Here is a 71585-nt window from a genome sequence, read left to right as displayed (position 1 = left end):
TGGAACAAGGAGTGGCAAGAGCCTAAGCTTGGGGATGCCCAAGTCACACCAAGGTAAATTCAAGGACACCAAAAAGCCAAAGCTTGGGGATGCCCCGGAAGGCATCCCCTCTTTCGTCTTCGTCCATCGGTAACTTTACTTGGAGCTATATTTTTATTCACCACATGATATGTGTTTTGCTTGGAGCGTCTTGTATGATTTGAGTCTTTGCTTTTAGTTTACCACAATCATCCTTGCTGTACACACCTTTTGAGAGAGACACACATGATTCGGAATTTATTAAATACTCTATGTGCTTCACTTATATCTTTTGAGCTATATAGTTTTTGCTCTAGTGCTTCACTTATATCTTTTAGAGCACGGTGGTGGTTTTGTTTTATAGAAACAATTGTTCTCTCATGCTTCACTTATATCATTTTTAGAGTTCTACAAAACAGCATGGTAATTTGCTTAAATTGTGAAATTGATCCTAATATGATAGGCATCCAAGATTAGTAAAAACTTTCTTATAAGTGCGTTGAATACTAAGAAAAGTTTGATGCTTGATGATTGTTTTGAGATATGGAGGTAGTAATATTAAAGTTGTGCTAGTTGAGTAATTGTGAATTTGAGAAATACTTGTGTTAAAGTTTGCAAATCCCGTAGCATGCAAGTATGGTAAATGTTGTGTAACAAATTTGAAACATGAGGTGTTCTTTGATTGTCCTCCTTATGAGTGGCGGTCGGGGACGAGCGATGGTCTTTTCCTACCAATCTATCCCCCCTAGGAGCATGCGCGTAGTGCTTGGTTTTGATGACTTGTAGATTTTTGCAATAAGTATGTGAGTTCTTTATGACTAATGTTGAGTCCATGGATTATACGCACTCTCACCCTTCCATCATTGCTAGCCTCTTCGGTACCGTGCATTGCCCTTTCTCACCTTGAGAGTTGGTGCAAACTTCGTCGGTGCATCCAAACCCCGTGATATGATACGCTCTATCACACATAAACCTCCTTATATCTTCCTCAAAACAGCCACCATACCTACCTACTATGGCATTTCCATAGCCATTCCGAGATATATTGCCATGCAACTTTCCACCGTTCCGTTTATCATGACACGTTTCATCATTGTCATATTGCCTTGCATGATCATGTAGTTGACATTGTATCTATGGCAAAGCCACCATGCATATTATTTCATACATGTCACTCTTGATTCATTGCCCATCCCGGTACACCACCGGAGGCATTCATATAGAGTCATAGTTTGTCCTAGTATCGAGTTGTAATAATTGAGTTGTAAATAAATAGAAGTGTGATGATCATCATTCATAGAGCATTGTCCCAAATAAAAAAAAGAGAAAGGCCAAAAAAGGAAAGGCCCAAAAGAAAAATAAAATAAAAAAGGGGACAATGCTACTATCCTTTTTTCCACACTTGTGCTTCAAAGTAGCACCATGATCTTTATGATAGAGAGTCTCTTGTTTTGTCACTTTCATATACTAGTGGGAATTTTTCATTATAGAACTTGGCTTGTATATTCCAACAATGGGCTTCCTCAAATGCCCTAGGTCTTCGTGAGCAAGCAAGTTGGATGCACACCCACTTAGTTTCTTTTGTTGAGCTTTCATGCATTTATAAGCTCTAGTGCATCCGTTGCATGGCAATCCCTACTCCTTGCATTGACATCAATCAATGGGCATCTCCCTAGCTCGTTGATTAGCCGCGTCAATGTGAGACTTTCTCCTTTTTTGTCTTCTCCACATAACCCCCATCATCATATTCTATTCCACCCATAGTGTTATATCCATGGCTCACGCTCATATATTGCGTGAAAGTTGAAAAAAGTTTGAGACTACTAAAGTATGAAACAATTGCTTGGGTTGTCATCGGGGTTGTGCATGATGAGAGCGTTCTTGTGTGACGAAAATGGAGCATGACCAAAATATATGATTTTGTAGGGATGAACTTTCTTTGGCCATGTTATTTTGAGAAGACATAATTGCTTAGTTAGTATGCTTGAAGTATTATTATTTTTATGTCAATATTAAACTTTTATCTTGACTCTTTCGGATCTGAATATTCATACCACAAATAAGACAATTACATCGAAAATTATGCCAAGTAGCATTCCACATCAAAAATTCAGTTTTTATCATTTACCTACTCGAGGACGAGCAGGAATTAAGCTTGGGGATGCTTGATACGTCTCCAACGTATCTATAATTTTTGATTGTTCCATGCTATTATATATTTTGTTTTTGACGTTTAATGAGCTTTATTATACACTTTTATATTATTTTTGGGACTAACCTATTAACCGGAGGCCCAGCCCAAATTGCTGTTTTTTTGCCTATTTCAGTGTGTCGAAGGAAAAGGATATCAAACGGAGTCCAAACGGAATGAAACCTTCGGGAACGTGATTTTCCGAACAAACGTGATCCAGAGGACTTGGAGTGGACGTCAAGCAATCAACGAGGAGGCCACGAGGCAGGGGGCGCGCCTACCCCCCTGGGCGCGCCCTCCACCCTTGTGGGCCCCTCGTAGCTCTCCTGACCGACCTCCTTCGCCTATATATACTCATATACCCTGGAAACATCAGATACAGAGCCAAAACCCTATTTCCACCGCCGCAACCTTCTTTACCCGTGAGATCCCATCTTGGGGCCTTTTCTGGCGCTCCGCGCGGAGGGGGCATTGATCACGCAGGGCTTCTACATCAACACCATAGCCTCTCCAATGATGTGCGAGTAGTTTACCTCAGACCTTCGATCGGGTCCATAGTTATTAGCTAGATGGCTTCTTCTCTCTCTTTGGATCTCAATACAAATTTCTCCTCGATTCTCTTGGAGATCTATTTGATGTAACTCTTCTTTTGCGGTGTGTTTGTTGAGATCCGATGAATTGTGGGTTTATGATCAAGATTATCTATGAACAATATTTGAATCTCCTCTGAATTCTTTTATGTATGATTGGTTATCTTTGCAAGTCTCTTCGAATTATCAGTTTGGTTTGGCCTACTAGATTGATCTTTCTTGCAATGGGAGAAGTGCTTAGCTTTGGGTTCAATCTTGCGGTGCTCGATCCCAGTGACAGTAGGGGAAACGACACGTATTGTATTGTTGCCATCGAGGATAAAAAGATGGGGTTTATATCATATTGCATGAGTTTATCCCTCTACATCATGTCATCTTGCTTAAAGCGTTACTCCGTTCTTATGAACTTAATACTCTAGATGCATGCTGGATAGCGGTCGATGTGTGGAGTAATACTAGTAGATGCAGGCAGGAGTCAGTCTACTTGTCACGGACGTGATGCCTATATACATGATCATACCTAGATATTCTCATAACTATGCTCAATTCTATCAATTGCTTGACAGTAATTCGTTTACCCACCGTAATACTTATGCTATCTTGAGAGAAGCCACTAGTGAAACCTATGGCCCCCGGGTCTATTCTCTATCATATTAATCTACCGTTATTTCTATTACTGTTTATTTTGTTTTCTTTAATTTTAGTCTTTATTATAAAAATACCAAAAATATTATCTTATCATCTCTATCAGATCTCACTTTTGCAAGTGGCCGTGAAGGGATTGACAACCCCTTTATCGCGTTGGTTGCAAGGTTCTTATTTGTTTGTGTAGGTGCGTGGGACTTGAGCGTGGTCTCCTACTGGATTGATACCTTGGTTCTCAAAAACTGAGGGAAATACTTACGCTACTTTACTGCATCACCCTTTCCTCTTCAAGGGAAAACCAACGCAGTGCTCAAGAGGTAGCATTCACCTTCTGTTATAAGTAAACTTGCAACACCACCACATGCTATTAATCCTGATATGTCGCAAGTTATTGATGATGCTACTTCTACTATGAATGATGCTTATGATGATGCTAGTACCTTGCTTGATGATGATGATGTGCCAGTAGGAGAATTTCTTGATGAACAAATTGCTAGAGTAAGACAACATGCTATTGTTGAATCTGATGATGAGCTTGAAACTGAAACTCCTGAAACACCTGCTAGAACTAGCCTTCCTAGATATGAATTTCCTAAGGTACCGGAAGGTTATGTTATGAATGAGGAGACAACTAGAGATATTCTTGCTTGTAAGGATAGAGATGATCTAGAGAAATTATTATGCAAGTATAAAGAAAAATCTTTGAATGCTAGAATGAAATATGATCCTAAGTTTGCTACTTCACCTATCTTTATTGATGATAAGGATTATGAATTCTCTATCGACCCAGAGTTAATCTCTTTGGTTGAATCTGATCCTTTCCATGGTTATGAAACTGAAACTGTTGTAGCACATCTTACTAAGTTGAATGACATAGCCACCCTTTTTACTCATGATGAGAATACTCGACATTACTTTATCTCAAATTATTTCCGTTCTCATTAACGGGTGATGCTAAAGCTTGGTACAATACTCTTGCTCCTGGTTGTGTGCGTAGTCCCCAGGATATGATTTATTACTTCTCTGAAAAATATTTTCCTGCTCATAAGAAAGAAGCTGCCTTACATGAAATATTAACTTTGTGCAAATTAAAGAAGAGAGTCTCCCACAAGCTTGGGGAGGCTTTGCTAGTTACTTAATGCTTTGCCTGATCACCCTCTTAAGAAAAATGAAATACTTGATATCTTCTATAATGGACTAACCAACTCTTCTAGGGATTTCCTAGATAGTTGTGTTGGTTGTGTTTTCAGGGAACGAACTGTTGGGCAAAGCTGAAGAATTATTGAATAACATATTGAGAAATTATGATGATTGGACTCTTCCTGAACCACCGGCTAAACCCACTCTGAAGAACAGGGGTATATTATATCTCAGTCCTGAAGATATGCAAGAGGCAAAGAAATCTATGAAGGAAAAAGGTATTAAAGCTGAGGATGTCAAAAATTTACCTCCTATTGAAGAAATACATGGGCTTAATACACCACCACTGCCTAAGGTGGTAGAGGTAAATTCTCTAATGTAGTTCAATGATAATGACAATCCTCACAATATGCACCCTAGTCAATGCCTTTATGAGTTTGAAAACTACATTAGAAAGCAAGATCACTTCAATGCAAATGTTATGAAACAATTGAAATACAATTCTGGTATGATTGCTCGCTTGAGTGACTTGTTATTTAGAATCTCAAATGATGTTAGAGGTGTGGGAAAGCATGCTTCTATGGTTCAAACCCAGTTAGAACAAGTTGCTAAATCTCAAATAGAATTGCTAGATGAAATGAATAACAACATACATGACTTTGCTGTTAGAGTTGCAACTAGAGGAGGTAAAATGACTCAGGAACCACTTTATCCTGAGGAACACCAAAAAGAATTAAACAAGACTCTCAAAGAGCTAACACTGATGCACGTAGTCCTACTAAAAAGAAAAAGAAGAAGAAAAATTATAGGACTTTGCATGCTTCTAGTGAACCTGAAATAGAAAAACCTCCTGATAATGATAATGAAACTTCTATCTCTGATGCTGAAACTCAATCTGGTAATGAACATCCACCTAGTGATAATGAAAATCATAATGATGATGTTCCTGAAGATACTCAACCAAATAATGAAAAAGAATCAGATAATGATGTTGAAATAGAACCACCAGTTGACCTTGATAACCCACAACCCGAGAATAAAAGATATGATAGAAGAGACTTTATGGCTAGAAAACACGGTAAAGAAAGAGAACCATGGGTTCAAAAACCAATGCCTTTTCCACCTAAGTCAACAAAAAAGAAAGATGATGAAGAATTTGAACGCTTTGCTGAAATGCTGAGGCCAGTCTTTTTGCGTACTCGCTTGACTGATATCCTTAAAATGCCTCCTTATGCAAAGTACATGAAAGACATCATCACTAATAAGAGAAAAATACCGGAAGCTGAAATCTCCACTATGCTTGCTAATTATACTTTTAAAGATGGAGTACCTAAAAAACTGGGAGTTCCGGGAATACCAACTATACCTTGCTCTATCAAAAAGGATTATGTGAAAACTGCTTTATGTGATTTAGGAGCTGGTGTTAGTGTTATGCTTTTCTCTTTATATAAAAGACTTGATTTGAATAAACTCAAACCTACTGAAATATCTTGCAAATGGCTGATAAATGAACTGCCATACCTATCGGTATCTGTGAGTATGTGCCCGTTGTTATTGCTAATGTTACTATTTTGACTGACTTTGTTATACTTGAGATGCCCGAGAACGACAATATGTCGATTATCCTTGGTAGACCCTTCTTGAATACTGCAGGGGCTGTTATTGATTGCAATAAAAGCAAGGTCACCTTTCATATCAATGGTAATGAGCATACGGTGCACTTTCCGAAGAAACAATTCCAAGTGAATGGTATTAATGTTATTGAAAAATCTCCGACAATCACTACTGGAAGTTTTCAAATACCTCTACCTATTGTCAAAAATAAATATGAAATGCTTATTGTTGGGGACATTCGTATCCCCGTTGAGGTAACTTAGTGATTTACGAAAGTTCTTCGGTTTCATGCTAATGGAAAGTGGTTGTTAATAAGACTTGATGAACCTTATTAATGGATCATTTTTTAGAGGTATGAAGTTGATGAATTTAGTAAGCACTACATTCCTTCCCTACCTTTTGTTTTCTATTTTTATTAGTTAAATAAACTAAGATGCCATGTTTTGTCTGTTTTCTGAATTTCCCGTGCAATAAAAAATGACCCAAAAATAAAAGTTCTTAGAATGCTCTGAAAAATTAATATGATTTTTTCTGAATATTTAAGAATTTTTGGTGCAAATAACATCAGAGGGAGGTGCACCAGGTGGGCACAACCCACCTGGGCGCGCCAGGACCCCCAGGCGCGCCCTGGTGGGTTGTGGTCCCCACGTGGGCCCTCTCACTTATCCCTTCACACCACATCATCACTTACCTCCAGAAAAAATTCTCCATTGCTCTCTCTCCCGTGTTCTTGCTCTTAAACCCGTGGATTTCGATCTCTTTGCTCGAAGCTCCGTTTCTGAAACTATTTCGAGGGATTGTTGCTTGGTATGTGACTCTACCGTTTGTCCAATTAGTGTTTGTTTTAGTGGTTTATATTTTGAATAATCAGCTACTCTTGGTGCTGCTGTAGATGAGCTTGCATGTTGAATTCTTAGAGTTCCAAGTAGTTTGAATGCTTGCTATGGCCTCTATGTATCCCTATGAGTAGTTTCTATCAATTGTATGAAGTTTTGTTGATAAATTTTTGTCACCCAAATTTTTTCAGAAATTGTGCGCGGACATGATGAACCTGTTTGGAAGAAGTTCTTCGAGGAGGAGATCCTCGGGAGTGAAGGAAATATATCCTAGAGGCAATAATAAAGTTGTTATTTTATATTTCCTTATATCATGATAAATGTTTATTATTCATGCTAGAATTGTATTAACCAGAATCTTGATACATGTGTCGATACATAGACAAAATACTGTGTCCCTAGTAAGCCTCTACTAGACTAGCTCATTTAATCAAAGATGGTTAAGTTTCCTAACCATAGATATGTGTTGTCATTTGATGAACAAGATCACATCATTAGGAGAATGATGTGATGGACAAGACCCATCCGTTAGCTTAGCATAATGATCTTTCAGTTTTATTGCTATAGCTTTCTTCATGTCATATACATATTCCTTTGACTATGAGATTATGGAACTCCCGGATACCGGAGGAATGCCTTGTGTGCTATCAAACATCACAACGTAACTGGGTGATTATAAAGATGCTCTATAGGTATCTCCGAAGGTGTTTTTTGGGTTGGCATAGATCGAGATTAGGATTTGTCACTCTGAGTATCGGAGATGTATCTCTGTGCCCTCTCGGTAATGCACATCATAATAAGCCTTGCAAGCAATGTGAGTAATGAGTAAGTTGCGAGATGATGCATTACGGAACGAGTAAAGAGACTTGCCGGTAACGAGATTGAACTAGGTATGAAGATACCGATGATCGAATCTCGGGCAAGTAACATACCGATGACAAAAGGAATAACGTATGTTGTCATTACGGTATGACCGATAATGATCTTCGTAGAATATGTGGGAACCAATATGAGCATCCAGGTTCCACTGTTGGTTATTGACCGGAGAAGTGTCTCAGTCATGTCTACATAGTTCTGGAACTCGTAGGGTCCGCACGCTTAACGTTCGATGACGATTTTGTATTATATGAGTTATGTGATTTGGTGACCGAATGTTGTTCGGAGTCCCGGATGAGCTCATGGACATGACGAGGAGTCTCGAAATGGTCGAGAGATAAATATTCATATATAGGATGATAGTATTCGGACACCAGAAGTGTTCCAGGGGTACCGGGTACGTATCGGGTCACCGGAAGGGGCTCCGGGCACCCCCCGGCAAAGATATGGGCCTTATTGGGCCAAGGGCAGGACAGACCAGCCCCTAGTGGGCTGGTGTGCCCCCATATAGGCCGAATAGGAGGAGAAGGAAGGAGGGGAAGGGAGAAAGGAAAGGGGAGGATTCGGCCTCCCCCTTTCCTTCTCTCCCCCCCCCTCTCTTTCCTTCCCCCTCCGACACTTATGGAAGGGGGTATGCCGACTTGTGGGAGGCGCCCAAGTAGGATTACTCCTACTTGGGGTGCCCCTTGCTGCCCCTCTCCCTCTCCCACCTATATATATGTGGGGGGCACCGCTAGAACACACACCATTGATTCCTAGCCGTGTGCGGCGCCCCCCTCCACAGTTTACGCCTCCAGACATATTTCACGTAGTGCTTAGGTGAAGCCCTGCGCGGATCACTTCACCATCTCCATCACCACGCCATCGTGCTGACGGAACTCTCCCTCGACACTTTGCTGGATCAAGAGTTCGAGGGACGTCATTGAGCTGAACGTGTGCAGAACTCGGAGGTGCCGTACGTTCGGTGCTTGATCGGTCGGAACGAGAAGAAGTTCGACTACATCAACCGCGTTGTCAAACGCTTCTGCTTTTGGTCTACGAGGGTACGTGGACACACTCTCCCCCTCTCGTTGCTATGCATCTCCTAGATAGATCTTGCGTGAGCGTAGGATTTTTTTTGAAATTGCATGCTACGTTTCCCAGCAGGGGGCATCTTCTAGTAACAACTTTGCTCGCATGTCTTATGTCGAACCAAGTGAAAGTTCCATTCGAGATGCAGCCACCAAAACATGCTTATGGCCTTGTGATGATTATATGATGCGTGTGGGCATTAAGGAGGAATTTGAGCAATATGTTCCCAATGCCGGTCTCGGTCCCTACATTTCAGATAAGTGCGAACAACGTCACACTCTCATTCAATCATTTGTCAAAGGATTTAAATTCCATCCCCGTGAGTCTAGGGTGTCATTTAAGCTGTATGAAAATCCATTTACCATTTCACTAGAGAGTTTTGCTCACCATTGCAAACTTCCATTCTGGGGCTCGCTTGACGAACCGCCAAGGGCCGAGTACCAATCATTCTTGACTAGTCTTTGCTACGGTGAGACGAGGGGAGTGACACAAGGTAGAATAAAGAGCATTCATTTTCCCGCAATTCAGTACTTTGCATTATTTAACGGGAAATGTATAGTAGGCAAGCAATACTGTAGTACACTTTGTGCTCCAGACTTGAGCCCCATATGCACCGCTCTCACCGGTGAAAGGAGTTATAACTTGGAGGGATTGTTGCACACAGATTGCAGCATAACGCTAATAGTGGCTATTTCTATGGTGGATGCCACGCGTTTAGCTCGAGGGCTGGGTGTTTCACCTTTGCCCTTTGATCCTATCCTACCCACGCAGTATTTAGACTTTGATGCTTTGAAAAGTCATAAGATCCTCAAAGGAAAAAATTCATAATTTCACCTATAACTTGTTGTTTAACCAAACATCTGTTGTGCACACATATTTGCCCGCGCCTGCTCTTTTTGACTATCACGGCAAGGGAAGATATTTTGTTCTTGAGAGCGAGGCCCGAGCTCACAAGAGGCAGTGGAGGCAGCACTGCAGGCCGAGGCATCCACACCGAGAGCCTCTGTGAGCTACCACGCCGACTACTATCCAGGCTACTGATCGATTACCAAGTTAGGTGATGGTAGCTGGAACTACGTCGGTATTTCCCTGGTGAGGGAGGGATGATGTAGCACAGCGACGGTAGGTATTTCCCTCAGTTATGAAACCAAGGTATCGAACCAGTAGGAGAACCAAGCAACACAATGTAAGCGGCACCTGCACACAAACAACAACACCTCGCAACCCGACGTATTAAAGGGGTTATCAATCCCTTCCGGGGTACGGCGCCTCAAGATAGGCAAACGGACGTGACGTAAATTGTAGTAGATTGATAGATCGAATGCCAAATAAAATAAATAAAGATAATACGCAGCAAGGTATTTTTGTATTTTTGGTTTAATAGATCTAAATAAAAATTAAAAGGAAAAGTAGATCGCAGGGCAAATATATGAGAAAGAAGACCCGGCGGCCGTAGGTTTCACTAGTGGCTTCTCTCGAGAAAAATAGCAAACGGTGGGTAAACAAATTACTGTTGTGCAATCGATAGTACTTCAAATAATTATGACGATATCCAGGCAATGATCATTACATAGGCATCACGTCCAAGATTAGTAGACCGCCTCCTGCCTGCATCTACTGCTGTTACTCCACACATAGACCGCTATCCAGCATGCATCTAGTGTATTAAGTTCATGGAAAATGGAGTAATGCAATAAGAACGATGACATGATGTAGACAAGATCCGTTTATCTATATGGCGGTAGATATAGATCTCATCTTTTTATCCTTAGTAGCAACGATACATACGTGTCGGTTCCCTTTCTGTCACTAGGATCAAGCACCGTAAGATCGAACCCACTACTGGGCACCTCTTCCCATTGCAAGATAAATAGATCAAGTTGGCCAAACAAAACCCAAATATCGGAGAAGAAATACGAGGCTATAAGAGATCAAAGAAACTCAAATAACTTTCATGGATATAAAAAGATATAACTGATCATAAACTCGAAGTTCATCAGATCCCAACAAACACACCGCAAAAGAGTTACATCATATGGATCTCCAAGAGACAATTGTATTGAGAATTCAGCGAGAGAGGGAGAAAGCCATCTAGCAGTAACTACGGACCCGAAGGTCTACAAAGAACTACTCACGCATCATCGGAGAGGCACCAATGGAAGTGGTAAACCCCTCCGTGATGTTGTCTATATTGGATCTGGTGGTTCTGGACTCTGCGGCGGCTGGATGAATATTTCATCGATGCCTCTAGGGTTCTGGTATTTTTGGGGTATTTATAGTGCAAAGAGGCGGTCCGGGGGGCACCCGAGGTGGGCACAACCCACCAGGGAAAGAAGATGGGCCCTGGTTGCACCTGGGGGGAGTCCCAAGGAGGGGACAACCCACCAGGGCGCGCCCAGGTGGGTTGTCCCCTCCTCGGGACTCCCCCCAGGTGCAACCAGGGCCCATCTTCTTTCTTCTGGCCCATAAAAAAATCTCCGTAAAGTTTTGGGGCATTTGGACTCAGTTTGATATTGATTTCCCGCGATGTAAAAAACATGGAAAAAAACAGCAATTGGCACTTGGCACTATGTCAATAGTTTAGTACCCAAAAAATGATATAAATTGACTATAAAATGATTATAAAACATCCAAGATTGATAATAAAACATCATGGAACAATCAAAAATTATAGATATGTTGGAGACGTATCAGCATCCCCAAGCTTAACTCCTACTCGTCCTCGAGTAGGTAAGTGATAAAAATAGAATTTTTGATGTGGAGTGCTGTTCATCAAGTCATATCATATTCTTTTCTTTATAGCATGGACATTTGGACTTTTTATGTGATTCAAAGCAATAGTCTAGTTTTGACATAATAATTTAGATACTCAAGCATATCAACAAGCAACCATGTCTTTCAAAATATCAATGCTAAAACAAGTTATCCCTAGCCCATCATGCTCAAACATTGATCCATTCATGAAACACACTCAAATATTAACTACACCCAATACTTGAGCACGATCATATTGCCTCCTAGTTGGTGCTTTTATAAGAGAAGATGGAGACTCAAATCTCAAAATAAAAATTGCATAAAGTAAAAGAAAGGCCCTTCGCAGAGGGAAGTAGGGATTTGTAGAGGTGCCAGAGCTCAAAGCAAAAAATTAGAGATAAAAACATTTTGGGAGGTGTATCCATCCCACCAACGAAAACGACATAGAGCTATGAACACTTTCCATGCTAGATATGCCATAGGCGGTTCCCAAATAGAAAATAAAGTTTATTCCTTTTTTCCACCATTCTTTCACTTTCCATGGCTAGCCGTATCCACGGGTGCCTTCCATACCAACACTTTCCAAGGAATTTACTATTTGACAACATAAAGTAAATTCATTTTTGCATTTCGGGACTGGGAATCCCTAAAACCTTTGCCTTACTCTCGTGTAATGACAAGTTAATAAACACTCATCTTGAGAATAACACATCTAGCATGGTGAAAGAACATGCGGTGCCCCCATGTTTGGTTTTGGCAATTGATGACAATCTCTATGGACTAATGGTTGCCTTGAGTTATATTTGAAGGATTTGTCCATAGGCTTTTCTTGAAGTCCATGTGTTGGTTTCAAGGAGTTTATGTGGTGACCAAGGTGTTATTAAGGAATTATCCAAAGATTGGTCATGTGAGAGTAGAGCTTATTGCAAGCATGTCTTGAAGAAGAAGATTGTGTGATCATTCATGTTTACCTTCAAGACATCATCCAAATGAAGAGAGTTGGAAAGATTCAAGGTTGATCAAGACTAAATCAAGAGTGAATCAAGTTGATCAACACACAAAGCGCACAAGATGTACCGAGAGGGATCAAGCGATCCCATGGTGTGGTAAGCATTGTCAATTACGCTTTGTGTACTAACCCATGATCTTCGTGAGAGTTCTTTGTGGGGTTAGGTTGCGGTGTGCAAGTTCAAGTGAAGCATCATGAAGAGATCAAATGCTTGAAGCTTGCCATCCATTGTGGCGACAATGGACTTGTGAAGATGTTGCGGTGTGCAAGTTCAAGTGAAGCATCATGACGAGATCAAATGCTTGAAGCTTGCCGTCCATTGTGGTGACAATGGACTGGTGAAGATGTGCGGAAGAGTGGCTCACCCATAGTGGAGTATGGGGGAGCAATCAACTAGACTTCATCGAGCCAACACAACCAAGAAAGGTGGTCCATCTTGAGGGAGTCAAGATCGTCATCATCTAGCTCAAGTGGACCATGTGCAAGGCAAAGGTTTGCTCTTGATAGGTTTTCTATTTTACCGGTCTCATGATGGTAGTTGGGAGACCGGGTTATAGGATCGATTGTCGTACTATCAAGGGGGGCTCTCGATGAGTAGCTTGATCGTATCGTTCATAGAGAGCTCAAACCATTGCATCCTTGCATCATCTTTGTTGGTTCTTGTTTGGTTCTTCTCTTTGTGAGTTTTGGAGCTTATGGTCATCTTGATGACAAGCTCGAGTTCATCGAAAACGGAGTTCACTCGCATCTTCTATGATGTTTTCGATGTTGGAGGTTATGCCGGTTCTTCTCGGTTGGAGGTTTCACTCGCTGTTTTGATGCTACTCGTCGTCTTGTATCCTACAAGCTTGAGTTTGCTCAATTCGGAGCCCATTTGCAGAAGTTATGGCGGTTCTGGTTTTCTCCCTGCGGTAGTACCGCGACCAGAGCGGCAGTACCGCTTATCGCCCCAAGCGGTAGTACCGCTGTCCAAAGCGGTAGTACTGCCTATGGCCATAAGCGGTAGTACGGCTACGGTTCCGCGCTGGTACCGCCTCGATTTTGGGTCTTGCATTTTTCGTGTCGAGTTTTGCAGTAGTTGCACGGCAGTAAGGCACGGCAGTTCCGCCTATAAGCGGTAGTACCGCCCCGATGGGCGGTAGTACCGCCTGTAAGCGGTAGTACCGCTCCGGTCGGGCGGTAGTACCGCTACTGCATTTTTGGTCCCGTGTTCTGCTCCTCCAGCGGTAGTACCGCTGGGGTGCGCGGTAGTACCGCTTATAAGCGGTACTACCACCCCAAGGTTCATGTTTGGTTGCTCCGTTTCCCTGCTTCTTCCGCCAGAGCGGTAGTGCCGCTCGTGGAGCGGTAGTACCGTTCGTATGCGGGCTGAGCACATAACGGTTGGATTTTTCCCCTTCTATAAAAGGGGGTCTTCTTCCCCAATGAACCTTATCTTTTGAGCTCGTGTTCTTCCCCCATTGTTGACCTTCTTCGAGCTTGCTAACTCTCAATCCCTCCATGGATTCTTGCTAGTTTTTGAGGGAAAAGAGAGAGGAGATCTAGATCCACATTTCCACCAATCACTTTCTCCTCTATGTGAGGGGAACCCCTTGGATCTAGATCTTGGAGTTCTTGGTGTTCTCCTTCTTGTTCTTCCTCTCATTTTCTTCCCTAGCATTAGTTGCTTCGGTGGGATTTGAGAGAGAAGGACTTGGGCACTCCGTGTGCCCTTGCCATTGCATTTGGTGCATCGGTTTGAGTTCTCCACGGTGATACGTGGAAGTTACAAGTTGAGAAGCTTATTACTCTTGGGTGCTTGGTGCCCTTGAGCTTGTTCCTCTTGGGTGCTTGGGCGCCCTAGACGGTTGGTGGTGTTCGGAGCTCAATCATTGCGGTGTAAAGCTCCGGGCAAGCGTCGGGGTCTCCAATTAGGTTGTGGAGATCGCCCCGAGCAATTTGACGGGTACCGGTGACCGCCCCCAAGGGTTGCCAAAGTGTACGGGTTCGGTGACCGCCCCCAAGGGTTGCCATTTGTACGGGTTCGGTGACCGCCCTCAAGGGTCCCTTAGTGGAATCACGGCATCTTGCATTGTGCGAGGGCGTGAGGAGATTACGGTGGCCCTAGTGGCTTCTTGGGGAGCATTGTGCCTCCACACCGCTCCAAACGGAGATTAGCATCCGCAAGGGTGTGAACTTCGGGATACATCCCGTCTCCGCCCAGGTGATCATGGCCCGATAGTATAGCACAGCAGACGGACAAGAATGTAGGGCCACTGATGGAAAACTAGCATCCTATACTAAGCAGTAGGATAGCAGGTAGGGGAAACAACTGTAGCAACAATGACAGGCTATGCAACAGAATAGGATTAATCGAAAGCAGTAACATGCTACACTACTCTAATGCAAGTAGTAGAGAGTAGAGTAGGCGATATCTGGTGATCAAGGGGGGGGCTTGCCTGGTTGCTCTGGCAAGGAGGGGGTTGTCGTCGACGTAGTCGATCACAGGGGCAGCATCGGTCTCGGGGTCTACCGGAGAGAAGAGGGGGAAGAAACAGTAAATATAAAGCAAACATAGCATCACAAAGCATAACGTGGTAATACGACGTGTCGGGTGTGACCTAACGTATGTCTACACGAATAGGTGAAGGGGGAAATTCAACCGGGAATGTTTTCCCGATTCCGGACCTGTGCCAGACAGATGACCGGAGGGGGAAGGTTGCTAGTTCGATAGGTTAGGGAGGTGGGGTGGACGAACGGACTGCGTATTTGGATTCGTCTCGTCGTTCTGAGCAACTTTCATATAGAAAACATTTTCATCCAAGTTACGGTTTAAAAGATATGAATTTTCAAAGTTTATTTGAGTTTCTGGAATTATTTGAATTTAGCAAAAATGAATTATGACGTCAGCATGAGGTAATGCTGACGTCAGCAGGTCAACAGGTCGGCTGACCAGTCAACCCAGACAGGTGGGTCCAGTGGGACCCACATGTCAGCCTCTGTTAGTCTAATATTAATTTAAACTAAACTAACAGTCTAATTAGAGGGGTGGGCCCCATATGTCAGTGAGTGATTAGTTAATCTAATTATTTATATTTATAAAACATTTTCCTTTTTCCTTTTTTTTAATTTTTGCGGCGGGGCCCGCATGTCAGTGGTTGGGCCTGCCCAGTCAGCAGTTGACTGGGTCAACCCAGTCAACTGGGCCCACGGGGCCCACTGGCAGTGGCACTGGGGGTGGCCCTAGGCCAGCCACGTCGGCGGCCGGCGCCAGAGCGACTCCGACGAGCCAAACGCGGCGGCGCGGCTCGGGAGGGGCGCGGGTTTCGCGCACAGGGGGTCTGCGGGGTTGTGGCTGGGCGCGTTCGACGCGGCTCGGCGCCGCGCGTCCAACGGTGGTGGCCGGGGTGGCTGGAACGGGCGGGGGCGAGCGCTTCGAGCTCGCCGACGGCGAGGTGCTTCGGGCTGGGGTGGGTGCGGCGTTAGAGCGCGCGAGCGGCCGAACTAACTAGCTAGGCGGGTGCGGCACGATGCGGTCGAGCTAACGGGCCTACGCCCATGACCAAATGGTCACCGGAGACCCGCCGGCGACGAGCTCCGCGGCGCGGCGTTCGGGCGCGCGTGGGGCAGCCGCTAGGGGGCGCGCGAGAGAGAAAGGACAGGGGAGGAGGGGGAGAGGCTCACCGCGCGGCACACGGAGGCCGGTGAGAGGCTTAGGAGCAGCAGGTCGGCGCCGGGGAAGAAGGGGGTCGCCGGCGTCCGAAGCTGAAGACGAGCTCGGTGTGCTCGTTGTAGGGGCTCCGGTCTCCAACGGGCTGCACCATACGCAGCAGCGGGCGACGGCGGTCCTTGGAGACACCTTGGGGCGGCGAGGCGGGCACGGTGGCCGTGTGAACGACGGTGAACGGCGGCGACCGCGTCGGGCGTGGGGAAGGGAGGAGTGGCGCGGATCTGTGGGGGAAGAGAGAGGCGCAGGGGCCGAGAGGTGAGCGGGGGTGAGTGGGAGAGGGGCCCGAGGAGGCGGGGGGGTGTTGGCGCCCTTATCCTCCCCGTCGCCGGCGAGGTGGTGCGGCGGGGACCGGCCCCTGTTCCGACCCCGGTCGGGGGAACAGGGAAGGGGGGCGAGTGGGAGAGGTGGGCTGGGCCGGGGGTCGGCCCAGTTGGGCCAGGGGTCTAGTGGGGGGGCCTTCTCCCTTTTCTTTTTTTCTTTTTTCTTTGTTCTGTGTCCTTTTGCATTTCTTTTTATTCGTTTATGTATTTTTTTTCCTTTTAATTTAGTTTTAGTAAATTACCAAGGTGGCACCTAAATAGATTTTACAAATTATGCCACTGCCACAATAGTTTAATACTAATAACAATTTAGTTTTGAAAATGTTTATTATTTTTAAAGCATTTAAATAATTGTACTTGCTACTGTTTTATTCATTTTAGAGTATTTTATACATTTTATAAAAGTGTGGTTTCTCCACCATAATTACCTATGCAATATTTGGTTCACTCCGAACATTTTAGTTTTAATATTTGAAAACTTTTATTGTTTGCTCTTATTAAATTTTGAATTTGAATTGGTTTTTGAACTAACGCGTGATTATCAACACTAACAGAGGTGACGTGGCATCATCAGCGTAGGTTTACTGTAGCATAATTATCCGGGCGTCACAATTCTCCTCCACTACAAGAAATCTCGTCCCGAGATTTAAGAGGGAAGTAGAGGGGGGAGGTTCGGGTTACGAAATTCTAGGGAGCGTTCTTGGTCTTGGTTGTTCTTCTCGAAGAGGTTGATCCATTACATTGATGTCTTCATTCTGCTGTTTCAGGTCATCATGATAAAGTTGTCGTCCTTTCTTGGGAACTCCATCGTACTTATGACAGAGTAAGGGGGTATTCTGGAAGAACGGACTTCTGCAGGGTTTACTATCTGGTCAATATCATCGGGGAAAGTGGCGGAAAGTATCTCTCGAACTAAACCTTAAGAAAAGCCGAGAGCAAGTAAGAAAGTACCATGAGAAGTTTCAAATGGGTAGGCAATCGTTCAAAGCCTGAAACAAAGTGTGAAAGGGGTTCAAAGCACTCGGAATAAGTATTATGTCTGATGCCAGTATAGATCAGTAGGACGATGGTCCGTGAATTACATACGAGGCCACGCGCGATGAATAAATTTGGGAACAGGGGGTGCACAGGAGAGTCGGGTTTCGATCCTGTGGAACTGTGGGTTATGGGCCCACCATGTGGGTTAAAAGTAGGAAGGGCGGTGACATCTTGCACGATCATGATAGCAAGTCATGGCAGAGGGTAGCCTGTCAGTTATATGTCAGCAACATCGTCGGTACCAAGGGCGAGGGACGAAGAGAACCATTTTCCTGCTCGTTGAAACGAGGCGGACCATTAGGCAAAGTTCTCGTCCATCGGTGGTTACCGAAATGTCACCAACAATAATAACAGGGTCTTACTGACAGAGTTGTACACCGAGGTGTTTGCATAAGCAGGAGAATATTACTGCTTAGATCATATAGATCACCAGAAAGGTTAAACCAAACAATGGAAAGGAAAATATGATTATCAGATTAAACAGAAGAATGGAAAGGAAAATGTGTTTAAACACATATTTCAAGGGTATATCCTTCCCAAGGGTAAGCAGAGCATGATATCAATGACATGATATAATGTAGAAAACTCTTTAGGTACTGGAGAGAATTTTCATGACATTACCCATACAACGGTGTTTGGATAATTGTGCAGGAAACATTTAGCATTGTGCTTCAAATGTTCCCGTTGAAAATCAGAGTACCATAGACATGCTTCGAGATAGCATTGACATGGTCAACAGGTGAAGATCAGACTTTGGGAACAAAAAGGATCCATCAGGAACAACTTATAGAATAAGTCTTACAATTTCCTCATGGAACAATAGCTAACCTTGCTAAAAGGGAAAACTTATAACAATAGGTCCTCCCGCCAGGTGTGCTGGGTATCATCATCTTACCGGGTCATAAATAGGCCAATGTTATAACTCTTGGAAATATGTTCCAACCATCATATCTGACCGAGATTCAGATCTGATTGGTGTCAGGATAACTCAGACTCAGGATGCCTGAGAAGAAAGGTGCAACACAAATTGTCGAAACGACATCGGAGATTCTCGGGAGATGAACTATGGAAGCGAGTTCCGGACAAGGGTTCATCATTACATCAAGGAGAGGTGAGGAGGTGACTGGTTGACTCAGCAACAATCCATTGAGATTTCCAAAAGATGGATTTCCATCACTATGTGAACAAGGAGATAACATTAGCTAGATCGAATGACTTAATGATGTATGCTCGAGGAAAACATACACAGTTAAACATTGGTTGAAATGTGCACCCGAAATATGGGCTAGGTAGTACAATCAATGTCCGAATGATGATTCATTAAGCCATAGGCGTAGAATGAAACTATAGACCAATAACTTCAAAGCAATAGGGTTGCTAGGAGTTTAGAATTTACACATCACAGACCATTGGTCGGTATTCCTTTTAGAAACAACACGGGGACCAAGAAAGAATGGTGATGGGGAGAAGTATCACTGTACCAAGATGTCATACGAGGTGGTGAAATTCTTACGACATACTTGACATAAAAGATGGTAATACTCCAAGGTAGAACATATCATAAGCTAGATAGCAAGGAAATCAAGGTACAACACCAAACACGAACAAGTTTGTGTTGAATGGAAGGCAATAAAATGGTCGATGATAATAACAAATCATCGAGGGCAAGGATGGTATTTCTCATCCAGAATTCGATAGATATCTTGGAAGAGCTCAGAATGTTGATGATGTTGACGACACATTTGTAGCGAGAATTTATGAAGAGGTATTCGATCGGCGATGACATCAAGTCAAAGGAATGATGAAGCGAAAAGTTATTGGAACAAGGGGTACGACACAAACTCGAAATCAAGCTTGCTGTTCAAGGCGAAATGATATGACGAGGAAAATCGACGTAAGCTTAGCTCAGCGTCGAAGGTGGTGCTCCGGGAATAAAGACCAGGTAGCACAGTTAAAATCAGCACGATAATAACATAGCCGAGCAGGCTAGGGATGACGTGATCGAGTACGAACTCGTAAACAAGGGAGATTATTAAGAGTTGTTTAACCATGATGCGGACTCGATTCAGTTATCGATGTCCTTGAGTGTTTAATAACTCGGAGCCCGTGAAAAATTGGAATCCATGAGAATGTAATACTTGATGGAGAACTCATAAGAAGTTATGCAGTTCCGTGATAATCTCGAGATACCAGGGGGTAATACTTGACGACAAACCAAAGTAGAGGTTGGACTGGGGTATTGCTCTTACAGAAGACAAGTGCTTAAACTTGTACGAGAAATGGTATTTAAAGGAGAACATGGTCGGAACGACGTCCACGGATACCAGATGAACTTATTACAAGGGGACAATTATTTTAACAGAAGCTTCCATGATAAGGTATACATCGTGTCCATGGGCATGAACACAAAGTTCAAGGTCGACTCCCACTTCTTCAATGCATAACCTTTCATTCACTTCTCGCGTTCGATGAAGTTGTATGGTAGAAAATTATCTGGTAAAATACCAGAAGGGTATGGCTTGTGAAAACCTTCGGGTTCATACGGTTTTTAGGGAAGGCATAGGTTCAACCCATCAAGGCATCTTAGGAACATATACCACAAACTTCGGAGTAAATATTACAAGCTCGAAAGAAGAGCATTGTGCAAAAACAGATGATACAATTTACCAAAGGCATTATATACCCATGGAAAGGCTCACAAGGTTATTCATTATGAAGGACACTGTCGGATAAAATCCAACAAAGGAACCGATGGTCCACAAGGGATCTGATGTGAGCATCGGTACTCAACCAGAGGAAGAAGAATGTAAGGAGATCTGATTATAGAAACAACTGACTAACTCAAAGTTCAAATGCAAAGGAATTATGATTTCCAAATCAGGGGGTCAGAAGCAACGCTCTGATCAAGGATGGATAAGTTGAGTAGGCTTAGGGGTACCATCGATGGCAATTTGATAGGTCGAGATCCAGCTCACGTTTAGAATGGCGTCTGAGCCGGAAGAATGAATTCTAGAATATCATTGAGGTTTGCGAGCATTCGCAACAAATTGAATCAACGGACTCAAAATGATAATGACAAGAGATGCCATTAAGATTACGAGAATTTTGGGATTAACCATAATGCAAGCAAACAAGAATTTCAAGAGCAATAGGCTCCTGAGGATTTTCGAAAGATCGAATAGTATTTTGAAGACTATTGTGGAATACTTGAAACAACTGGGGATGACCGGATACTCGGTAAGTGCGAGAATTAACCGTAGGGGTATTCGGGTGACAAAGAACAGCAAGGCAGTAAGCTCAAAGGATTCTCGGAACAACAGAGAGAATTTCGGGGTATCTTGTAATAACAAGATCAACTGGGAAACATTGTATGAATGGCGAGTATACGTGGTTATCCATAGGAGTTCATCGATGAAAGAGAATTGCAAAAGCAATGAACACAAGTTCTCGGGTTATCAGCGGAGAGTATCTTCAGGGTCTTCACGTGCAGCAGACGATCATCAGTAATAAAGGGCTCTCCGGGTGAAAGTGATAACGAGATCCTAATGTTAGATTTAGTAAAATTCACTTAACCCGGATAGAAGAGAGATCAGAGTCCTAGAGTATAGACAAGGAGTAAAAGATCCTAATACCACCCAATGGCGACGTGGGCCCGTAAGACACACAGCCATGTTAGTAAAAAAAATTGCAATGTCTAGACTCGACTTCGGCCAAGGAGTTGGAAAGGGGGATTCCTACAGGCAGTTGGCTCTGATACCAACTTGTGACGCCCCTGATTTGACCGTACACTAATCATGCACGCAAATGTGTACGATCAAGATCAGGGACTCACGGGAAGATATCACAACACAACTCTAAAACATAAATAAGTCATACAGATGACCGGAGGGGGAAGGTTGCTAGTTCGATAGGTTAGGGAGGTGTGGTGGACGAACGGACTGCGTATTTGGATTCGTCTCGTCGTTCTGAGCAACTTTCATATAGAAAACATTTTCATCCGAGTTACGGTTTAAAAGATATGAATTTTCAAAGTTTATTTGAGTTTCTGGAATTATTTGAATTTAGCAAAAATGAATTATGACGTCAGCATGAGGTAATGCTGACGTCAGCAGGTCAACAGGTCGGCTGACCAGTCAACCCAGACAGGTGGGTCCAGTGGGACCCACATGTCAGCCTCTATTAGTCTAATATTAATTTAAACTAAACTAACAGTCTAATTAGAGGGGTGGGCCCCATATGTCAGTGAGTGATTAGTTAATCTAATTATTTTTATTTATAAAACATTTTTCTTTTTCCTTTTTTTTAATTTTTGCGGCGGGGCCCGCATGTCAGTGGCTGGGCCTGCCCAGTCAGCAGTTGACTGGGTCAACCCAGTCAACTGGGCCCACGGGGCCCACTGGCAGTGGCACTGGGGGTGGCCCCAGGCCAGCCACGTCGGCGGCCGGCGCCGGAGCGACTCCGACGAGCCAAACGCGGCGGCGCGGCTCGGGAGGGGCGCGGGTTTCGCGCACAGGGGGTCTGCGGGGTTGTGGCTGGGCGCGTTCGACGCGGCTCGGCGCCGCGCGTCCAACGGTGGTCGCCGGGGTGGCTGGAACGGGCGGGGGCGAGCGCTTCGAGCTCGCCGGCGGCGAGGTGCTTCGGGCTGGGGCGGGTGCGGCGTTAGAGCGCGCGAGCGGCCGAACTAACTAGCTAGGCGGGTGCAGCACGATGCGGTCGAGCTAACGGGCCTACGCCCATGACCAAATGGTCACCGGAGACCCGCCGGCGACGAGCTCCGCGGCGCGGCGTTCGGGCGCGCGTGGGGAAGCCGCTAGGGGGCGCGCGAGAGAGAAAGGACAGGGGAGGAGCGGGGAGAGGCTCACCACGCGGCACACGGAGGCCGGTGAGAGGCTTAGGAGCAGCAGGTCGGCGTCGGGGAAGAAGGGGGTCGCCGGCGTCCGAAGCTGAAGACGAGCTCGGTGTGCTCGTTGTAGGGGCTCCGGTCTCCAACGGGCTGCACCATACGCAGCAGCGGGCGACGGCGGTCCTTGGAGACACCTTGGGGCGGCGAGGCGGGCACGGTGGCCGTGTGAACGACGATGAACGGCGGCGACCGCGTCGGGCGTGGGGAAGGGAGGAGCGGCGCGGATCTGGGGGGGAAGAGAGAGGCGCAGGGGCCGAGAGGTGAGCGGGGGTGAGTGGGAGAGGGGCCCGAGGAGGCGGGGGGGGTGCTGGCGCCCTTATCCTCCCCGTCGCCGGCGAGGTGGTGCGGCGGGGACCGGCCCCTGTTCCGACCCCGGTCGGGGGAACAGGGAAGGGGGGCGAGTGGGAGAGGTGGGCTGGGCCGGGGGTCGGCCCAGTTGGGCCAGGGGTCTAGTGGGGGGGGGCTTCTCCCTTTTCTTTTTTTCTTTTTTCTTTGTTCTGTGTCCTTTTGCATTTCTTTTTATTCGTTTATGTATTTTGTTTTTCTTTTACTTTAGTTTTAGTAAATTACCAAGGTGGCACCTAAATAGATTTTACAAATTATGCCACTGCCACAATAGTTTAATACTTATAACAATTTAGTTTTGAAAATGTTTATTATTTTTAAAGCATTTAAATAATTGTATTTGCTACTGTTTTATTCATTTTAGAGTATTTTATACATTTTATAAAAGTGTGGTTTCTCCACCATAATTACCTATGCAATATTTGGTTCACTCCGAACATTTTAGTTTTAATATTTGAAAACTTTTATTGTTTGCTCTTATTAAATTTTGAATTTGAATTGGTTTTTGAACTAACGCGTGATTATCAACACTAACAGAGGTGACGTGGCATCATCAGCGTAGGTTTACTGTAGCATAATTATCCGGGCGTCACAACGGCACCCGTTGTTTCGGACAAGCCGTGGAGTGTGATTGTTGGTGGAGGGGGAGTAAACCTTTATTTTATCACTTGGGAACCGCCACTAGCGTGTTTAACATGGTATATATTGATAACTGATGGTCATGAAGTGAACAAGAAGGGTGCATGTCTCAAAATATCATTTACCTTTGTTTTAAAACTTGACCTCTAGCACATCTGCAAATCACTGCTTCCCTCTGCGAAGGGACTATCTATTTACTTTTATGTTGTGTCATCACCTTCTAAAAATAAGCGCCAGAACCTGAGAGCATTGCTGTCATGCTGATGCATTGTGTGTAGCTAATGTTGGGTGCATCATGACTGGATCTTTTCTACCATGAATTACAATGTTTAGTCACTGCTTGAACTTTGGAGGTGCTCTGCATTTATGCTATATCATGGTTGTTTTGACAACGTGTTGCCGTTTGAGATATCTTATTATTGCTCGCTAGCTAATTATGTCATTGATATGAGTTAATATAATTTTTAAGAGTTATTGTCGACATGGTTAGTTATAATGTTAGCTAAAAACTTGGGTGTTGTTTAAGCTTATTTATGGAAACAAGAGCAAAAGAGTTCGTAAAAGTTTTTCTTTTTCACTTTCAGTTTATCAACTGAATTGCTTAAGGACAAGCAAAGGTTTAAGCTTGGGGGAGTTGATACGTCTCCAACGTATCTACTTTTCCTAAGGCTTTTCCTCTTGTTTTGGACTCTAATTTGCATGATTTGAATGAAACTAACCCCGGACTAACGCTGTTTTCAGCAGAACTATCATGGTGTTGTTTTTGTGCAGAAATAAAAGTTCTCGGAAGGGAACGAAACTTTGCGAGGATTTTTTATATCAATAAAGAGAATTTCTGGAGCCAAGAGCCACCGGAGGGGGGCACCTGGGTGGGCACAACCCACCAGGGCGTGCCTGCCCTCCTAGGCGCGCCCAAGTGGGTTGTCCCCACCTGGTGGCCCCGCAGACCCTAAAACCGACGCTATAAAATCCTATTTTTCTAGAAAAAAATGAGGGAGAAAGAATTATCACGATCCACGAGACAGAGCCGCCGTCACCTCATGTTCTTCATCGGGAGGCTAGATCTGGAGTCCGTTTGGGGCTCCCGAGAGGGGGATCTTCGTTCTTTGTCATCACCAACCCTTCTCCATCGCCAATTCAATGATGCTCCCCACCGGGAGTGAGTAATCCCTTCGTAGGCTCGCTGGTCGGTGAGGAGTTGGATGAGATTCATCATGTAATCGAGTTAGTTTTGCTAGGGCTTGATCCCTAGTATCCACTATGTTCTGAGATTGATGTTGCTATGACTTTGCCATGCTTAATGCTTGTCGCTTTGGGCCCGGGTCCCATGAATTCAGATATGAACCGTTTATGTTATCACCATTATATCCATGTTCTAGATCCGATCTTGCAAGTTATAGTCACCTACTACATGTTATGATCCGGCAACCCGGGAGTGACAATAGTCGGGACCACTCCCGATGATGACCGTAGTTTGAGGAGTTCATGTATTCACCGTGTGTTAATGCTTTGTTCCGGTTCCCTATTGAAAGGAGGCCTTAATATCCCTTAGTTTCCAATAGGACCCCGCTGCCACGGGAGGGTAGGACAAAAGATGTCATGCAAGTTCTTTCCATAAGCACGTATGACTATTTACGGAATACATGCCTACATTATATTTATGAACTGGAGCTAGTGCCGTATCGCCCTAGGTCATTACTATCACATGATGAATATCATCCAACAAGTTACCGATCCAATTCCTACGAATTTATCCTATATTGTTTTTGCTAAGTTGCTACTGCTATCATTACTGTTGCACTTGCTACAAAATACTGCTATCACTGTTCCCGTTACTATTGCTGCTGTCACTATTATCAAAACTATCATACTACTTTGCTGCGGATAATTAATCTCCAGGTGTGGTTGAATTGACAACTCAGCAACTAATACCTACAAATATTTTTTGGCTCCCCTTGTGTCGAATCTATAAATTTGGGTTGAATACTCTACCCTCGAAAATTGCTGCGATCCCCTATACTTGTGGGTTATCAGAGGCAGCTATGACAAGCTCCCCCATCATTGCGGAGCACCATGGCCTTCTTGGCGCGGTGCTTAATGATGTCTACTACGCAACTTTATTCCTGTAGACTCGTGTTGGGCCTCCAAGCGCAGAGTTTTGTAGGGCAGTAGCAATTTTCCCTCAAGTGGATGACCTAAGGTTTATCAATCTGTGGGAGGCATAGGATGAAGATGGTCTCTCTCAAACAACCCTGCAACCAAATACAAGAAATCTCTTGTGTCCCCAACACACCCAATACAATGGCAAATTGTATAGGTGCACTAGTTCGGTGAAGAGATGGTGATAAAAGTGTAATATGGATGGTAGAAATATATTTTTATAATCTGAATAAATAAAAACAGTAAGGTAGCAATTGATAAAACGGAGCACAAACGGTATTGCAATGCTTGAAAACAAGGCCTAGGGTCCGTACTTTCACTAGTGTGATCTCCTAACAATGTTGACATAGTTGAATCATTTGCAAATCCAACAAGTGTGGTGTAGAGTTCACTCCAAAATTACTTGTTGTATAGAAATTGTTGTCGGGCACGAAACCACCACAAAGCTATTCTTTAGAATAACACCTTAAGATGCAAATCAACCAAAACCCTAATGTCACCTAGATATTCCAATGTCACCGCAAATATCCATGGGTTTGGCTATACAATAAGCATCACACAATTTCAGATTCATCTATTTGATTCCCAAGGAGTGCCCCAAAATATCTATCGGAGAGTCAAGATGAGAACGTGTGCCAACCCCTATGCATAGGCCCTAAAGTCACGGAACCCGCAAGTTGGTCACAATAATATACATCAAGTAACTCAATTAGATATCCCAATGTCACTACAGATATCCTCATGCAAAACACATATTAAGTGCTCTCAAATCCTTAAAGACTCAATCCGATAAGAAAACTTCAAAGGGAAAACTCAATTCACCAAGAAGATAGAGAGGGGAAAAACTCCATATGATTCATCTATGTCAACAAAGTCCGCGTTACATCAAGATAGTTCCATCTCAAGAACACGAGAGAGAGAGAGACACACAACACATAGCTACTAGTACATACCCTCAGCCCCGAGGGAGGACAACTCCCTCCTCATCATGGTGGGCGCCGAGATGATGAAGATGGCCACCGGTGATGATTCCCCCCTCCGGCGGAGTGCCAGAGAAGGGCTCTAGATTGGATCTCGTTGTTCTGGAACTGGCGGCGGCTGGAACAAAATTTCGTCGACTCCCCTAGGGTTTTTGGAATATTTGGGCATTTATAGAGCAAAGAGGCGGTGCGGGAGGCCATCGAGGTGGGCATAACCCACCTGGGTGCGCCTGGGCCCCCAAGCGCGCCCTAGTGGGTTGTGCCCCCCTCGGGCCACTCCCAGGTGCTTCTCTGGCCCGCTGGATGTCCTCTGGTCCAAAAAAATCTCCAAAAAGTTTCGCTGCATTTGGACTCCGTTTGATATTGATTTTCTACGATGTAAAAAACAAGCAAAAACGGCAACTGTCACGGGGCACTATGTCAATAGGTTAGTCCCAAAAAATGATATAAAGTTGCTATAAAATGATTGTAAAACATCCAAAAATGATAATATAACAGCATGGAACAATCAAAAATTATAGATACGTTGGAGACGTATCACTTAATAACTATCGGTCCACAGAGACTAGAATTAAGGAGGTCTTCAAAGGCCTTTTTAAAGGTTTTGGGGTACGACATACGTAACCCTTTTACCATCTTCATGATCCAAGGTTGTTAGTTAGCAACCAACATACCCAGTAGCCCTTAACGGACGAGTACGGAGAATGTTGTCCGAAGACTTTGTCTTGTAAGAAAGGTCAACTGCAGATGCACGTGTAGGAGTGCAGTTACAGCAGCCCCGAGCCCGGAGTAAGTTTGATGAACTGACTTGGGGGTCATTTTTCTTTGGGTTTTTTGTTTTTGGTTTGTATAAGAGCGAATATGCAGTAGCCCCCGAGACTCTGATCGGATTGATAAAGCCAATTAGAGGATCAATGTTTGTAACGGAGATGCTTAATAATTTAACTTGCAGGCGTCGGCTTCGGCTTTTGCATCCAACTCCAAGGAGTTGGCAGAGCTAAACCACAAGCTTGTGCGGTCCGAAGAGGACATGGATCTGCTGAAAAAGTAAATGGATCAAGCGCAAGGTACGATGAAGGCTAGTGCCCGAGCTTAAATATGTTGTAGTCGCAACATAAGTTATTTTAACAGAGGTGCATTTGATTGTTTTTTAGCTGCTGCCACGGAGATTTAGGCCCTCCGAGCTAAGCTTAAAAAAGCTCAGCAAGAAGCGAACATCAAAAAGGTTACAACGAAGAAGGCCATCGATGAGCTGGCCAAAGAGAAGGCAAGTCGTGGCAAGGACCAGGCCCGGGTCACTGAGGTCGAGAAAGACCTGAAGGGTCTATACGCGCAACGTGACACCCTTCAAGAGGACCAGAAAAAGAAGGTCGTCAAGCTCGAGAAATTGAGCTTGGCGTGCAAAGAGGCCCAGACCCAGGCCACGGTGGACCGCTAGGAGCTTCAGCAAGTGAAACAACCAAAAGGCCATGGTGGACCGCTAGGAGCCCCCAAGTCCACTGCTGCAGAGAGAAAAATGACAACGGCTTCAATCTTTGACGCCTGATTATATAGAAATAAGACGTAGAGAAAAATGAAATAAGACAAACAAGTAAAAAAATGGAGCATGGAGAAATAAGCCAGAGAATTAAAAAAATTGATGCCTTGGAGAAAAAGACTTTCACAAAAATAAATAAATAAATAAGACGGAGAGAAAATAGAGACAGAGACAAAAATGGAGTAGAATGAAATAAGGCAGAGAAAAAACTAAAAATAACGACGCCTGACAGATTCGAACTCTCGCGGGGAAACCCCATGTACTTAGCAGGCACACGCCTTAACCACTCGACCAAAACGTCTTTTATGCTTTTGGTGCTTCTTTTCCTCTTGTAAACGGTAGGACATCTAACCAAGGCACGGCAATCAGACCATGTACAGCGGCGGCGTGCGGCCATCGCTTCCGTCCGCGGCGGCGGGAGGAGCCTCCGGCCCGGACGAGCCTCGCGACGCGCGCGTGGTGCGGGAGCTCCTCCGGTCGATGGGGCTCGGCGAGGGCGAGTACGAGCCGCGGGTCCTGCACCAGTTCCTGGACCTGGCCTACCGCTACGTCGGGGACGTGCTCGGCGACGCCCAGGTCTACGCCGACCACGCAGCCAAGCCCCAGCTCGACGCCGACGACATCCGCCTCGCCATCCAGGCCAAGGTCAACTTCTCCTTCTCCCAGCCGCCGCCCCGCGAGGTATGAGCACGACCAATCTCAGTAAAAATCCTAGAGTATATCTTCGTTAGATTCGGACAAATTATTAGGTATCGTAGCTTCATTCAATTGGTCAATGACGAGGACAAGGGTCCACTTTAAGCTCTAGATCGAGGACCGGCTTTCCTGTGAACCTATCAGATTCAGAGGGAGTAATGTTGTGGACTCCAATTGGGGATAAGCACTGTAGAGGATGTGATGTGTCGCAGAGGAAACAATCTACTCCCTCCAATTGGAGCACGAAAAATATCTGGTTCTTGGCTGAGATCTCAACGGCTAAGAGTACGAAAAATGATGTGTGCTGTTGAGACTTCAGTTAATTTCTGGTTCTTGGCTGAGAGATATTTTTTGGGGAAAATTTGAATTTTAAATAAGGCTCAACTTCTCGATTAAATGCGTTCCACAATAAGAACACATCAATCAAAGATTCAGACATGGTGGTGTTTAGAAGCCACCATCCGCAACGCAACACAGAGATTGTGGTTTTTAGTCCTTGAGCTCATGAAATGTCGTTTTTTCTACACTCGTAGGTGTCCGAGGGACCAACATATCAGACAGTGTTATACTGAAATTATAATGAAAAAAATAGGAGGGAACGTGGGATTCGAACCCAGATTCATCTCAATTACTCCCTCTGTAAACAAATATAAGAGCGTTTAGATCACTACTTTAGTGATCTAAACGCTCTTATATTTCTTTATGGAGGGAGTAGTACATTAGGACCAAGATGACTCCTTTATCCTTTAGGAAGTTGGAACTGACAGAACTTTTGCCAATTTGGTGGGGTAATCAGGGAGTGCCGAGATTTAAATCCCAGTGTGCAGCTAGTAGCAGAAACGAATACCTTCTCGATGTAAGGAAAATCCTATTCTTACGTAAAAATCTTATGAAATCCATGCGTACTGGTTTATTTAATTATTTTAGATTGTTACTGCTCCCACGATCTTAGCAACCGTCACTACAATGAACTGGTACGTAAAACTTTTTGTCGAACCTGTATGTATGAATGGCATTGCTCATGTAAGTTCAATACCAATAGGTGGGAAAAGTCAGAAGTGAAGGTAGCAGAATAGAACCCCTTCTCAAAGTAAAAAAGAAAAAGAAGTAGAGCAAAAGAGCCCTTTCTAACCTCCATCAAGGAAAACCTTCCATATCTGCACACATGATGCAAGGAGAGACCAGTTGGGGCAGAACATTGACTTCAGTTCAGTCCATGACACCATATCTTGTTAGGAATGTTCAACTGAGCCCATTTCTTGTTTGGAAAGTTGAATGCTTATCAGCTGAAGGGTCTAAAATCTTAGGAATCATGTGCAACTAGTAGTTCCATATACACAATTTAACCTTTGAGAACCAAGCAAGAAATAAATACCCTCTTCTGTTAGTGCAGAGATGCTGCTTTGTACCATAGCAGACTTCTGTTGCAACTGGAAACAAGAATACTCGGTTTCCTTATTAAGTTGGCTTTACTCTTTAGATATATTATGTGTATTCTCGATAACTTCCGTTAGATTTGGACACTCTTCATGGATGGGTCAAGTCAAATAATCACATAGAGGGCTGATGAGGTATCGACTAGGAGGCACTGTAGCCATCACAGATCAGAAAGGTAACGGGGTAGTGGCGAATAGAGATTAGGGGGAGACTTCTTTATTGATAACTTGCATCAGTCACTGCAGCTACGGGACCTTTATATAGGTGACTCAAGACCAGTGTCTTGGATGGATACAGACTTAAAGTGCTGCAGAATGTGACTGCTGCAGGTTCTGTTGAAACGATTCCTAACTTAGGGAACAAAAGATTAATTGAACTCTTAGCCTATTCCAACTCAGGTGTGTCTGCTGTAGCCTCTGGGTTTACTCCTCCGATATGGAATTCCGCACATAACACTCTGTAATACAGTTACCTACCAATTCATTGGTACACTGGTTCCCCCCACTCCCACCTCTCCAAATCTTCAGGAACAGGCTAAGCGTAGTAGAAAATAATGTTTTGAAATACATGGCTGGTCTTATATAGAAACATGAAATGAACAGGGTATGATTCTCAATGTGTATGAGGCTGGCATCTGAAAATAATACCTAAAATGTTGATGAATCATATTAGGCAGTAAAAGGATATTAGAGATTGAGGGTCACTCCAAGTTTACTCACTTTTGGGTTAGCTGGTAAGTGCTACTAAACAAGATCTTGCGTAGATAAAGGCTATGAACAACTCTTGTGGCTAGGCTATGAACAAGATCCGGCTGCCCAAGTCTATCGCTCCACCTGGCTCGATTCCTCTTCCACCTGAGCAGGACACTTTGTTGAGTGGAAACTACCAGCTCCTACCCGCACTGAAGCCACCAACTCAGACTGAAGAAGCAGAAGATGACAACGAGAGAGCCGACGCAATCCCTGCCAATCCCAGTTCAAACTATTCGCAGGATCAGAGAGGCAGCGAGCAACATCAGCCTCAGAGCCAGAGCCAGAGGGTTTCTTTCCAACTGAACGCGGTGGCTGCCGCGGCTGCAAAGCGTCCTCGTGACAATTGATCATCCGCGAGCCTGCTTGTTGATGCTTGTGTAGCTGCTGGGACCGCCCTTTCTGGCTAGCGCCCTCTTAGTTCACCATGAAAAAAATGCTGATTGTTGAGGAAAGGGAGCAGCCTTGCAAGTAGTGTAAGTAGTAGCCGTGCACCTCTGGTTAATTAATTTCTGTGCATTATTGTCAACTTATTGATTTTGTAATATCTTGTCGAACTTGAGCTGTCCCGTCGTTGTTTCTGAATGCTACATCGGTGTTTCTATTGCCACTGTGTTCCAATTATGCTTTTGGTGGCATGTGGCACATATTTGGTTGGTTAAAATGAGGACCTAACAATACGTGCACACCCCTACTAAGTGTACAATAGAAATAAATCTCTTTTTTTTCGAATCGATATAGAGATAACTCTGTAGTTCACTGTCTTTGTCATTTTATATCAGCTTGTCATTTCATACCTTCTGTGCGTGTTGCCTGGAAGAGTTATTGACAAATCAAAATATAAACAGCACAGCCCGTCTAGCTCAGTTGGTAGAGCGCAAGGCTCTTAACCTTGTGGTCGTGGGTTCGAGCCCCACGGTGGGCGACATTTCTCCTTTTTTTCACTCCCCAGGAATTGATTTCCATGTGCAATGCACGCAGGAACTTCCCTTTGTTCAGGCTGTATTCAAATAGTTTTTTTTCCCGAAATAGTTCTTGTATTACTCAATCATCAGGGAATGCTATCACGTTCCGAACCTGGCCCAAGCCACACAGCAGTTTGAACTTGGGATCTACCAAAATTTGCCAAATCATGACTAGAAAAATTCTAAGTACAGTGTATATGAGTAATCCTGATATAAGTATCTAGGGAGAACATGAGGCTTCTCAGAGCTTAGCCACTCTCGGCCGTTGGATCGATTTTTTGATGCGACTTCGTCCGTCCGATCTCGCTGCTGGACGATCCTGGCCGTTGGATCAAAAAAAAGCACTGCTACAATGAATAGTTAGCTCTCGCTCGTGCCACTGCGGGTAATTTCCTTGCCCCGCCATGGGCATTTTCATAATTTCACGCACAGGGGTATAAAAGGGGCTTCTCCCGTGGAGATAACCCTAGCCCGCTCGCTCCCACACTCGCGCGCGGCCGCCTGCTCCCCACGCCGCCGCCTCCTCTCCCACTCGCCACCCCCTCTCCTCTTCCCCCCGCCTCGCCTCTTTCTCCCCCTCCAAACCCTAGGCCCACGCCCGCCTCCCTTCCCCGCCGACGGCCGCCGCCGCCGCCGCTCGCCCGGGCACCCATCCTCGAGCTCAGGCCGCTCATCTAGAGAGAAGGAGATGGGGGTTGCGGGCGACGAGGCTGACGCGCCGTCGTCCCCCGTCCGTCGTCCGTCGTTTGCTCGCTCGCCGCCATCAGAAAGGCGCGTTCTTCCTTTCTTCTTTCTCTTCCAGACGTCCTGCTCTTCGTTCCTCATGCGTGTTTGTTGGTTTCGGCTGCACAGCGTGGTTGTGAGGGTTTGGTGCCAGGGTCGTTGCTGGGTCCGTGGCTGCTGTTCCTTCATCAGATTTGGCCGTCCTTCCTCCTGCATCTCCGGCTAAGGTGCTCATCTTCATGGCACACTCTATGAGAGGTTGATTGGTTAGTTTGTTGTACCTGCCAACTGTGAAATCCAGGAGGATTTGTCATTCTTGTTGTCATTAGTTGCCATTTGCATGTGTGGTCAGCTCCAAGTGTATTTGATTGGTCTGTATACGATATGCAAGGTTGATGATTATCTTATACATGTTTGGTTTAGTACTGTGAGCTGTGTAGATTTAGGACTGAACATGTAGAGATGGGGGTACTGTGTGAACATTAAATCCCATTAGGCAATTCAAATCTTGGCGAATACGACATCCCAGTTTTGCGAGCTATTGTTCTCAGCTTCTTCCAAGTTGAATTCGATTAAAAAGTGAATGTCATGTTTCTCTAATGACCACCAGAAAGTGTTTTCTTTGTAATGCCATTGTTGTAGGGTTCTGACTCTAACCGGTTCTTCCTAAAATTGTTCTAAGCATATTTGAAGGTTTTCTTATTACTATATTTTGATCATGGCTATATTCTTTAATAGCCACCATAGTACTGATTGGTGACTGGTTTTTGGAACAGATCTTGCCAATCAAAAAAATTGGACCACAATTGATGTACCTTAACGCACAAGGAGAGTCTCATTGCCACTGCTAGAGCACATCAACCACCCTTTCGTCTCAGTTTTGATTTGAAGACCACCACGATCATTTGAGATCTGGATTGTCTGTACAGATTTTGTTGGTAGTTGGCAGGTCTGGCCCATCCACAACATTTTCTATCTTCTTTACTTGTATGCTCATGATAATGTTGTTTCAAATATTTTAGATATTTCTTTGGGATATTGCCTTTATGCATATATATCTTACAAACTACTGTCCACATAAGTTATCGAGAAATAAGAACCACGGGAGAATCTCTAGCGGTAAATAGAAAACTAATGATTTGATCAACATTCTATTGAAGGAGTAGATCATCGATGCTTATGGCTGCGGGGCTCATGGAGCCAGAAGAGGCTGTCGGTGCCGGCGACCTTGTCGTCTTTGTCTTGTGCAAAGGTATACAGATTACTTGCCTTGCCTCCTGACCCCCACCCATGAACTACATCCATCCCCAACTCCGCTCTTATCTCTAACACTCCTTTTCCAGTTCTGCTATCATGGAAGATGTTATATAGCGATGAGTTTTTTCCTCCTTTAAAAAATAGATGGATAAAATATTTGAGTTCAGTGTTGATGCTGCACTGTGAATACTCTGTGCATGAAGCCGATCCATCTTTAAAAAAATGGTTTGGTGTGTTCTTTGTCTCACTGTTTGTGTTACTTGTGTCTGGTAGCTCAACGGGAGAAAGTTATATAGTTATCTTTCAGGTATCATGTTGAAGTAACTATTTTTTAAATCTCTAGCCTTCTCGTGCCTCATGCCTATATGTTTCTTTCCTATCTTAGTAACATAGTGTTGTTTCCTTTATGTACATAGGTTCTTTCTTGTTCTGTTCGTTGGTCAGTTGTTGCTTTTCTCATGAAACTGTCAAGTGTGTTTATTCTGCATAATCATGTGTTAGAATTGTATATACATCCTTTACTATTTGAACTATTTATATATTGCTAGACTTTCAAAGAAATGCTTTTATCCTGCTGCAAGTTGTTTTCACTGTTTCTTTAAGAACAAAATGCTTTCTTTGTCTGCCACTAATTTGATCTTTCAATATAATCATTGTTCATCTTTTGTTTTTCATTGCCTTAATTATCCCCATTAGCCTTGGCGCAGTGGTAAAAGCTGTTGGGTTGTGACCATGAGGTCACGGGTTCAAGTCCTGGAAACAGCCTCTTACAGAAATGCAGGGAAAGGCTGCGTACAATAGATCCAAAGTGGTCGGACCCTTCCCCGGACCCTGCGCAAGCGGGAGCTACATGCACCGGGCTGCCCTTTTTTTTTGCCTTAATTATCCCCATTAATTTAGTCTTTTAGTAAATTTATTTCGTGTTGTTTTGCTGCTCTAGGTTTGAGAATGTGTATATTTGTAGTTGACACTGAGATTATACTGATTTAGTCTATGGATGGAGACTTTGGGATCATAATATCTAACAAAAGAAGCAACGATTTTGGTTGCCATGTATTGTAGATAATCTCTATAAATCATTATATATGGTTCATTTGTATCATACTTGTATCCTTCTTCTACTATTTACATAGATTTCTGATCTTCGCCTTTTCTTATATTAGGTATCAGATGAGGGTATTCGAAGAAGACACCATGAATTGGTATTCAAAAAAGATACCACCTTTCATTACATTGGTATTCAAAAAATATACCACCTTATGGCCTTTCCTGTTTCCTGTGACTTAAGACTTCCAACTCTTTAACTGGGATAGTATCAAAAGAAAATGATTTATGTAACTGGGACACAATAAAGTAATTTTGTACAACTATATTTTTGTGCACTAGATAAAATGTTACTCTGTTTGAAATAGCACACGATTTCTCCCTGCTTGAAGTATGGTTTGTGCTCTCTTCCTCCATCCCGTGTATGCGATTGATGTCCCCCTCTAATTGTTTGGTGTTGGAGTCTCTGTATAATCAGTGCCTCTTTGCTTAATCTGCTGACGTATGCTATTTACAGTTCCTTCCCCGGCTCCTAACTGATCTTTAGAGTTACTATTTATTAGTATTTTGTGCTACAACATAATTAGTGCCCGGCAAACCCTGTTTACCCTCTTATGTCACTATTGTCCATTGTCATTCTTTTATGCATTATAACTCAGTTTCATATATCCGCTGCAACATAATATTCTCCATGGGTTGTTGAATTGTTTTGCTCCATACATCCCAAAAAAACACAGCCTATTTGCATTACATGGTTTTGCTACCTCTTATGAAATTGCATTCACTGTGTTATGCGGAAAATTTACTTTGGCCACTCTTTTAAGTGTATATTTTCAATTTCAAGTTTTTCTTTGTATTACTCTTACGAAAACTCGCTGAGTTTTTTCCTGTGAGCCTGACACATTGTTTAATAACTGTTATAGCTTCATAACTGTTATACCCTTCTGATCTTCTCCTTTTCTTATGTCAGCTAACCAGTGAGGATATATATAAAAAGGATACCACCAATAGCATAGCACCCTGCTGCTGTAATTACATGTATGTATAAATCCTATGCTAACTTTAGGTTTTTACCTTATGGCCTTTCCTCTAATCATATGAGGTACACAGAGATGAAGTTGATTTTAGTTCTGTAAAATTTGATGTATTTATCCAATGAAAATGCCCTACTGTTGCCAGCCTGCCATTATATGTAGGTATAAAATCTACTCTGGGTTCTTCCATTTATGGCCTTTCCTCTAATCATAAGAGGTACAAAGGAGATGCATTTCATGAAACTGGAATATTTCAGTTCTCTTGCTGGTGTCCGTGCTTTTTTTTAATCTCACATGGCTTACTTGCTATCTAAGTGTTTTCATTAAACTTTCTCTATAGCAAGCTTGCTGAAGTTGTAACCGAACAAAAGCAAGGCTCTCTTGACACACTATCTTTACACACAAAGAGAAGCCAGACTCCCAACCTACCATGCCCCCTGTAATTACAACCGAACAGAAGCAAGGCTCACCCACCTATCATGACTCTATATAGTTCATTTGTTTGAATACGAATCTGGAATTTGTAAACCACTGTGATAGCTAGAGCATAGTCAAGGCGTTGGTGTGTCACTATGTATATTGATAAATGAAGAAAAATAAAAAAGACAGAGGTGAGAAGTTGGGCATGTCGTGCTGCAACTAGCTGCTTAATTCATTTCTGATCCATCATGGTTTGTCATTTTTTGTTGCAGGTACCTGTTTCATATAATTATAGTTGCAACTAATAAAGTCATCGATTTTAACGAGGTCCATAAGATAATAATGTCTCCATTGAGATGTGCAATGAAATATCGAAGGTATGCCTGTGTGTTTCATCCAGATTCTTTTTAAATGCCCCCTATCTGAGTGTATGCTTTAGGGAGAAGCCTAATTTTTGAATTTAAACTATGGAATGTGGTCACCTAAATGGGATTATTCCAATTGGTCACCTCAGTTTCTGTTTTCAGTAATATAATGTATTCTAATTATGAGATATGATGTGTTGTCATGTTATGCAAAGTCTACCATTATTACTGTTTTGAATATCATGAACCTTACTATGCATCAGAAATGACTCCTCTGATGGGCATCCTGCTAAACTGCGCTTGCAAATCTATATATATGCAGGAACCTATCCTTTTGTTTGTGGATGCATGAAGTAATGATGTCTGGCTATGGGAGTGTCTCTTCGGATGTTCTAAGGCAGTTTCCTGTGTCTCTGCTAGCTCCGATTCTATTGCGCCCTATTGTCCGACATATGTTTATTTATGTGTTTGACCCACGTGTTTAGTTAATGTTGTTATGCTGTCGAAGGACAAGCAGATGTTGCAGACTGTATGTGGCCCTATGTACCCTCTTCAGCCTGGACAGTGCTGAGGATGAATACAAACTTATATGTAATCGGGTGGTGCTTGCTTTACTTAAGACGCCCGCTGTTCTATTTCTGATTTCTTGCTTGGTCCTGTAGATATCTACCATATTGTAGTTAAAGTTTCTGATGTACACATGTTTCAGCCATAAACATGGAAGCAATTTGTACCTATAAAGGATATTATCATTTGTGATATCAGGTTTCTACTACTGCCTGTCTTTGTATATGGTTTGGGCACCATGTGTGCATTGAACATTCTGATCTCTTGGTTATAGCCACTATATAACCAAGAGATCAGAATGTTCAATGCACACATGCTGCCTCTCCTCATATGAAATCAAAGTCAAGTTATGGGGAAACCTTTCTGCTAAGTTTGATAGTGAGACATCATTTTATGTGGAAAAAGTCAACCGGTGGTAGTAATATTTTATGGAACTATTGTTCGTATCTATAATGATGAGCATTGCTTTTTTTTCTATCTTCTAAACTATTGAGTATGAAATATGTCCTTCCGGGTTTGATGTGGCTATACCTTGCTTTGAACTTTTTAACTCTGATAAAGAATGTTCATTGGATTGGTGTTTGCTGATATTCTAACATCTTTTGGTCTGATGGCATTATTACCAGGTTGGGAATGATGGCATCCATGTTCGGTTTTCCTGTGGTAGATTCCGTGTGATGATCACGGTACTGTGAAGGTTGTGGTCCAATACTTCTACAGACATATGGTTTCAGTATTCAGCACATCACATTACCTTGCTTGCAAGTGGGTAATCAACAAAGGTTGCATTATCTCCCTATGAAGTTAGTATCTTTAACAACCTTGCTTTCTTAACACTTCATGAGGTTAAATATTTGGTGCATTGCTTTGGGCTTTGAACCATGCATTGATTGCATACTACATCGATCTAGATTTCACGTCTGGAACGGGCAACTTGCGCTAGGGCTATCTTTTGTAATCTTACGGATGTATTGAAATCGATTCTGCCTTATAGTATCGTGTCGATATTGAGCAACATAGATATTGTTATCCTATATGAATCCATATGCCAAATCTGGATTCCTACTAACTTAGCATTACTTGCTTGACCAAAAAGTTGGGACCGGCACCCTCGCGCCAAGGCGCGGTACCGATCTAGTACACAAGAACTACGGGAAGCTCTCCTTGATCTTTTTTTTAATCAACAAAGTGTACTTCGATTTGTTGACATCTCTGTTTTTCACTATATGTTGACATGTCCCAAACAGCCCGACTCCACATCAATAGGAAGGTTAATTGCAAGGCCAGCATTAACCGTTCTTCGATTGCCGAAATTTCAGATTTAAACACATCATTGCATGGGTTTTCCTTTCTGATTCCCCCGTACCCCTTCGCTCTTACCCTCGTGCGAACTCTCATCTAGGGTTTCCTTGCCTCTCGCCGGTGCCACCGCCGGTCCACTTCGTCTCCTATGGTCCTTGGACCATGGAGGCGCGGTGGATCTCGGTCCTTGCCGGCGGAAGGGCTCCATTTTTAGGTGCTTTTCTGAGTTTTGTTGAGGTTTTTGCTATGCTCAAGAAGACGAGGGAGCGGTGGCTTCTTGAAGATGGAATAAGATCCTACCCGCCTAGCCCGCGTCCCGGTGATGATTCAAGCGTCGTCAGAAGGCATGTGGAGGTTTGTCTCCGATGGATCTCGTGGGGTCGGCGTTTGTCTTGGGTGGATCCGATTGGATCCGGTCTTCGTTCGTCTACGTGTCTGCAGGTTGGATCCTTCCGATCTACGCTTCTCTTCATCGGTGACGGTTGCTGTTCTGGTGCGCTGGTCCTATGAAGCCTTAGCACGACGACTTCCCGACTGTCCACTACAACAATGTTTCTCCCGCTCCGACGAGGCAAGGGCGATGACGGCGGACGCGTCTTCGGCTCGCTCCATTGCTTGTAGTCGTCGCCAGGTGGTCTACGGACATGGATGCAAATTTTACTTTTATTGTTCTTTGTACTATCTTGACAGTTGATGAATTGACCGGAAGTTTTCTCGAAAAAAAACACATCATTGCATGAGAATAGGTGTGTGCACGAACAAAAAACGATGCCGACATCTGTGCTTCTCACCATATGTTTACCTCTTCCAAACAGTCCTACACCAGATCAATAGAAAGGCTACTCCATTGTAAGGCCAGCCTTAATCCTTCTCTGATTGCCAAAATTTCATATTCAAACACATAATTGCATGAAAGTAGGTGTGTGCACGAACAAAAAATGATGCCACCAGAAGCATCCCTTAAAATCATGCCCGTCCCTCCAATACCATCCAAAAAGGAACCATCAACATTAAGTTTAACCGGGCCATCAAGCGGAAACTTTCATATGATGTGATCCATAGAAGGTCCACTATTGTATGTCGGTATGACATGTGGATAGCATGTTTGTGTTGGGGAACATAGCAAAAATTCAAAATTTTCCTACGTGTCACCAAGATCAATCTAGGAGATGCTAGCAACGAGAGAGAGGGAGTGCATCTTCATACCCTTGAAGATCGCTAAGCGGAAGCGTTACAAGAACGCGGTTGATGGAGTCGTACTCGCGGCGATTCAAATCACGGAAGATCCGATCCTAGCGCCGAACGGACGGCGCCTCCGCGTTCAACACACGTACAACCCGGGGACGTCTCCTCCTTCTTGATCCAGCAAGGGGAGAGGAGAAGTTGAGGGAGGACTCCGGCAGCACGACGGCGTGGTGGTGGAGCTTGTGGTATTTCTGCAGGGCTTCGCCAAGCTCTACGGAGGAGAATGAAGAGTTGGAGGAGGGAGGGGCTGCGCCAGGGAAGGGGTGCGGCTGCCCTCTCTCTCCCTCACTATATATAGGGGGAAGGGGGTGGAGGAGGTGTTGGGGATCATTGCAGAAATTAAAAAAATTCTACGCATCACCAAGATCAATCTATGGAGAGACTAGCAACGAGAGAGAGGGGAGTGCGTCTTCATACCCTTGAAGATCGCGATGCGGAAGCGTTACAAGAACGCGGATGAAGGAGTCGTACTCGCAGCGATTCAGATCGCGGTTGATTCCGATCTAAGCGCCGAACAACGGCGCCTCCGCGTTCAACACACGTACAGCCCGGGGACGTCCCCTCCTTCTTGATCCAGCAAGGGGAGAGGAGAAGTTGAGGGAGAGCTCCGGCAGCACGACGGCGTGGTGGTGGAGCTTGCAGTTCTCCGACAGGGCTTCGCCAAGCACTATGGAGGAGGAGGAGGTGTTGGGGAGGGAGAGGGCTGCGCCAGGGGAAGGGTTCGGATCCCATGCGCCTCCCCACTATATATAGGGGTGGAGGGGGCTGTTTTCTTGCCCTCCAAGTCCATTGGGGCGTTGGCAAAGGTGGGGGGAAGAAATCCCATCATTTCCCTTCCCCACCGATTGTTATCGCCCTTTTTTAGGGATCTTGATCTTATCCCTTCGGGATATGATCTTATTCCTTCTAAGGGGGGATCTTGGTGCGCCTTGACCAGGGGTGTGGGGCCCTGCCCCCACTACCCACGTTCATGTGGGTCCCCCCATGCAGGTGGGCCCCACTCCGGAACCTTCTAGAACCTTCCCGGTACAATACCGAAAAATCCCGAACATTTTCCGGTGACCAAAATAGGACTTCCCATATATAAATCTTTACCTCCGAACCATTCCGGAACTCCTGGTGACGTCCGGGATCTCATCCGGGACTCCGAACAACATTCGGTAACTGCACACTAATTCCCATAACAACTCTAGCGTCACCGAACCTTAAGTGTGTAGACCCTACGGGTTCGGGAATCATGCAGACATGACCGAGACAGCTCTCTGGCCAATAACCAACAGCGAGATCTGGATACCCATGTTGGCTCCCACATGTTCCACGATGATCTCATTGGATGAACCACGATGTCGGGGATTCAATCAATCCTGTATACAATTCCCTTTGTCAATCGGTACGTTACTTGCCCGAGATTCGATCGTCGGTATCCCAATACCTCGTTCAATCTCGTTGCCGGTAAGTCACTTTACTCGTTTCGTAATGCATGATCCCGCGACTAACTACTTAGTCACATTGAGCTCATTATGATGATGCATTACCGAGTGGGCCCAGAGATACCTCTCCGTCATACGGAGTGACAAATCCCAGTCTCGATTCGTGCCAACCCAACAGACACTTTCGGAGATACCTGTAGTGTACCTTTATAGCCACCCAGTTACGTTGTGACGTTTGGCACACCCAAAGAATTCCTACGGCATCCGGGAGTTGCACAATTTCATGGTCTAAGGAAATTATACTTGACATTAGAAAAGCTTTAGCAGATGAACTACACGATCTTGTGCTATGCTCAGGATTGGGTCTTGTCCATCACATCATTCTCCTAATGATGTGATCCCGTTATCAACGACATCCAATGTCCATGGTCAGGAAACCGTAACCATCTATTGATCAACGAGCTAGTCAACTAGAGGCTTACTAGGGACATATTGTGGTCTACGTATTCACACATGTATTACGGTCTCCGGTTAATACAATTATAGCATGAACAATAGACAATTATCATGAACAAGTAAATATAATAATAAACATTTTATTATTGCCTCTAGGGCATATTTCCAACAATCTCCCACTTGCACTAGAGTCAATAATCTAGTTCACATCACTATGTGATTGTAATGAATCCAACACCCATGGGGTTTGATCATATCTCGCTTGTGAGAGAGGTTATTAGTCAATGGGTCTGAACCTTTCAGATCCGTGTGTGCTTTACAAATATCTATGTCATCTTGTAGATGCAGCTACCATGCGCTACTTGGAGCTATTCCAAATAACTGCTCTACTATACTAATCTGGTTTACTACTCAGAGTCATCCGGATTAGTGTCAAAGTTTGCATCGAGGTAACCCTTTATGACGAACTCTTTTACCACCTCCATAATCGAGAAAATTCCTTAGTCCACTAGTTACTAAGGATAAGTTTGACCGCTGTCATGTGATCCATTCCTGGATCACTCTTGTACCCCTTGATTGACTCATGGCAAGGCACCCTTCAGGTGCGGTACACAACATAGCATACTGTAGAGCCTACGTCTAAAGCATAGGGGACGACCTTCGTCCTTTCTCTTTCTTCTGCCATGGTCAGATCTTGAGTCTTACTCAATGCTCACACCTTATAACACAGCCAAGAACTCCTTCTTTGCTAATCTATTTGAACTCCTTCAAAATCTTGTCACGGTATGTATTCATTTGAAAGTACTATTAAGCATTTTTGATCTATCCTTAAAGATCTTGATGCTCAATGTTCAAGTAGCTTAATCCAGGTTTTCCATTAAAAACACTTTTCAAATAACCCTATATGCTTTCCAGAAATTCTACATCATTTCTGATCAACAATATGTCAACAACATACACTCATCAGAAATTCTATAGTGCTCCCACTCACTTCTTTGGAAATACAAGTTTCTCATAAACTTTGTATAAACCCAAAATCTTTGATCATCTCATCAAAGCGTATATTCCAACTCCGAGATGCTTAATCCAGTCCTTAGAAGGATTGCTGGAGCTTTGCATACTTGTTAGCATCTTTTAGAATTGACAAAAACCTTTTGTTTGTATCACATACAATCTTTCCTCAAGAAATTGTCGAGGAAGCAATGTTTTGACATCCTACCTCCAAGATTTCATAAATAATGCAGTAACTGCTAATACAATTCCAACAGACTCTTAGCATCGCTACGAGTGAGAAAGTCTCACTGTAGTCAACTCCTTGAACTTGTCAGAAAACATCTTAACGACAAGTCGAGCTTTCTTAATGGTGATACTTACCATCATTGTCCGTCTTCCTTTTAAAATCCATCTGTACCTAATAGCCTTACGACCATCAAGTAGTTCTTCCAAAGTCTATACTTTGTTTTCACACATGGATCCTCTCGGATTTTATGGCCTCGAGCCATTTGTCGGAATCCGGGCCCACCATCGCTTCTCCATAGCTTGTAGGTTCATTGTTGTCTAGCAACATGACCTCCAAGACAGGATTACGTACCACTCTGAAATAGTACGCATCCTTGTTGACCTACGAGGTTTGGTAGTTACTTCATCCGAAGTTTCATGATCACTATCATCAGCTTCCACTTCAATTGGTGTAGGCGCTACAGGAACAACTTCCTATGCCCTGCTACACAGTGGTTGAAGTGACAGTTCAATAACCTCATCAAGTCTCCGCCATCCTCCCACCCAATTCTTTCGAGAGAAACTTTTCCTCGAGAAAGGACCTGTTTCTAGAAACAATCACTTTGCTTCCGGATCTGAAATAGGAGGTATACCCAACTGTTTTGGGTATTCCATGAAGATGCATTTATCCGCTTTGGGTTCGAGCTTATCAGCCTGAAACTTTTCCACATAAGCGTCGCAGCCCCAAACTTTTAAGAAATGACAGCTTAGGTTTCTCTAAACCATAGTTCATACGGTGTCGTCTCAACGGAATTGCGTGGTGCCCTATTTAAAGTGAATGCGGTTGTCTCTAATGCCTAACCCATAAACGATAGTGTAATTCGATAAGAGACATCATGGTATGCACCATATCCAATAGGGTGCAGTTATGATGTTCGGACACACCATCACACTATGGTGTTCCAGGCGGTATTAGTCGTGAAACAATTTCCACAATTTCTTAATTGTGTGCCAAACTCGTAACTCAGATATTCATCTCTATGATCATATCACAGACATTTTATCCTCTTGTCACGACGATCTTCAACTTCACTCTGAAATTACTTGAACCTTTCAATAATTCAGACTTGTGTTTCATCAAGTAAATATACTCAACATCTACTCAAATCATCTGTGAAGTAAGAACATAACGATATCCATTGCGTGCCTCAGCACTCATTGGACTGCACACATCAAATGTATTACTTCCAACAAGTTGCTCTCTTGTTCCATCTTACTGAAAACGAGGCCTTTCAGTCATCTTGCCCATGTGTTATGATTTGCATGTCTCAAGTGATTCAAAATCAAGTGAGTCCAAACGATCCATCTGTATGGAGTTTCTTCATGCATATATACCAATAGACATGGTTTGCATGTCTCAATCTTTTCAAAAATGAGTGAGTCCAAAGATCCATCAACATGGAGCTTCTTCATGCGTTTTATACCAATATGACTCAAATGGCAGTGCCACAAGTATGTGGTACTATCATTACTATCTTATATCTTTTGGCAGGAACATGTGTATCACTACGATCGAGATTCAATAAACCATTCATTTTAGGTGCAAGACCATTGAAGGTATTATTCAAATAGACAGAGTAACCATTATTCTCCTTAAATGAATTACCGTATTGCGATAAACATAATCCAATCATGTCTATGCTCAACGCAAACACCAAAAACAATTATTTAGGTTTAACACCAATCTCGATGGTAGAGGGAGCATGCGATGCTTGATCACATCAACCTTGGAAACACTTCCAACACATATCGTCATCTCACCTTTAGCTAGTCTCCGTTTATTCCGTAGCCTTTTATTTTGAGTTACCAACACTTAGAAACTGAACCGGTATCTAATACCCTGGTGCTACTAGCAGTACTAGTAAAGTACACATTAATATAATGTATATCCAATATACTTCTGTCGACCTTGCCTACCTTCTCATCTACCAAGTATCTAGGGTAGTTCTGCTTCAGTGACCATTCCCCTCATTACAGAAGCACTTAGTCTCGGGTTTGGGTTCAACCTTGGGTTTCTTCACTAGAGCAGCAACTGATTTGCTGTTTCATGAAGTATCCCTTCTTTCCCTTGCCCTTCTTGAAACTCGTGGTTTTACTAACCATCAACAATTGATGCTCCTACTTGATTTCTACTTTCGTGGTGTCAAAAATCACGAATAGCTCAAGGATCATCATATCTATCCCTGATTTGTTATAGTTCATCACGAAGCTCTAGTAGCTTGGTGGCAGTGACTTTGGAGAACCATCACTATCTCATCTAGAAGATTAACTCCCACTCGATTCAAGCGATTGTAGTACTCAGACAATCTGAGCACATGCTCAACGGTTGAGCTTTTCTCCCTTAGTTTGCAGGCTTAAGAAACTTGTCAGAGGTCTCATACCTCTTGACGTGGGCACGAGCCTAAAATCCCAATTTCAACTCTTGGAACATCTCATATGTTCCGCGACGTTTCAAAATGTCTTCGGTGCCTCAATTCTAAACCGTTCAACATTACGCACTGAACTATCACGTAGTCATCAAAACGTGTATGTCAGATGTTCGCAACATCCACAAACGACGCTCGAGGTTCAGCACACCGAGCGGTGCATTAAGGACATAAGCCTTCCGTGCAGCAATGAGGACAATCCTCAGTTTACGGACCCAGTCCGCATAATTGCTACTATCAACTTTCAACTAAATTTTCTGTATGAGCATATCTTAAACAGTAGAACTAAAGCGTAAGCTACGACATAATTTGCAAAGACCTTTTGACTATGTTCATGATAATTAAGTTCATCTAATTATTTAATGAACTCCCACTCAGATAGACATCCCTCTAGTCATCTAAGTGATACATGACCCGAGTCAACTAGGCCGTGTCCGATCATCACGTGAGACAGACTAGTCATCATCGGTGAACATCTCCATGTTGATCGTATCTACTATACGACTCATGTTCGACCTTTCGGTCTCTTGTGTTCCGAGGCCATGTCTGTACATGCTAGGCTCGTCAAGTCAACCTAAGTGTTTCCCATGTGTAAATCTGGCTTACACCCGTTGTATGCGAACGTTAGAATCTATCACACCCGATCATCACGTGGTGCTTCGAAACAACGAACCTTCGCAACGGTGCACAGTTAGGGGGAACACGTCTCTTGAAATTTTAGTGACGAATCATCTTATTTATGCTACCGTCGTTCTAAGCAAATAAGATGTAAACATGACAAACATCACATGCAAATCATAAAGTGACATGATATGGCCAATATCATCTTGCGCCTTTGATCTCCATCTTCGAGGCGCGGCATGATCACCTTTGTCACCGGCATGACACCATGATCTCCATCATAATGATCTCCATCATCGTGTCTTCATGAAGTTGTCTCGCCAACTATTACTTCTACTACTATGGCTAACGGTTAGCAATAAAGTAAAGTAATTACATGGCGTTTTCATTGACACGCAGGTCATACAATAAATTAAGACAACTCCTATGGCTCCTGCCGGTTGTCATACTCATCGACATGCAAGTCGTGATTCCTATTACAAGAACATGATCAATCTCATACATCACATATATAATTCATCACATCCTTTTGGACATATCACATCACATAGCATACCCTGCAAAAACAAGTTAGACGTCCTCTAATTGTTGTTGCATGTTTTACGTGGCTGCTATGGGTTTCTAGCAAGAACGTTTCTTACCTACACAAAAGACACAACGGTGATATGCCAATTGCTATTTACCCTTCATAAGGACCCTCTTCATCGAATCCGATCCGACTAAAGTGGGAGAGACAGACACCCGCTAGCCACCTTATGCATCAAGTGCATGTCAGTCGGTGGAACCTGTCTCACGTAAGTGTACGTGTAAGGTCGGTCCGGGCCGCTTCATCCCACAATGCCGCCGAATCAAGATAAGACTAGTAACGGTAAGCAAATTGAACAAATCATCGCCCACAACTACTTTGTGTTCTACTCGTGCATAGAATCTACGCATAGACCTAGCTCATGATGCCACTGTTGGGGATCGTTGCAGAAATTAAAAAAATTCTACGCATCACCAAGATGAATCTATGGAGAGACTAGCAATGAGAGAGAGGGGAGTGCATCTTCATACCCTTGAAGATCGCGATGCGGAAGCGTTACAAGAACGCGTATGAAGGAGTCGTACTCGCAGCGATTCAGATCGCGGTTGATTCCGATCTAAGCGCCGAACAACGGCGCCTCCGCGTTCAACACACGTACAGCCCGGGGACGTCTCCTCCTTCTTGATCCAGCAAGGGGAGAGGAGAAGTTGAGGGAGAGCTCCGGCAGCACGACGGCGTGGTGGTGGAGCTTGCAGTTCTCCGACAGGGCTTCGCCAAGCACTACGGAGGAGGAGGAGGTGTTGGGGAGGGAGAGGGCTGCGCCAGGGGAAGGGTTCGGATCCCATGCGCCTCCCCACTATATATAGGGGTGGAGGGGGCTGTTTTCTTGCCCTCCAAGTCCATTGGGGCGTTGGCAAAGGTGGGGGGAAGAAATCCCATCATTTCCCTTCCCCACCGATTGTTATCGCCCTTTTTTAGGAATCTTGATCTTATCCCTTCGGGATATGATCTTATTCCTTCTAAGGGGGGATCTTGGTGCGCCTTGACCAGGGGTGTGGGGCCCTGCCCCCACTACCCACGTTCATGTGGGTCCCCCCATGCAGGTGGGCCCCACTCCAGAACCTTCTAGAACCTTCCCGGTACAATACCGAAAAATCCCGAACATTTTCCGGTGGCCAAAATAGGACTTCCCATATATAAATCTTTACCTCCGAACCATTCTGGAACTCCTGGTGACGTCTGGGATCTCATCCGGGACTCCGAACAACATTCGGTAACTGCACACTAATTCCCATAACAACTCTAGCGTCACCGAACCTTAAGTGTGTAGACCCTACGGGTTCGGGAATCATGCAGACATGACCGAGACAGCTCTCTGGCCAATAACCAACAGCGGGATCTGGATACCCATGTTGGCTCCCACATGTTCCACGATGATCTCATTGGATGAACCACGATGTCGGGGATTCAATCAATCCTGTATACAATTCCCTTTGTCAATCAGTACGTTACTTGCCCGAGATTCGATCGTCGGTATCCCAATACCTCGTTCAATCTCGTTGCCGGTAAGTCACTTTACTCGTTTCGTAATGCATGATCCCGCAACTAACTACTTAGTCACATTGAGCTCATTATGATGATGCATTACCGAGTGGGCCCAGAGATACCTCTCCGTCATACGGAGTGATAAATCCCAGTCTCGATTCGTGCCAACCCAACAGACACTTTCAGAGATACCTGTAGTGTACCTTTATAGCCACCCAGTTACGTTGTGACGTTTGGCACACCCAAAGCATTCCTACGGCATCCGGGATTTGCACAATCTCATGGTCTAAGGAAATGATACTTGACATTAGAAAAGCTTTAGCAGACGAACTACACGATCTTGTGCTATGCTCAGGATTGGGTCTTGTCCATCACATCATTCTCCTAATGATGTGATCCCGTTATCAACGACATCCAATGTCCATGGTCAGGAAACCGTAACCATCTATTGATCAACGAGCTAGTCAACTAGAGGCTTACTAGGGACATATTGTGGTCTACGTATTCACACATGTATTACGGTCTCCGGTTAATACAATTATAGCATGAACAATAGACAATTATCATGAACAAGTAAATATAATAACAAACATTTTATTATTGCCTCTAGGGCATACTTCCAACAGGAGGCGCCCTAGGGTTCCCTAGGGGAGGGACGGCGGCCACAGGGGAAACCCTATATGGGTTTGGGCGCCCCCACCCCTAGGAAACTTGCCCCCCAAGCCCGAAGGGGTGGCTGCCCTAGGGGAGGCGCCCCCACCTCTCCAAGTTACGTGAGAGTGGTTGGGAGGGGCGCACGGCCCCTTAGTGGGCTGGTGTGCCCCTCCCCTTGGCCCATAAGGCCCCCCAACGCTTGTCGGGGCCTCCGAAACACCTTTCGGTCACGCTGGTCGTCACCCGGTACTCCCAGAACAATTCCGGACTCCAATACCCTTCGTCCAATATATCGATCTTCACCTCCGGACCATTCCAGAGTTCCTCGTCATGTCCAGAATCTCATCCGGGACTATGAACAACCTTCGGTAACCACATACTATTTCCCATAACAACTCTAGCGTCACCGAACCTTAAGTGTGTAGACCCTACGGGTTCGGGAACCATGCAGACCTGACCGAGACAACCTCCGGCCAATAACCAATAGCGGGATCTGGATACCCATATTGGCTCCCACATGTTCCACGATGATCTCATCGGATGAACCACGATGTCGGGGATTCAATCAATCCCGTATACAATTCCCTTTGTCCATCGGTATGTTACTTGCCCGAGATTCGATCGTCGGTATCCCCATACCTCGTTCAATCTCGTTACCGGCAAGTCACTTTACTCATTCCGTAACACATGATCCCGCGACTAACTACTTAGTCACATTGAGCTCATTATGATGATGCATTACCGAGTGGGCCCAGAGATACCTCTCCGTCATACGGAGTGACAAATCCCAGTCTCGATTCGTGCCAACCCAACAGACACTTTCGGACATACCTGTAGTGCACCTTTATAGTCACCCAGTTACGTTGTGACGTTTGATGCACCCAAAGCATTCCTACAGTATCCGGGAGTTGCACAATCTCATGGTCTAAGGAAACGATACTTGACATTAGAAAAGCTCTAGCAAACGAATTACACGATCTTGTGCTATGCTTAGGATTGGGTCTTGTCCATCACATCATTCTCCCAATGATGTGATCCCGTTATCAATGACATCCAATGTCCATGGCCAGGAAACCACGACCATCTATTGATCAACGAGCTAGTCAACTAGAGGCTTACTAGGGACATGTTGTGGTCTATGTATTCACACATGTATTACGGTTTCCGGTTAATACAATTATAGCATGAACAATAGACAATTATCATGAACAAGGAAATATAATAATAACCATTTTATTATTGCCTCTAGAGCATATTTCCAACAGTCTCCCACTTGCACCAGAGTCAATAATATAGTTCACATCACTATGTGATTGTAATGAATCAAACACCCATGGGGTTTGTTCATATCTCGCTTGTGAGAGAGGTTATTAGTCAACGGGTCTGAACCTTTCAGATCCGTGTGTGCTTTACAAATCTCTATGTCATCTTGTAGATGAAGCTACCACGCGCTACTTGGAGCTATTCCAAATAACTGCTCTACTATACGAATCCGGTTTACTACTCAGAGTCATCCGGATTAGTGTCAAAGTTTGCATCGACGTAACCCTTTACGACGAACTCTTTTACCACCTCCATAATCGAGAAAATTCCTTAGTCCACTAGTTACTAAGGATAAGTTCGACCGCTGTCATGTGATCCATTCCTGGATCACTCTTGTACCCCTTGACTGACTCATGGCAAGGCACACTTCAGGTGCGGTACACAACATAGCATACTGTAGAGCCTACGCCTAAAGCATAGGGGACGACCTTTGTCCTTTCTCTCTCTTCTGCCGTGGTCAGGTCTTGAGTCTTACTCAATACTCACACCTTGTAACACAGCCAAGAACTCCTTCTTTGCTGATCTATTTTGAACTCCTTCAAAATCTTGTCACGGTATGTATTCATTTGAAAGTACTATTAAGCATTTTTATCTATCCTTATAGATCCTGATGCTCAATGTTCAAGTAGCTTAATCCAGGTTTTCCATTGAAAAACACTTTTCAAATAACCCTGTATGCTTTCCAAAAATTCTACATAATTTCTGATCAACAATATGTTAACAACATATACTCATCAAAAATTCTATAGTGCTCCCACTCACTTCTTTGGAATTACAAGTTTCTCATAAACTTTGTATAAACCCAAAATCTTTGATCATCTCATCAAAGCGTATATTCCAACTCCGGGATGCTTACTCCAGTCCTTAGAAGGATTGCTGGAGCTTTGCATACTTGTTAGCATCTTTCAGGATTGACAAAACCTTCTGGTTGTATCACATACAACCTTTCCTCAAGAAAATCGTCGAGGAAACAATGTTTTGACATCCTATCTGCAAGATTTCATAAATAATGCAGTAACTGCTAATATAATTCCAACAGACTCTTAGCATCGCTACGAGTGAGAAAGTCTCATCGCAGTCAACTCCTTGAACTTGTCGGAAAACATCTTAACGACAAGTCGAGCTTTCTTAATGGTGACACTTACCATCATTGTCCGTCTTCCTTTTAAAATCCATCTGCACCCAACAGCCTTACGGCCATCAAGTAGTTCTTCCAAAGTCTATACTTTGCTTTTATACATGGATCCTCTCTCGGATTTTATGGCCTCGAGCCATTCGTCGGAATCCGGGCCCACCATCGCTTCTCCATAGCTCGTAGGTTCATTGTTGTCTAGCAACATGACTTCCAAGACAGGATTACGTACCACTCTGAAGTAGAACGCATCCTTGTCAACCTACGAGGTTTGGTAGTGACTTGATCCGAAGTTTCATGATCACTATCATAAGCTTCCACTTCAATTGGTGTAGGTGCCACAGGAACAACTTCTTGTGCCCTGCTACACACTAGTTGAAGTGACGGTTCAATAACCTCATCAAGTCTCCACCATCCTCCCACTCAATTCTTTCGAGAGAAACTTTTCCTCGAGAAAGGACCCGTTTCTAGAAACAATTACTTTTGCTTCCGGATCTGGAATAGGAGGTATACCCAACTGTTTTGGGTATTCTATGAAGATGCATTTATCCGCTTTGGGTTCGAGCTTATCAGCCTGAAACTTTTTCACATAAGCATCGCAGCCCCAAACTTTTAAGAAACGACATCTTAGGGTTTTCTAAACCATAGTTCATACGGTGTCGTCTCAACGGAATTGCGTGGTGCCCTATTTAAAGTGAATGCTGTTGTCTCTAATCCTAACCCATAAACGATAGTGGTAATTCGATAAGAGACATCATGGTATGCACCATATCCAATAGGGTGCAGTTATGATGTTCGGACACACCATCACACTATGGTGTTCCAGGCGGTATTAGTTGTGAAACAATTTCCACAATGTCTTAATTGTGTGCCAAACTCGTAACTCAGATATTCATCTCTATGATCATATCATAGACATTTTATCCTTTTGTCACGACGATCTTCAACTTCACTCTGAAATTACTTAAACCTTTCAATAATTCAGACTTGTGTTTCATCAAGTAAATATACTTAGCATCTACTCAAATCATCTGTGAAGTAAGAACATAACGATATCCACTGCGTGCCTCAGCACTCATTGGACTGCACACATCAAAATGTATTACTTCCAACAAGTTGCTTTCTTGTTCCATCTTACTGAAAACGAGGCCTTTCAGTCATCTTGCCCATGTGGTATGATTTGCATGTCTCAAGTGATTCAAAATCAAGTGAGTCCAAACGATCCATCTGTATGGAGTTTCTTCATGCATATCTACCAATAGACATGGTTCGCATGTCTCAATCTTTTCAAAAACGAGTGAGTCCATCAACATGGAGCTTCTTCATGCGTTTTATACCAATATGACTCAAATGGCAGTGCCACAAGTATGTGGTACTATCATTACTATCTTATATCTTTTGGCATGAACATGTGTATCACTACGATCGAGATTCAATAAACCATTCATTTTAGGTGCAAGACCATTGAAGGTATTATTCAAATAAACAGAGTAACCATTATTCTCCTTAAATGAATAATCGTATTGCGATAAACATAATCCAATCATGTCTATGCTCAACGCAAACACCAAATAACAATTATTTAGGTTTAACACCAATCCCGATGGTAGAGGGAGCGTGCGATGTTTGATCACATCAAGCTTGGAAACACTTCCAACACATATCGTCATCTCACCTTTAGCTAGTCTCCGCAGCCTTTTATTTCGAGTTACTAACACTTAGCAACCGAACCGGTATTTATTTCCCTGGTGCTACTAGGAGTACTAGTAAAGTACACAATAATATAACGTATATTCAAATTACTTCTGTCGACCTTGCCAGCCTTCTCATCTACCAAGTATCTAGGGTAGTTCTGCTTCAGTGACTGTTCCCCTCATTACAGAAGCACTTAGTCTCGGGTTTGGGTTCAACCTTGGGTTTCTTCACTAGAGCAGCAACTGATTTGCCGTTTCATGAAGTATCCCTTCTTTCCCTTGCCCTTCTTGAAACTAGTGGTTTTACTAACCATCAACAATTGATGCTCCTACTTGATTTCTACTTTCGCAGTGTCAAACATCGTGAGTTGCTCAAGGATCATCATGTCTATCCCTGATATGTTATAGTTCATCACGAAGCTCTAATAGCTTGGTGGCAGTGACTATGGAGAACCATCACTATTTCATCTGGAAGATTAACTCCCACTCGATTCAAGCGATTGTAGTACTCAGACAATCTGAGCACATGCTCAATGATTGAGCTTTTCTCCCTTAGTTTGCAGGCTTAGGAAACTTGTCAGAGGTCTCATACCTCTTGATGTGGGCACTAGTCTGAAATCCCAATTTCAGTCTTTGGAACATCTCATATGTTCTGCGACGTTTCAAAACCGTCTTTGGTGCCACAATTCTAAACCGTTAGCACTATGCACTGAACTATCACATAGTCATCAAAATGTGTATGTCAGATGTTTCGCAACATCTACAGACGACGCTCGAGGTTCAGCACACCGAGTGGTGCATTAAGGACATAAGCCTTCTGCGCAGCAATGAGGATAATCCTTAGTTGACGGACCCGGTCCACATATTTTCTACTATCAACTTTCAACTAAATTTTCTCTAGGAACATATCTTAAACAGTAGAACTAAAGCGTAAGCTACGACATAATTTGCAAAGACCTTTTGACTATGTTCATGATAATTAAGTTCATCTGATTATTTAATGAACTCCCACTTAGATAGACATCCCTCTTGTTGGGGATATAACTACTAGTGTAACCCGCCCAGGAGGGGCCAGGTTACGCTATGGCGGTTCATCATATGAAGCCCAATAACAAGCTTGAAGATGGCGGTTCAGTTAAGGGCCCAAGGCCCAAAGGCGACTCAAGGCCTGTAGTGATAAACCGCCATAATGGCATAACTTGTATTGTAAGGCAAGATTAATGGGTCACTGAGCCGGACACTGTTTATGAGCCGGCCGGGACTCTATGAGCCGCCGGGCGTCGACCTCTGTATATAAAGGGACGACCCGGCGGCGGTTCAGGGCAGGTAACATAAATCGAGAACCAGGCATAGCAGATTTGCTCCTTGGTCATCGAAACCCTAGTAATTCCACCTCAACTGGATCGTAGGCTTTTACCTTCACCGCAAGGGGCCGAACCAGTATAAACCCTCGTGTCCTTTGTCCCACTTTAACCCCTTTAAGCTTCCTAGTTGCGATGGCTCCACGACTAAGTCCTTTCACGAGGACATCTGCCGTGACAATTCCACGACAGTTGGCGCCCACCGTGGGGCCAGCGCACGGTGGATTTGAGTTCTTGAAGGGCAGCTTCGAAGGGCTCAAGGGATACGCTGTGGGCCGGATGACTAAGAGTCATCGCGGCAAGATCTACATCAACGACACCGGTTGGGGTCCCGACGCCGGCTCAATTGAGTACGGGTATCGGGTCCCCTTCGGCGGAATCCACGTCTTCATCGGCCGGATTGGTGAGCCGGGCCCTGAGCCGGACATCTTCACCGACATCATCGAGACGGCTCAGTGTGCGAGACCCGCCCGGGCTCAGCCCGCCATGAAGCGTGCCTTCGTGGGTTGCATCCATGGAGGAGAACTTTCTGAAGGATCCGTGGACGGCGGTGAGACGGCCGTCTACTCCGATGGTGAGTTGTCCACTGGTGAGACGGATTCGTTATACCAATTGCAAGATGGCGGGCTTGGGGGTTGTTCTGATGGCAACAGTATTCCGGACCCCTTTGAGCCGCCGAGCAGAGTAGGGATCTTCATGGCTGGCACTCAACCCGGTCAAAATTCTACGGCTGCGGCAACGATAACTTCCGGGTCAGGAGCGGCCGGGGCAGGAGGCCCTGTGCGCCTGCCGGCTCAGGTGCTGATTGATCTCATGGACAAGTTGACGGCCCTGTTAACCGCCACAGTTATTCCGGCGAGTCAAGCTGAGCATGATGTAGAGGTAGCACAGGTACGTGAGGAAATAGCCTGAGCCAAAGAATCCCTAGCAGCTGAGGACACCAGATTGGCCGCGGAGCGGGCGGCTTTGGATGCTCGGGCGCAACAGATCCAGTCAGAGGCTTTCCAGCTTATGATGAGTCTGAACGCATCTAATGAGGTGATGAGGAGGAGGCACCAGAAGGCTCAATCTCGTTTGCCTCCGGTTTATGATCCTCGGAATCTCTTCTGCACGCCCGGAGCCGGCCCTAGTAACCCGCCGGAGGTAAACCGGTTTATAACATCCGGAGCGGGGGCACCGGTTCAGCCCCGGGTGATGGAGCCTCCTCACGTGAATACGGCCCCGCCTCGTTACGTACCAACACCACCGGGTCATTTTTCCAACCCCTTGGAGAACTTGATCGCTGCATCGGCACGTCTGGCGGCTCTACCGGTGGATGCCGACTCTCCAACATCAGTTGAGACGCGAAGGGTCAGAGAACTTCTTCAGACGGCTCTGGCTCAGCAGGAGGCTTATTCCTATAGTCGAGACATGATTCATTCGACTCCTCGCCCAAGCCGGAGCCCAAGTTACAGCAGACACATGGATTCGGTGGCCTTGTCAAGCAACGCTTAGCGCCGTAACCAGCCAGGTGGGTATAATCCGGTACACGACAGGATACGTCGAGAGGATGAGCGGGCGGCTCAGCAGGCGGCTCACCAGGCGGCTCACCAAACCTTCCCGGATTATTCAACAACTTCTATTGAGGTAGGAGTGGCCACAAGAACTGGCGGCGTTCCTTGTTTGGTGCCGGCTTTGCGTAATGAGCGTTTGCCCAAGGATTTCAAGGGACCCCGAAAGGTACCAAATTACACAGCTGATTTACAGCCCGGGGCGTGGATTGAAAGCTATGAGATGGCCATGGAGCTGTTGGAGGTCAGTAATGCGGCAATGGCCAAGTACTTTACCATGATGCTGGATGGAACGGCCCGCACTTGGCTGAAGGGGCTGCCGCCTAATTCCATTGGTTCATGGGCAGAGTTGAAAGCCCGGTTTATCCAGAACTTCAAAGACACCTGCAAGCAGCCCATGTCAATTGTGGACTTGACTAATTGCAAGCAAGAGGAAGGTGAGTCTACCACTCATTGGGTGCGCCGGGTCAAGGAGATAATACATTCGTCTGACAAGATGGATGTCGGCTCTGCGGTCTTAATGTTAGAGAAAAATTGCCGATTTGAACCTCTGAAACAGAAGCTGGGGCGGCTCAAGCGTGACTGTAATGACATGGGCCAGTTGATGGCGGCTCTAGTCAAATACGCCGATTCTGATAGTACCAAGGATCCCGCGTCTGATGAAGAGAAGACAGGGAAGGGAAAGAAGAACGGCAACGGAAAGGGTCAGCAGCATAACCCGGCAAATCAAGGAGGCAGTAAGCGTAAGGCCGACGGTAATCCGGAGTTTGTGGCTAACACCAATTCACAAGGTAACAATCAACGGCGCAAGGGGAGGCCGCCCCCTCGGTCCGGTGGGTCAGGTCCTACTCTTGAGCAACTGCTCAATGAACCCTGTCCGAGACACGGCACTCGGGAAAGGCCAGCCACTCACCTGTGGAAAGATTGCGCGATCATGAAGGCTTTCAAAAATTCTAACATGTTCGACGGCAACCATGGGTCTGGTGGCGGCTCAGGTGGAGGCGGTTTTCATGGCCCGGGCGGCGGCTCAAGTTCCGGCTTTCAAGGAAATCAAGGTGGTTATAATCAACAGTCTGGTCAGGGAGGTCAGCAGCAGCAATCGGGTTATCAGAGCAATCCAAAGCAGCTGAATAGTGGACAGTATCATGTGTTCACCACTAGCTTGTGCAAACGAGACCAGAAGCTTCATAAAAGGGCTGTGAACGCTGTTGAGCCAGCGGTTCCCCGTTATTTAAGGTGGTCAGAGCAGCCTATTGTGTGGAGCAGGGAAGATCACCCTCCCCGGGTTGACAATTCGGGTCGGTTAGCCTTGGTGGTAGCACCTCAGGTTGGTGGATATAAATTCACTAAAGTACTCATGGATGGAGGTAGCAGCATCAATATCCTTTATTATGAGACCTTTCGTCGTATGGGGTTGACTGACAAGAATCTAAAGACATCCAACACCGTTTTCCATGGAGTGGTGCCTGGTAAGTCGGCATACCCGGTTGGTAAGATTGAGCTGGAGGTAGCTTTCGGAGATGAGCATGATTCTAGGGCTGAGAAATTAACCTTTGAAGTGGTCAAGATCAAGAGCCCATATCACGCTTTGTTTGGACGATCGACTTATGCCAAGTTCATGGCGCAGCCGTGTTATGTTTACTTACAGCTCAAGATGCCAGGTCACAAGGGCACTATTACAGTACATGGGAGTCGGAAGATAGCCCTGGAATGTGAGGAGGGTGACGCTGCTTATGCCGAATCAGTTTGTGCAGCAGAGGAGTTGAAGTTTTATAAGGACAACGTTGACCCGACGGACATGACGTCTCTGAAGAAACCAACCACAGAGCATGACCCGGTGATGAAATTTAAGTCGGCTGATGACACCAAGCTTGTTGATTTTGTTCCAGGCGACTCATCTAAGCAATTCAGTATCAGTGCCAATCCGGATCCTAAATAGGAAGGCGCGCTCATCGAGTTCATCCGTGAGAACCGGGACATCTTTGCATGGAAACCTTCTGACTTGCCGGGTGTACCGAGAGAACTCGCTGAGCACACTCTTAATATTGATCCAAGGTTTAAGCCGGTCAGGCAGTTTCTTCGGCGATTTAATGAGGAGAGATGTAAAGCTATCGGTGAGGAGGTGGCCCGGCTCTTGGCGGCCGGGTTTATTATTGAAGTTTTTCACCCAGAGTGGTTGGCTAACCCGGTGCTTGTACTTAAAAAGAACGGTACCTGGCGGATGTGTGTGGATTACACGGACTTAAATAAGGCTTATCCGGCTGATCCTTTCGCTCTTCCCCGTATTGATCAAATTATTGATGCTACGGCGGGTTGTGAGCGTTTGAGCTTCTTGGATGCTTACTCTGGTTATCATCAGATCAAAATGGCAGTTAAGGACTAGGAGAAGACGGCTTTCATCACTCCGTTTGGAGCCTTCTGTTATGTATCTATGCCATTTGGGCTCAAGAGTGCCCAGGCGACTTATCAGCGATGTGTACAGAACTGTCTCCACAACCAGATTGGGCGCAATGTTCATGCTTATGTGGATGATATTGTGGTGAAATCCAGAGAGAAGGAAACCTTGATAGATGATCTGAAGGAAACCTTTGATAATCTCCGGGTCTACAAAATGATGCTTAACCCGGCCAAATGTGTGTTTGGCGTGCCAGCAGGCAAGCTTTTGGGTTTTCTGGTTTCTAACAGAGGCATTGAAGCTAACCCGGAGAAAATCAAGGCAATCACCTCTTTGGCTAAGCCGGCATGCGTCAACGATGTTCAGCGACTGGCGGGTCGTATCGCTGCTTTAAGCCGGTTCATAAGCCGGTTAGGTGAGAAGGCCATACCGCTGTATCAGATGATGAAGAAAACAGACAATTTTGTGTGGAGTGATGCCGCTAACACTGCTTTTGAAGATTTAAAGAGACAGTTATCTGAGCCGCCGGTCCTTGTGGCTCCCATTGATAAAGAGCCGTTATTGTTGTATGTGGCTGCTAACTCACGTGCTGACAACGTTGCAATTGTGGTGGAGCGCAAGGAGGCTGGCAAGGAGCATCCGGTTCAACGGCCGGTTTACTACATCAGTGAGGTGCTTATTGAGTCTAAGCAAAGATATCCACATTGGCAGAAGCTCATTTATGGGGTGTTCGTGGCGAGCCGGAAGCTTAAACAATACTTCCAGGGTCACCCCATCACTGCGGTAAGTTCTGCTCCTTTGGGAGACATCATTCAGAATAGAGAGGCTACAGGGCGAGTCGCCAAGTGGGCCATTGAACTTGGACCTCATGGCTTGAAGTATGTGCCACGCACTGCTATTAAATCTCAGGCACTAGTGGACTTCATCAATGATTGGACAGAGCTACAGACGCCTGAGGAAAAGCCGGACAACACACATTGGACTATTCACTTTGATGGATCCAGGCAATTGGAGGGCTCGGGGGCTGGAGTTGTTTTAGCTTCCCCTCGAGGTGACAAATTTTGTTATGTGCTCCGGTTGATGTTTCCTTGTACCAACAACGCAGCTGAGTATGAGGCTTTGCTCCATGGTCTTCGGGTGGCTAAGGAGATGAACTTAAGCCGGGTAAGGTGCTTTGGCGACTCAGATTTGGTGGCTCAACAGGTGTCAAGCAAGTGGGATTCTAAGGATCCTCTCATGGCAGCTTATCGCTGTGAAGTTGATGCTGTCGCGGGACACTTCAAAGGTTATCAAGTGGAGCACATTGATCGAAGGAAGAATGAGGCGGCTGATGCTTAAAGCCGGCTGGGATCTTAGCGTAAGCCGGTGCCACCTAACACCTTCTTGGATGTTTTTCATAACCCTTCTGTTAAGTTGCCCACAAAGGAAGATTTATCTGTTCTAGACCCAGAAGCGCAGTTAGTGGCGGCTCTTCATGTCATCCCAGATTGGACAGTGCCATATTTGGCTTACATGACCCGGGGCGAGTTGCCTGAGGACGAGACCTTGGCTAGACAAATCGTCCGGCGGTCTAAGTCCATGACAATTGTTCATGATGAGTTGCATCATCGCAGTGTTACTGGGGCGTTTCAATATTGTGTGTCGCCTGAGGAAGGTCAGGAAATACTTCGTGAGATCCATGAAGGGGAATGTGGTCATCACGACGGCTCAAAATCTCTTGTGGCCAAAGCTTTCTGTCATGGTTTTTATTGGCTGACGGCTCATGCTGATGCGGAGGATCTAGTCAGTAAATGTGATGCTTGTCAAAAATTCTCACGGAGAGCTCATGTGCCGGCTCAAGAATTAAGGATGATTCCAATCACTTGGCCGTTTGCAGTCTGGGGGCTTGATATGGTTGGGCCTTTCAAAAGGTCCAAAGATAAAAATACACATCTCCTGTTGGCGGTTGATAAATTCACGAAGTGGGTTGAGGCAGAGCCGGTCAGTAAGTGTGATGCAGCCACGGCGGTTCAGTTCATGAAAAAGGTGATCTTTCGTTTTGGTTTTCCACACAGCATCATAACTGACAATGGTACTAATCTGTCCAAAGGGGCTATGGAAGAGTTTTGTCAACGTGAACATATCCGGCTTGATGTTTCATCAGTAGCTCATCCTCAATCCAATGGTCAAGCTGAAAGAGCCAATCAAGAGATCTTGAAAGGTATAAAACCCCGGCTCATGGTCCCTTTACAACGGACGCCAGGTTGTTGGGTGGAGGAGTTGCCTTCTGTGATTTGGAGCATCAATACTACACCTAACAGATCTACGAGTTATACGCCTTTCTTCATGGTTTACGGAGCAGAGGCGGTCCTACCGAGTGACATCCGTTATGACTCGCCCCGAGTGGCGGCTTATGTTGAAGCTAATAAGTGATACATGATCCGAGTCAACTAGGCCGTGTCCGATCATCACGTGAGACGGACTAGTCATCATCGGTGAACATCTTCATGTTGATTGTATCTACTATACGACTCATGTTCGACCTTTCCGTCTCTTGTGTTCCGAGGCCATGTCTGTACATACTAGGCTCGTCAAGTCAACCTAAGTGTTTCGCATGTGTAAATCTGGCTTACACCCATTGTATGCGAACGTTAGAATCTATCACACCCGATCATCACATGGTGCTTCGAAACAACGAACCTTCGCAACGGTGCACAGTTAGGGGGAACACTTTCTTGAAATTTTAGCGAGGGATCATCTTATTTACGCTACCGTCGTTCTAAGCAAATAAGATGTAAACATGACAAACATCACATGCAAATCATAAAGTGACATGATATGGCCAATATCATCTTGCGCCTTTTGATCTCCATCTTCGAGGCATGGCATGATCACCTTCGTCACCGACATGACACCATGATGTCCATCATCATGATCTCCATCATCGTGTCTTCATGAAGTTGTCTCGCCAACTATTACTTCTACTACTATGGCTAACGGTTAGCAATAAAGTAAAGTAATTACATTGCGCTTTTCATTGACACACATGTCATACGATAAATTAAGACAACTCCTATGGCTCCTGCCGGTTGTCATACTCATTGACATGCAAGTCGTGATTCCTATTACAAGAACATGATCAATCTCATACATCACATATATATAATTCGTCACATCCTTTTGGCCATATCACATCACATAGCATACCCTGCAAAAACAAGTTAGACGTCCTCTAATTGTTGTTGCATGTTTTACGTGGCTGCCATGGGTTTCTAGCAAGAACGTTTCTTACCTACACAAAAGCCACAACGGTGATATGCCAATTTCTATTTACCCTTCATAAGGACCCTCTTCATCGAATCCGATCCGACTAAAGTGGGAGAGACAGACACCCGCTAGCCACCTTATGCATCAAGTGCATGTCAGTCGGTGGAACCTGTCTCACGTAAGTGTACGTGTAAGGTCGGTTCGGGCCGCTTCATCCCACAATGCTGCCGAATTAAGATAAGACTAGTAACGACAAGCAAATTGAACAAATCATCGCCCACAACTACTTTGTGTTCTACTCGTGCATAGAATCTACGCATAGACCTAACTCATGATGCCACTGTTGGGGAACGTAGCAATAATTCAAAATTTTCCTACGTGTCACCAAGATCAATCTAGGAGATGCTAGCAACGAGAGAGAGGGAGTGCATCTTCATACCCTTGAAGACCGCTAAGCGGAAGCGTTACAAGAACGCGGTTGATGGAGTCATACTCGCGGCGATTCAAATCACGGAAGATCCAATCCTAGCGCCGAACGGACGGCGCCTCCGCGTTCAACACACGTACAGCCCGGGGATGTCTCCTCCTTCTTGATCCAGCAAGGGGAGAGGAGAAGTTGAGGGAGGACTCTGGCAGCACGACGGCGTGGTGGTGGAGCTTGTGGTATTCCTGCAGGGCTTCGCCAAGCTCTACGGAGGAGAATGAAGAGTTGGAGGAGGGAGGGGCTGCGCCAGGGAAGGGGTGCGGCTGCCCTCTCTCTCACTCACTATATATAGGGGGAAGGGGGTGGAGGAGGCGCCCTAGGGTTCCCTAGGGGAGGGGCGGCAGCCACAGGGGAAACCCTAGATGGGTTTGGGCGCCCCCACCCCTAGGAAACTTGCCCCCCAAGCCCGAAGGGGTGGCTGCCCTAGGGGAGGCGCCCCCACCTCTCCAAGTTACGTGAGAGGGGTTGGGAGGGGCGCACGGCCCCTTAGTGGGCTCGTGTGCCCCCTCCCCTTGGCCCATAAGGCCCCCCAACGCTTGCCGGGGCCTCCGAAACACCTTTCGGTCACGCTGGTCGTCACCCGGTACTCCCAGAGCAATTCCGGACTCCAATACCCTTCGTCCAATATATCGATCTTCACCTCCGGACCATTCCGGAGTTCCTCGTCATGTCCAGGATCTCATCCGAGACTCCGAACAACCTTCGGTAACCACATACTATTTCCCATAACAACTCTAGCGTCACCGAACCTTAAGTGTGTAGACCCTACGGGTTCGGGAACCATGCAGACATGACCGAGACAACCTCCGGCCAATAACCAATAGCGGGATCTGGATACCCATATTGGCTCCCACATGTTCCACGATGATCTCATCGGATGAACCACGATGTCGGGGATTCAATCAATCCCGTATACAATTCCCTTTGTCCATCGGTATGTTACTTGCCCGAGATTCGATCGTCGGTATCCCCATACCTCGTTCAATCTCGTTACCGGCAAGTCTCTTTACTCATTCCGTAACGCATGATCCCGCGACTAACTACTTAGTCACATTGAGCTCATTATGATGATGCATTACCGAGTGGGCCCAGAGATACCTCTCCGTCATACGGAGTGACAAATCCCAGTCTCGATTCGTGCCAACCCAACAGACACTTTCGGACATACCTGTAGTGCACCTTTATGGTCACCCAGTTACGTTGTGACGTTTGATGCACCCAAAGCATTCCTACAGTATCCGGGAGTTGCACAATCTCATGGTCTAAGGAAACGATACTTGACATTAGAAAAGCTCTAGCAAATGAACTACACGATCTTGTGCTATGCTTAGGATTGGGTCTTGTCCATCACATCATTCTCCCAATGATGTGATCCCGTTATCAATGACATCCAATGTCCATGGCCAGGAAACCACGACCATCTATTGATCAACGAGCTAGTCAACTAGAGGCTTACTAGGGACATGTTGTGGTCTATGTATTCACACATGTATTACGGTTTCCGGTTAATACAATTATAGCATGAACAATAGGCAATTATCATGAACAAGGAAATATAATAATAACCATTTTATTATTGCCTCGAGGGCATATTTCCAACAGTTTGAACATGAGTTTTTCCTTTTGCATGGTCATCATGAAGTAAGTACCAACATCTAGGTAACGAAAAATATGGAAGCGCATTATTAGGATGCCAATTTTGGGTAGAGAGAAATAAGCCATAGAAAAAAATTACTCGCAAAAAAATGGAAAAAGTATTGGAAGAAAATAAATATCAACACCCGAGAGATTCAACCTTTTCAAAAGAAAGTGCTCCTATCATCTGTTCCAAAGTGACCTTTTGATCATTATGAAGTAATTTGAACTAAAACCACGACGAGTAATTTGGAACGGAGGAAGTAAGTACCAACACCTAGGCAACGAAACATTGCAAAGCGTAAACGTATTATTATGAAGCCAAATTTGGAGTAGATAGAAATAAGCAACAGAGAAAACAAATATTACTCGTGGAAAGAAAGGAAAAAGTATTGGTAGGAAAAGTAGGTAACGAAACACTGGAAAGTGGAAACGTATTTATTATGAAGCTAAATTTGGAGTAGATAGTTTTCTTTCTTCCACGGGAAGAAAGAAGACCCTTTGACTAGGGTTTCTCGTGCCTCCTGTTGGTGCCGCCGTCGGTCTACCTCATCTCTCGTGGTCTTAGGGCCATAGAGGCGTGGTGGATCCCGGCCCTTGCCGGCGGGAGGGCTCTGTTTCTTCATGTTTTTTTGAGTTTTCTAAGGGTTTGTGTCTTGATGAGAGAGGCGAGGCGGTGGTGGCTCTCTGAAGATGGAATAAGTTTTTCTCGCAAAAAAGACTTGGTGTAGATCGAAATAAGCCACAGAAAAAATATTACTTGCTAAAATAAAGATAAAAATTATTGGTGGCTCTCTGAAGATGGAATAAGTTTCTCCCCGCCTAGTCCCCGTTTCGATGGTGTTTCTAGCATTGTCGGAGGGCGTGTGGAGGTTTGTCCCCGGCGAATCTCTCGGGATTCGGTCGGCGGTTGTCTTTGGTGGATCCACGTGGATCCTGTCTTCGTTCGTGTGTGTTCATGTGTCTACAGGTTGGATCCATCCGATCTACATTTCTCTTCATCGGCGGCAGTTGCTGTTCTGGTGCGTGTGGAGGTTTGTGTCCGGCGAATCTCTCGGGATTCGGTCGGCGGTTGTCTTTGGTGGATCCACGTGGATCCTGTCTTCGTTGGTGTGTGTTCATGTGTCTACAGGTTGGATCCATCCGATCTATATTTCTGTTCATCGGCGGCAATTGCTGTTCTGGTGCGTTGGTGCTATGGGGCCTTAGCACGATGACAATATTACTTGCTAAAATAAAGATAAAAATTATTGGTAGGTAACGCCTGAGAGATTCGAACTCTCGCGGGGAAACCCCATGTACTTAGCAGGCACACGCCTTAACCACTCGGCCAAAGCGTCTTTGATGAAACTATTGCAATTCTCCAGCTTTTAAAAGGCACGACATCTAACCCTGATTCGTTCCCCTAAACCCCCGACCAGCCAAGACACAGCAATCAGAGCATGGACGGCGGCGGCGTGCGGCCATCGCTTCCGTCCGCGGCGGCGGCGAGAGGAGCCTCCGGCCCGGACGAGCCTCGCGACGCGCGCGTGGTGCGGGAGCTCCTCCGGTCGATGGGGCTCGGCGAGGGCGAGTACGAGCCGCGCGTCGTGCACCAGTTCCTCGACCTGGCCTACCGCTACGTCGGGGACGTGCTCGGCGACGCCCAGGTCTACGCCGACCACGCGGCCAAGCCCCAGCTCGACGCCGACGACGTCCGCCTCGCCATCCAGGCCAAGGTCAACTTCTCCTTCTCCCAGCCGCCGCCCCGCGAGGTAAGAGTACCACCAATCTCACCGAAAACCCTAGTACCATATATCTTCGTTAGATTCGGACAAATTACTAGGTTCCGTACCTTCATCAATTGGTGAATCACGAGGGCAAGGTGCCAGTTTAAACTCTAGATCCAGCCATCCAGGACCGGCTTTCCTGTGAACCCATCAGATTCGGAGGGAGTAATGTTGTGGATTCCAATTGGGGAAACGATAGGCACAACAGAGAATGTGCCGATGTGTCACAGCAGAAACATTCTCGATAGAAGAAATGATGTGTTCTGTTGAGATTTCAGTTAATATCTGGTTCTTGGGGGAGATATTTTTTGGGAAATTTTTAAATCTCAAATAAGGGGCAACTTCTCGAATAAATGAATGCATTCCACAATCAAAGCCACCATCCGGAACACAGAGATTGCGGTTTGAGTCCTTTTATTTAAGCTCACGTAATGCCATTTTGTCTACACTCCACACTTGTAGCCCATCCGAGGGACCAACATATCAGTCATTGTTATACTGAAATTATAAGGAAAACATAGGAGGGAATGTGGGATTCGAACCCAGATCATCTCAAGCACTCCCTCTTTAGTGATCTAAATGCTCTTATATTTCTTTATGGAGAGAGTAGTATTCTACCACCCTACCACTAGGACCAAGATGACTCGTTTATCCTTTGGGAAGTTGGAACCTACCAAACTTTTGCTAGCTTGGTGGGTAACTAGGGAGTGCCTACATTTAAATTCCTGCAGATAGTAGCAGATGATGCAATGAGAGTCCAGTTGGGGCAGAAGATCGACATTCAATTTAGTCCATGTCTTGTTAGGAATGTTCAGCTGAGCCCACAGTATCATGTGTACTTTAAACTCAGTTTTGTTAGATTTGACACTCTTCGTAGGTCAAGTCAAATAATCGCACAGAAGGGAGAGCATCTGTTAGAGCCTCAGATCAGATCGCTATGCCTATGCCATAGGGCTGACAAGGTATCGGCGAGGAGGCACCGTAGCCAGCACAGATCAGAAAGATAATGGGTAGTGGCGAACAGAGATTAGGGAAGGCTTCTTTATCGGTAACTCGCATCAGTCGTTGCAGCTACGGGACATGACTCAAGACTAGTGTCCTGGATGGATACAAGGTCAAAACTGCTGCAGAACGTGACTGCTGCAAGTTCTATTGAAACTACTCTTAACTTGGGGAACATAAGACTCTTTCATTGAACGAACTCTTAGACAATTCCAACTCAGGTGTGCCTGCAGTGGCCTGTGGGTTCCTCCGAAACGGAATTCCCCACATAACATTCCATGATGACGGTTACCTGCCAATTCACTGATACACCAATGTCCCCACTCCCACCCCTTCAATTCTTCGGGAACAAGCTACGCATAGTAGAAAACAATGTTTTGGAATGCATGGCTAGACTTCTATAGAAACACGAAACAAACAGGGTATGATTCTTATTGTATATGGGGCTGGTATCTGAAGATATACCTAAAATGTTGATGAATCATATTGGGCAGTACAAAGATATTAGAGATTGAGGGTCATGCACAAGTATATCCACTTGCGTGTTAACTGCTAAGAAGTGCAACTAAACAACATCTTGGGGGAATAAAGGCTATGAACAACTCATGTGGTTATGCTTTGAAGTCAAGTGCTTGTTTTACGTTTTATCAGATCCCTGGAAACTCAAGCTGACACAAAGTACTCTGTATGCATAGGTGGATGACAAGTCTTTTTGCTGATGTCGCAGGTTCTACTTGAGTTGGCACGCAGCCGGAACAAAATCCCGCTGCCCAAGTCTATTGCTCCACCTGGCTCGATTCCTCTGCCACCCGAACAGGACACATTGTTGAGCGAAAACTACCAACTCCTACCTGCATTGAAGCCGCCAACTCAGATCGAGGAAGCGGAAGATGACAACGAGGGGACCAACGCAAGCCCTGGCAATCCTAGTCCAAGCTATCCGCAGGATCAGAGGGGCAGCGAGCAACATCAGCCTCAGAGCCAGAGCCAGAGGGTTTCTTTCCAACTGAATGCGGTGGCTGCTGCGGCTGCAAAGCGTCCTCTGGTGACAATTGATCAGTTGAACATGGGCTAACTGATTGTAGATCGCTGGCAGGCTCCTAGTGCTTGTTCCCGCGAGCCTGCTTGCTGATGCTTGTGTAGCTGCTGGGATCGCCCTTTCTGGCTAGCGCCCTCCTGTTTCAGCATGAAAAATGCTGATTGTTGAGGAAAGGGAGCAGCCTTGCAAGTAGCATGAAAAAAGTTGTAGCCGTGCACCTCGGATTAATTAATTCTTGTCCATTATTGTCAGCTTATTGATTTTGTAGATGTCGTCAAACTTGAACTGTGCCGTTGTTGTTTCTGAATGCTAAATCGGTGTTCCTATTATGCTTTTGGTGGCATGCACTCTAGTGATCTAAATGCTCTTATATTTCTTTATATTTCTTTACGGAGGGAGTACAATATAGAGATAAAGATAAATCTGTAGTGCCTGCACCACTTTTGATTCTTTATCAGTGTTTGCTTTTTTGACTGGGGAGCAGGATGGACTGATACCTTCTATGCGTCTCACATGGAAGAGTTAGTGAGAAATCAAAACAAAAGCCAAAACAGCCCGTCTAGCTCAGTTGGTAGAGCGCAAGGCTCTTAACCTTGTGGTCGTGGGTTCGAGCCCCACGGTGGGCGACCACCTTTTATTTTTTTATTTTTTGTACTCTACAGGAATCAATTTGCATGCAAGTAGTGCATGAATATGATGGATGGCCACTGCATTGCGACGGACACGCTCCAGTTTATTTACAGCATCAGTTTGCAATTTGTACACAGGGACTTGCCTTTTGCTGAAGCTGTGTTCGAGTAGTTCTTTGATCTCAAGCCATGCCTCACTGCCTCAGTGATAGCATAGATGAGAGACAGGAGAGATGGGTCCAGGGGAGAACAACACCAATTCTTATGAGATTGCCATGGAACACAAAGGAATAATATCATGTATGTACCTTTGTAGAACTTCAATACCACTCAATTGCATTGTGAGACATATACTTTGCTGAAATGAAAATGACAAGTGCTTGTCTCACAATGCAATTTCAGCATATATTCGCCTTTCCCGTCTCTCACAAATCCGATTAAGTTTGATGCAGAATTTTACAGACATGTCACAAATTGGCGATGGATACAGACTAGCAGCAGCGACACGTCAACTGTCATGTCATGCCTTGGTGAGCGATACAACCAGCATAACCCTCGGGCTTCTGGCGTGCTTGACTTGTGAGCTGCGCTGCAGGCTCAAGTGCTTCTCGCCGGTCCTGACAAATTCATCCATGATCTCTGCTGGCGATCCAAAATGCTGGACTATTATCGGCTCGAAAGCAGCTCTCAGGCTATTCACCATCCTGTTTGGGGTGAGGAGGGCGCGGTCCATGCCGCTTATAGGGTCGTGCACCCGCATCTCTGTGATTGAGAAGGAGCCCTCTTCTTGGATGATCTCTCTCAGCTCTTCATCGGAAGGTCCATGCACCGGTATGTACAAAGAATCAAGCTTTTCTTTGTCAATCACACCCTGTTAGTTATCCAAAAAATGCTCATTAGCAAATAACAGCATGGTTAAAAAGTAAAGGATGTATTCACCTCTGAGGCCATGGCGCCTAAAATCTGAGCTGCAGTTCCCCAGATGAGAGAGGTCTCGGTGACAGGCTCATCAGAACGCCTCCCCGGGAGGGAAACAACCATCCGGCCTTCTGGGACCAATTCTTTGGCTCTCAGCTGCAGGAAAAGTGTGAAATCTTTCTTGAATTGTCGTGCATAAGCTCCAGCGACCACTGGGAGTCTTTCACGCCTGACGTTCTCATCCATGTCATACGCCGGGATTTGCTTCATCCTTAAATCTTCAGGAGCCTGTGCCTCTGAACGATCAGATAGTGAAGGGGCGAATGCTACTGGAGTGGTGTCAGACTCAATACCTTTGATAGCCAATGAAGGCTGTTGGATGAACAGAAAAGATGCACGGAGCCACTAGGGAAGAGCCTCTCATAGAATGACCCTGGTACAACACCAGTTACAACAACAGGCTCACCGATTTGCCGGACCGCAACCAGGCTTTTCACCACCGCGTTGAAGTCGTTGTATGGGAGATCATTGAGGAGCACACAGACTTCCGGAGGTGGCTGCCGCAACTGAAGAAAGTGGCTGTGGGTGGCCTCAAGGGCGATGGACACCAGTGCTACCGCGTTTGGGCCCGAGGAGCAGCCCAAGTCCGCAATCACCACCTTCCCGTGCGACAAGGTGGTGGTGTTGCTGCATAATTCGACGACCGCTGCTTCTATCAGGGCCTTCATCCTGTTCTGCTCAGCACTCTGCAGACGACTTGTACTTCTTCAGAAATCTAGTTCAATCTTTCCCAATATTGTTTTTATTTTACTATAAGGTGCTAGTTTAGTTGTTAGTAATATAAGATATATTATGAGCAAATTCCTGCTGAAACAGTCTTCAGAAGCCAAGTTTCAGGAGAAGGTACCGTAGAAACAACACTCTTCAGCTAATTAAGAGAGCAGAAATTACCTGAAAACTGGAGTTGTGAGCGTAGCTAGTTTCGCCTTGTCCTTGATTCATATGCACCATCTGTTTGGAAGCCATGGCTTTGCTTGCAGCAGGGCTAGCCTCCGGAGACCTGAACCTGAGAGAGCAAGATTAGGAAGGAGATGGTGAAGATGCACCGGAAGTTCAGCTCTTGTTTTTTATATGCTAGCTGGGGATGGCTCTTCTGGCTGCTTATTGGGCGAAGCAAATGGGTCAACGTGCTTATCAGTCCTAGGGCCAGCTCATACACTGGTTTAATGAAAGATTCGGTCAAACCCAAATCAGGGTATAATACATTAACAACCTATCACCAGAGTTTGTCTTATACCAGCTACCTGTTATTTTGAGGCCATGGCTCCGCTTGCGCTGGAAGTTCAATTTTTCATTTTCAATGCTCAACAGGGATGACTGTTCTGGCTGCTTATTGGGGGCAATGAAATAGTCAATGTGTTTTTCAATCTGTTATTTGTCACTACTATTAAGGCCAGCAACTTGAAAGGCTAAAGTGTCAAACTGGGATAAGAGAATATTTGTTTAAACTAGCAGAACAGATACAAACATGTCATGCCATGGTTGAGAGATACAAGCTAAGAACTCACAGGCCAGTCGTCGTGTCATGCCTTGTTGAACGATAAAACCAGCATCACTCTTGGGTTTTCGGCACGCACACACACAGCTTGCAAACTGCACTGCAAGCTCCAGTTCTTCTTTTCGGCCCTTGCGAATAAAAAATCATCCATGACCGTGTTCCATTAAAAAATGGTTCCCTTAAACATGTGCATATACTATACATCAGAGAGTTGATTACCTTCAAAGCACGCCATGGGTTTTAGTTTACATAATCAAGTGGGCACACATTTGGCCTCAAAGACAGCATCTGTTCACTGTCATCAAATGTGATGTACCTTTAGGGACCTGATAATCATGCCTTTTCGAGGGATACAACCAGCATAGCATATGGACATCTAGCCCGCTCCTCTTGCAAGCTTCCCTCTAGGATCCATCGCCGCTCCGCGGTCCTCATGAATTCATCCATGACATCACCAAAATGTTGGACTAATACCAGCTCAAACAAAGCTCACAGAAATCCGTGCGAACCTTCCTGGGGTGCTGAGAGCATTGTTCATATCAGTTCTAGGTCATGCGCCCGCATCTCCCTGATTGAAAAGGAGCCCTCTTCTTGGATGATCTCCCTCAGCTCTTCGCTAGAAGGTTCATACAATAGCCCATAAAAGGAATCAAACTTTTCCTTGTCAATCACACCCTGTTAATATAACCATAAGATCATGAGGTCAAATATAATGCTCGCACCAATTCAATCGCA

At 45.0% G+C, this 71585-nt stretch overlaps 3 protein-coding genes and 4 non-coding genes across 13 annotated transcripts in view; 4 read left to right on the top strand and 3 right to left on the bottom strand.

Annotated features, from left to right (window-relative positions):
• Window positions 1-28594: 28594 nt before the first annotated feature.
• Window positions 28595-28676, bottom strand: TRNAS-GCU (transfer RNA serine (anticodon GCU)). The gene has a single exon. It is a non-coding gene; the product is annotated as a tRNA-Ser (tRNA).
• A 5-nt stretch (window positions 28677-28681) lies between these two features.
• Window positions 28682-38666, top strand: LOC109744226 (transcription initiation factor TFIID subunit 9). 3 transcript variants are annotated; one of them, XR_012205454.1, is made up of 8 exons: window positions 28682-29056; window positions 33722-33894; window positions 34106-34197; window positions 35366-35438; window positions 36217-36284; window positions 36973-37077; window positions 37388-37462; window positions 38259-38666. XR_012205454.1 is itself a non-coding variant. In XM_020303319.4 (2 exons), exons 1-2 carry the CDS (start codon window positions 28748-28750, stop codon window positions 31605-31607), a joined length of 615 nt encoding a protein of 204 aa, XP_020158908.1. In that variant the 5' UTR covers window positions 28686-28747; the 3' UTR covers window positions 31608-31842. The 3 variants fall into 3 exon arrangements, 1 of the variants encoding a protein (XP_020158908.1); XR_006672450.2 differs by lacking the exon at window positions 38259-38666 and having other exon boundaries at window positions 37388-37835; XM_020303319.4 differs by lacking the exons at window positions 33722-33894; window positions 34106-34197; window positions 35366-35438; ... (2 more) ...; window positions 37388-37462; window positions 38259-38666 and adding an exon at window positions 31302-31842 and having other exon boundaries at window positions 28686-29056.
• Window positions 32110-32182, top strand: TRNAK-CUU (transfer RNA lysine (anticodon CUU)). The gene has a single exon. It is a non-coding gene; the product is annotated as a tRNA-Lys (tRNA).
• Window positions 38667-65193: 26527 nt separating the features above from the next.
• Window positions 65194-65275, bottom strand: TRNAS-GCU (transfer RNA serine (anticodon GCU)). Its single transcript has one exon. It is a non-coding gene; the product is annotated as a tRNA-Ser (tRNA).
• Window positions 65276-65323: 48 nt separating this feature from the next.
• On the top strand, window positions 65324-68074 carry LOC109744221 (transcription initiation factor TFIID subunit 9). Its single transcript, XM_020303315.4, has 2 exons — window positions 65324-65689; window positions 67434-68074. The coding sequence occupies exons 1-2, from the start codon at window positions 65378-65380 to the stop codon at window positions 67779-67781; spliced, it is 660 nt and encodes a 219-aa protein (XP_020158904.1). The 5' UTR covers window positions 65324-65377; the 3' UTR covers window positions 67782-68074.
• A 224-nt stretch (window positions 68075-68298) lies between these two features.
• TRNAK-CUU (transfer RNA lysine (anticodon CUU)) lies at window positions 68299-68371 on the top strand. Its single transcript has one exon. It is a non-coding gene; the product is annotated as a tRNA-Lys (tRNA).
• A 250-nt stretch (window positions 68372-68621) lies between these two features.
• The window catches only part of LOC120961806 (probable jasmonic acid carboxyl methyltransferase 2), a 5970-nt gene continuing 3006 nt past the window's right edge, over window positions 68622-71585 (bottom strand). For 4 of the 5 annotated variants that reach the window (XM_073510918.1, XM_045235066.2, XM_073510919.1 and 1 more), the window contains 6 exons: window positions 71070-71525; window positions 70861-70978; window positions 70244-70358; window positions 69646-70038; window positions 69314-69580; window positions 68622-69245 (listed from right to left, as the gene is read on the bottom strand). In XM_073510918.1, coding sequence (XP_073367019.1) covers window positions 68895-69245; window positions 69314-69580; window positions 69646-70038; window positions 70244-70318 — 1086 coding nt within the window. In that variant the 5' untranslated portion in view covers window positions 70319-70358; window positions 70861-70978; window positions 71070-71525 and the 3' untranslated portion in view covers window positions 68622-68894. The remainder of the gene's footprint in view (window positions 69246-69313; window positions 69581-69645; window positions 70039-70243; window positions 70359-70860; window positions 70979-71069; window positions 71526-71585) is intronic. The other variant, XM_073510921.1, reaches the window with a different exon arrangement.

This window comes from Aegilops tauschii, chromosome 3 (assembly GCF_002575655.3).
Source record: "Aegilops tauschii subsp. strangulata cultivar AL8/78 chromosome 3, Aet v6.0, whole genome shotgun sequence".
NCBI classification, from domain to species: domain Eukaryota; kingdom Viridiplantae; phylum Streptophyta; class Magnoliopsida; order Poales; family Poaceae; genus Aegilops; species Aegilops tauschii.
Note: the sequence above shows the minus strand (reverse complement) of the source record. Positions and strands in the feature narration are given on the sequence as shown.

What these genes read in the sequence shown, in the direction of transcription:
- LOC109744221 (XM_020303315.4), top strand. Translation starts at nt 65,378, where the DNA reads ATGGACGGCGGCGGCGTGCGGCCATCGCTTCCGTCCGCGGCGGCGGCG. An exon ending in CCCAGCCGCCGCCCCGCGAG is followed by an intron (nt 65,690 to 67,433) that starts GTAAGAGTACCA and finishes CTGATGTCGCAG; the next exon opens with GTTCTACTTGAGTTGGCACG.
- LOC109744226 (XM_020303319.4), top strand. Translation starts at nt 28,748, where the DNA reads ATGTACAGCGGCGGCGTGCGGCCATCGCTTCCGTCCGCGGCGGCGGGA. An exon ending in CCCAGCCGCCGCCCCGCGAG is followed by an intron (nt 29,057 to 31,301) that starts GTATGAGCACGA and finishes TCTTGTGGCTAG; the next exon opens with GCTATGAACAAGATCCGGCT.